A 72,089-nucleotide genomic window follows, 5' to 3' on the forward strand; every position below is an offset into this window, starting at 1 on the left:
GATGGCTGGAAAATGTAGTCCATAGCTGGCCACGTGTCCAGATAAAGGTGGAACTTCTAATACTGAAAGGAGAGGATGAATCTTGGCACTAGCAGTCTCTGACCCTATAAACAAAGAAAGTAATTAGGGGAAATGGAAGTGAGTCTGGTGTACTAATGTATAAGTTAGCTTTTGCTGCCCAGCAAACTATCCCAAGCTTAGTTGTTTGAAACAACAAATATTTATTATTCCTCATGTTCGTTTGTTGAGTGCTTTTTCTGGTCTGGCTGGCTTAAATGGGGCTGCATGATCTAGGATGGTCTTACTAAGATGACCTGTTTCTGATTCACATGGTCTCTCATCCCCTGATAGGCTGGCCCAGGCTACTTTTTATAGGTATCTCAGAGGTGCATAAAGCAACAAAGGAGGAAGCTTCACAGGATAAGCAGTTTTCAAGCCTCTGATTGCATATATTGCATATATTTGCTGAAGTCCACTTGACAAGGCAAGTCACATGGCCATCCCCATAATGCAAGGAATAGAAAGATAGACACCATCTCATGATGGCAGAGGCAGCAATATCACATTGCAAAGAAGAGTACATATAGGGGAGGGAGGAATTTGTGATTGCTTTTGTAATTTACCACACCTAAGAAGCAATCTATTAACTTTGAGGGTTCACTTTTTTTATAGAGAGTGTTGGTTACCCAGGCTAGTCTGTTAAAATCAGACATAAGAGCTTCTATTTGTTATGATATTTGCTCCTCAAAGGAGAAACAATTGCTTACCTCTACTCCTACTTAGAAATAGGGAAGGATTTTTTAGATAAGAACCCCAAAGTGCAAACCACAGTAAAAAGATTGATAACTAGAATACATTGTGATTAAGCACTACATTCATTAGAAACATAAATAACATGAAAAGCCAAGTATGGACTGATTGTCTATGTAGCATATTTAGCCAAAATGGGTTATATACCACAAAACTCCTGAACATCCATAAGAAAAAGATAAACAACTCAGTAGAAATATGGAAAGAGTCATTTTTGGGAAGAGGAAACTCAGAGGCCAATAGACATATGAAAAAAGCCTCAACCTTATAAGACACTGAGGAAGTGCCAGTTGAACTCTGAATCAAATACCATTTCAACTCCTAAGATTGGCAAAAATTAAAAAGCCAGGCAATGAATGTTGTAAAGGATATGAAACAATAAGAACTCATGTATTTTGGACAGGAAATAGTATAAATAGTTTGGAAAATGATTTGGCACTATTTTGTAGAGTAAAAATGTTCATATCCTATGACCCAGAAAATTACTCCTAGATAAATAGAGTAATTTCTACCCATGTGCACCAGGACACATGTACGATAATGTTCCCAGTAGAGCAGTGTATGTAAAAGTTAATGTTTGGAAACAACCTGAATGTTCATTGACATGAGAATAGATAAATATTTTTTATCTTTTTCATGCCATGTCAGTTATACAGCTGTGAAAGTCAATAAACAATAGTTACAAAATATATATATAAAATAATCAATAGATACAAGTGTCAATGTGTGTGAAAAACATCTGTTTCAACAGGATAAATATAGTGTGAGTACCTTTATAAAAAATTTCAAGCATGCAACGCATGCAAAAACAATATATTGCTTAGGGATACATGTATATGTCATAAAAATGTTGAACAAAAAACAGAATGATGAAGAAAAATTTCAGGATGGTGGTCGGCGGGACAGGGTAGGATACGTGAGAGTGTGAATGGTACTGCAGTGTTTCGTTGTATTGTTATTATTTATACCTTTCACATATGTTATTGTATTCTTTGGTATTTATGTACAATTTATAGTTTTAAGAAAAAGGATGGTGGCTTGTGGGCTGATATTGCTTAGAGTTTTTAATCAGGACTTTAAAAAATATTTCACTAGGCATCTATTACTCCTGAGGGTCTGGGGATAAAATCAAATCCCCTTGTAAGCACAGAGTGTCTTTGAATTCTTCAATGACTTAAAAAAATTGACTATTAATTTTGCATCCTACTCCATATTTCAGTGATTATTTTAATACTAAAGCCATTACCTAAACATTAGTAGAATTTAAGTTTTAAGGAAATGAATCATTTCATCCTATGGCTTTGAGGACTCCCTAGCAAACCATAGTGTATTTCACATGGCAAACATAGGTTTATTATCCTATAAAACATGGCAGTATTTACAGTTTTAAATTCTGTGGTTGTTGTAGAACAACAAAGAAAGCAAAGTAGAGAGCCTTAAAAAGGAGAGACAAAAAATTAATCTTCAGGGCCTCCCTGGTGGCGCAGTGGTTGGGAGTCCGCCTGCCGATGCAGGGGATACGGGTTCGTGCCCCGGTCTGGGAGGATCCCATATGCCGTGGAGCGGCTGGGCCCGTGAGCCATGGCCGCTGGGCCTGCGCATCCGGAGCCTGTGCTCCGCAACGGGAGAGGCCACAACAGTGAGAGGCCCGCATACCGCAAAAAAAAAAAAAAAAAAAATTAATCTTCAATATATCAAAGAAAGACACTTACTTTGTAGTGTTATCATGTCATGTATGACACTCTATTATAATTGCTTGTTTCATGGGCTACATGCCCTCCTAGAATGTAAGCTTTTACTGTTCAGAGTTGTTCATTTTTCTATCCTTGTACCCCAGCAAAATGAGCAGCACACAAAATACTCTACAGGAACCGTCTTGGCTCTCTTAATAATTGCAAGTTATTAGATTGCAAGTTTGGCAGTAGAGGACAAATCCTGGTGGAGGGAGGACCATGAGTGACCCTTTCCTTTGAGATCTCACCAGTCACAATTGCCATTTCCTTGTTGGCCTCAGGGAGCACTGCGCTCTCCTTAGCTTTTTCTGAAGTGAGTGGACATGGGCTTGTCCCTTAATACCACTCAAAGTGGCTAGTAGCCTTTAACAAAATGTAGTGGATAGCAACAGAGTATAATCATTACTCAGAAAGTAGGTTACTGACTGGTTATTGTTGCTCTCCAGTCACCAGTCCAAATTTATACTTACTGCTTTGCCGAATTCTCATTCTGACTTTAATATGGCAATGGCCATCTTTCTCCTACCAACCCATAATACGTTCAAGAATATCTAGATTCCAGGGTCAAGAGAATGTGGCTGCAGAAGTGAAAGGAATCCAGTTTATCCATTCTTTAAACTCTGCCTTTGAAGTCATAATTTTCAGTATTATGATCTATATAATTTCCATTTAATAAAGGGACCACCTTCTCCCTTCCGGGGTAACAACTCCAACAGAACAGTCACACAGGGACAAAAATATTTAGCATCAGTTCAAGAGACAGACCAATTTGGGGGATAGTAGGGGCTGGATGGAGCATGAGTAGCAGGGTTGGGGGGAGGGTGCATTTTCCACCATTAAGAGGTGGCTTAATAAATGTTTGTCAAATATATGAATTTTAAAGGGCCAGTGAAAATTCTTGGAGTATACTGTGATGATCAGAAGATACAAGAGAAAATTGAGAAATGAAAACATAGGAAGTAGAAAGTAAGCAAACCAAATTGTAGAAAACAGAGTAATATTAAACAAACATACTTTTTTGCTGCCAATTTTTTTTGAACGTAGTTGAGTGTAATTCTAATGGGGTGTGCCAGCCTTCTTATGGGGCCTTTTTCATGACCTAATGAAACAACACTGCAAACAGGAAGGCAGCTCACAATGTTTGCCAAGGGTGAGAGAGATTCTAGGCACACCAACTTGGATGTTTTTCAAGTTTGATGTGTCTGAACACAGGAACAATTAAGAGGGCATTCCTCAGATTCGGCCTGCTCGTGTCAAGTGGCTAGTGAAATGGACACATTACTTTAAAAGATTTTCTTTTTTTTTTTTTGAAATAAGAAGGGGGAATTATAGAAAACCTGGGTAGAAGAATTTTTCATTCACCCCACACACATTTATTGTGCATTTCTATATGAAATACTCTGCTGTGTTGTAGGGATACAAGGACTATTTAGACACAGTCCCCTATTCCTAGCAGCCTAGCATCTAATACAGATAAAAAGTAATATAGATTATGTAGGGTTAGTGTAAACATAAAGGACCTCAAAAGGATTACAAAACAGCAAAAACAAAGGAAAACTACGGAAATGTGCTACAGTAAGATCTATCAGATCTGAATAGTAATTGTAAAATAGACATTAATGGACCTGAAGGTTAGAATAACATAATTGGCAACTATCTGTAAGAGATCGAAGAATTGGTACAAAACAGATGTCAGTGGAATAACCTACGTAATAATTCCTGATTAAAACTGTTTAGAACTCTAGGGTTGTAGAGACAGCAGCTTCCTAGAGAAGGGTACAAGGATCATAGCAAAGTGCATTTTCTGAATGTACTTTATGGAAGCAGGATCCAGAAAACTGAGACAATTGGAGATGGAGAGAGAAGGAAGAATGGATAGCCTGTAGTTGTTATGAGGGAAATCTTACAGTATTTTATCCTTCTTGGTATAAGGAATAACAAGTAATTGTGATATTGGGGTAATGATTTCCTGGAACTATAGTAAAGTCCAAGTACAGAGAAGGGTGAAAGAGTCAAGAGAAGAACTAGTAAGCAGAGCAGAATGCTGGGAAAAAGTGAGGGTGAGACAGGTGAAGGGCAAACTACAAACATTTCAGAGGAAAACTTTTATGCAAGTTTGAACTGTAATGTCAGTGGACATGCTGTTTGCTTTGCTAGAGAAATGATTGTACCAACTTATGAATAATATATAAATAAATACTTTTTATAATTTCACTTTTAAAAGTTGAAATTGGAATGTGAGAGAATGTATTTGGGGTTAAATGTACATGTAGGGGATTATTATTATATCACTTTCATAGGGTCTTATTTTTTTCCCCCTCATCTGAGGTAGAAAAAAATAAACCCAAAATTACTCTGTCGAATAGTAATGAAAATAGTAATTTATTCTATACACATTCATTAAATTCTTGTTATGTGTAAAACATTGTTCTGGCTTAGGAAACTACTATAATATTATGATACTTTAATTCTTGTTAAGCATTTTGTTTTTACTGTACAGCTAGTGCCTTTTATGAAGACAAGGACATACAATATACTAGTCACATTAGCTAAGAGAAGTGTTTAACTCCCAGTAAAATTCTACCCAATTTCTTAGGCTACATAAAGTAAAAACTATAGCCTTCCATGTGACAACCATACTACATCAGCCTTTTAAACTTTTCAGGCCAGAAAGTGGTAGCAGGTAGAGCTAGTTTCCTACCAATAGCCATCTTTCTCTTCTTTCTTACTTAACCCCAATATAGTCAGAGAAGTTATGTTCCCAGTTAAAAAACATTTCTCTCCTTAGACTTTTGTAAATAGAGTTGGTCATATAACCAGTGTTTACCGTAAGAAGAAATCTACTGGTGGAAAAGGACTGACAATTCCATGATGTCTTTTACCCTTTGTTCTCCCCCGATTCTTCCTGGGAATGTGGCCATAATGCATCGTTCATCTTGCAACCATGAGGATGTGATAGCATTTGAACCAGGGCAGAGAGAAAGACAGCAAGATGGATCTCTGGTGGCATCATGGTGGCATCTGCTCTAGCCCTTCCACCTCGAGACTTCCGGGTTATGTGACAAAAATAAGTCCCTATTTGGCTTGGCCACTGTGGTCAGGTTTCCATTTCATGGAATTTCAGAGAGTCAGGGACAAAACAATAATTCTAGAGGAAGAAAGGAAAAAAAAGAAAAGATGGGACAAAATGCAATACAATAGAAGACTATCTTCTCATGCTCTAAACTTGGTATCAACTTCTGTGAAGTAGTAAAGTAGTTCTACCTAATGAATTATAGCTCATTCAGTAAGTACTGCACCTCACTGATTCTAAGATGTACCTTTTTGCATATTTTTATTGCTGAAATTGGATGTTTTTCAATTGTTCTTGGCTAGGTAGCACTCCTCTTGTGGATGTTGTTTGCACACATGCATAAGAACCAGCAGAATTAGTGTCAGTGGCTTGGAAGAAAATTCTGGACGTGATGATAGAGCTCTCTTGTAAGAAATTCTGCCTCACCAAGGCTCTCAGTGGCACAGATAATGCCATTGTGCAGAAAACATAGGCTTAACAATTCTCACACAAAACATGATTTAAGAGAGTTGAACCTGAACTATGCAAAAGTTTTTCAAATGCCTTAACCTACTTTTTGCTTATGTTTTCCCTTTTATAGAAGCATAAGAGGAATATATGATCTGGAATAAATCTAAATGTGCTCTTTTAGTATGTATAAAATTAAAATTCTAAGAGAGAAAAAAGGGTAATAATTTAATTTGCAGCTTTTTAGTCATACTTAGTGGTATGTAAAATAATGGGATATTTTACAAGATGCGATATCATAGATTTGATGAAATACCATAAAGCTCTGCTCAGCCCGCAGTAATAGTCAGCCTTCATTTTCACAGCATGATGTTGTAATAGAACATAGGCCTTGGGGAAAGAGAGGCCAAGGACTCATCCCAAAGTAATGTTTTGTGGGCTATGTGCAAAGTGCCTAGCAGAGTGCCTGGAAGTTACATTGCCTTAGAGACTCATCCTATGAATTGCTCTGAACTCTGGTCTAAATCAAGATGCCAGATCCCAAACTTGACAGGTACACAATGTATATATTTGTAGGATGAAGTAATTTCTAAAAATTCAAATCAGTTTCATATATCATGCAAGTTTCTCTGTTATTTTTAACTTCTCTTCAAGTGTAATGTTTTCATATAACATATTTATAATTTTGCCTTCCAGAACTTTTGTATTTGAACTAAGTTTTAGGAACTATACTGACTTTTCTCATGTAGAGGCAGGTTTTTATATGCTTATTTTAAAATGGAAGAATCTGAGGCATCAAGAGATAAATGACTTGCCTAAGGTCACAGAGCTAGTAAGTGCCATAATTAGGATTAGAATTCATATTTATCTGTTTTAAAAGTCCACGTTCTTTATACTGTATGTAGTTAAAATAAGCCTCCTACTCACCAAATCACACCTAATAAAATACTGGAATCATAGAGTAAACTGCTAATAGAAGAAGCCAAATATCATAACCAAGTTGTGCAAAGTTTAACTGTAAAAATTAAAAACAAACAAATAAACAAAAAAACTAGTTTGTACTAGGCTGGCATTGCTTAGGAAAAAGAAAAAAAAGAAAAAGAAGGTGGAATGGGATAAAATTTCCTACATAATGAGCAGAGAATAAAAAAGTCATGGCTGGGGGGCTTCCCTGCTGGCGCAGTGGTTGAGAGTCTGCCTGCCGATGCAGGGGACATGGGTTTGTGCCCCCATCCGGGAAGATCCCACATGCCGCGGAGCGGCTGGGCCCGTGAGCCATGGCCGCTTAGCCTGTGTGTCTGGAGCCTGTGCTCCGCGACGGGAGAGGCCACAGCAGTGAGAGGCCCGCGTACTGCAAAAAAAAAAAAAAAAAAAAAAGTCATGCCTATGAATTTGGTCCCAGGACTCAAGGATGGACAAAATATTGAGCTTTCTCTGGAGCTCAGAATCTTCTGAGTGACAGCTTTCGTTTGTACATAAAACTTTTATGTCTAAGGAGAGATTGATATTAATCAGATGATGTTTGTGAGAGAGAAGGAAAAGCAAACAAGAAATCATTTCAATGTGCTAGGTATCCTTTACACTTCCTGTGCTTTTCACTTCCGGAGTGTGCTTTCTGTTATTACGTCTCTCACTAGTGATAGAGACATGTTGCTAATTCAGTTCATCTTGTTCCCAGAATCCGAGGGGATAAACAGAACCAGTTTTGCTATTTTTGTTACACAAATATCTTATGAGGAATCTGCTAGCAAACTGCCCCGCGTGGAGCCAGGCTGGGGTGGGGTGGGGGAGGCAGGGGAGGAGGGGGATTGCCAGCTGGGCTGGCCCTCCCTGGCTCAGGGATTCTCGAGACTGGATGCCATCTTGAGGCAACTCCTGTTTAGGCTGCGTGAACAGCACAGGGCTGCTAAGTGGCACCAACTAAGGGACTTGGAAAGTACCCTCAGCCCCACAGTAGACAGATGGTATTTCTTCTGCATTTGTGTGGAAGGGGTGGGGGCGTGGTGGTAACAATAAGCAGCAGTAGCCACTTGACAGGATCCCTGCTGCCAAGAATTTGCATGACGAGCACTGGCTGCCATCTGGAGAACTTCAGCTCATTGAGGAAGAATCAGCATCTCAGCCTCACAGTTCTCTTTGCCACAGTCTGTGCTGAGCATCTCTCTTCCCAGGGGAGGAAGAGTGCAAAAGACAAATCCAGCAGATGAACCTGGCCTGGCGGAGGCAGGCTGTGCCATTCCTTAGGGGAGGTCCGGGAGAGCTGGGCATGCTGCTCTAATCCAGCGGATGTATGGATGGGGCTGGCTCTTCAGAGTGGATTAGGTCAGCGGAGTCCGTCACCTTTTGAACTGGGGTTTGTTTATACGCCGGTAGTTGGTGGAGGAAATGTGGAACTGGGAAGGAGAAAACTCAAACAAGAACCCCCTTTCCCATGACCTCCAGCGTGCAGTTCAATGAGGCAAAAGACTGACCATACACCCCAGGGATCGCATCACAGACCACTGTGCTATTGTATGATAAACACATGTGGGGGCCATTTAAACACATAACAGGTTTCCAGCTGCTAAGATGTTGCGTGTTTAAAGCAAAACGTATTTTTCAAAGTGTGAAAAAAATTCCACTTAATATTAGTTCTGCTGTTAACATGCTTTCCTTCTTTCCCTCCTTGTTAATTATCTGAGAACCTTATGGTTATGGTATTTTTCCTCTAAAAAATAAATTTTTTCTCTAAAAAGTATTTTTTTCTCCAAAATGTCTCTAATTGATATTTAAAATTTACTAGGATCAAGTGGTATCTGAAAGGAAACATTTTATTGGTAGATTATACCCTATAAGGCCTATAATTAATACATAAAACCACATAGCTTTATGTCTTCTCAGAATTTCTAGCCTCAAACAACACCAAGGGAATTTCTCACTGGAAAAAAGACATGGACTCATGTATATTAATTATGGAGTAATCAGATAAGCGGAAGTAATGCCACATTTACCACTGATGCTCTGTGAGATTTGCAAAGGGGGAGATTGTATTATGTTTGTCTTCAGTACCCTAGCACCTAGCACAATTCCTGCCTTTGGAGGAGAGTCTGTGTCTGTTTCTGCTTTGGGAGTTACAAGGAATTGAGTTACAAATTAATGGCATATTTCAGCCCAAAGGAGGATTTACTGGAAAGGTTCTGAGCCTTTAGGTTCACCTCTAAATGGTGAACGGCCAAGACTAGAAAGAAAGGGCCAGCACCCGGGCTGCAGGAATATGTAGACTGCTTTGGTGATAAGTATGCCCACATTCTGGTGACCTCCAGCCTCTGAATCTAAATTTCAGATTCTCTGAAGGTGGATTTTGATGGGCCCAGCTTGGATGTGTGTCAGGTGATCACTCTGGACCAATCAGAGAGGGGAGGAAGCTGGCAGGTGCAAGTAGTATAATAGTGCTGTTGGAGCCTGACTCTGGGTATCACAGGCAGCTTCCACCCAAAGGGGAAGACATGTCTCCATATCATGTGCCAACAATACTGTGCAGTCATTGGGGGAGTCACCTAGCAGTATCAGGGATGAGACATGCTGGTTGACTATATATTGCTGAGAACTTAAGCTTAATGCTCTGTTTGCCCAAAGTTAAAATTTAAATTATTTAAAACTTTTAAGTGTATTTCCCTATCTTATTTGATAACATTATTGAAGTAATTTACTGTTTCAATGATTCAGAGTAATAATTATGCATGTTAAATATTATATAGTATTGTAATGTGATGATTCTCTCAAGAACCACTGAGGGATAGGAGAGGCAGGCCTGGGACTAGGGTGAGGAGAGGGAGGCACCTAGGATGTAATATTTACAGAAGGGAGGGTGGGATGAACTGGGAGATTAGGTTTGACATAAATACACTACCATGTGTAAAATAGATATCTAGTGGGAACCTGCTGTATAGCACAGGGAGCTCAGCTCGGTGCTCTGTGATGACCTAGTTGGGTGGCGGGGGGAGGGAGGTCCAAGAGGGAGGGGATGTGTGAATGCGTATGGCTGATTCACTTCGCTGTGCGGCCGAAATTAACACAACATTGTAAAGCAATTATACTCCAATAATAATTAAGAAAAAAAAAAAAGGAGGCACTCAGTCCAGCATTAGAGTGAGTTAAGAGTATTTCCTCAAATGTTACATCCTAGGTGACTCACTTGCTGTGCCCTACTCTGGGCCCTGGTCAGAAGGTATATTTAACCTTAAACAAAAAAGGCTTTATGTTATCCACCTAAGTAGTTTTGTCATCTGCTGCTTCTGAAGAAACCATTGTTTCGTAGGGCCCTCATTACAATCATTCTCACTTCTCCCTCCCTTCAAACTTTTCTAATTTTCTTTTGTTTGCTGTAAGCATGGTGTCCTAAGAGCCCTTTATCCCCAACCCGCCACTAATCTAGGGCAATCCTGATTTAAAAATTCCATCCTATGGTTCCATTGTCATACCCATCATGAATGTAAATGTAATATGCCTATGCACATGAGTATTCAAACCAATTTGAAACTTTCATAAAAGGGTCATTTTGAAATAATACTAAATGAGTAATCATTATGTGCAAATGTATTGAGATAAACACATTTCCTATTAGAACATGTGTCCTGATTTTTAGATTTGAAAATTCAGCAATTATAACCATAAGCTAGGGAGAACAAAAGATTTAAAGGAGAAAGCAGGCTACAATAATAAAATTACATACTACTCTTTAAATAAAGCTCTAAGACAACACAGTTTTTGTGTGAGTCCTTGAGGGTGATTATAGTTCTGACCTGTAGAGAAATAGCTCATGACATTTGTGACAGATTCTAACCTTACTTCTAGGCTCTATGTGACCATTAGGAACCTAATGCTGAGTATAAGAGGTGATTCCCAGACAAAGGTGATGTGATGGTGATACAGAATATCATTAACCTGGAGGGGAAGCCAAGACTCAGCTTATTTTCCTGACTCTACGGTAACTTGCTAGATTACCTTAGATTAGTCACTTACTGTCTCAGACACACAGTTTTCAGGTCTATAATTGGACTAGACAATTTTGAAGTCCCCTTTAGATGTAATATTTTCTATTTTCATTATTTCAAAAAAGGTTGACTGTTTTAATGTAAAACTTGAAAAACATTTCTACTGTTTCAGGTGATCTACATACAGCAGTGAAATAATTTTAAGAGTTTTCTTGGGCTTCCCTGGTGGCGCAGTGGTTGAGAGTCCGCCTGCCGATGCAGGGGACATGGGTTCGTGCCCTGGTCCGGGAAGATCCCACATACCGCGGAGCAGCTGGGCCCGTGAGCCATGGCCGCTGAGCCTGCGCGTCCGGAGCCTGTGCTCCGCAACGGGAGAGGCCACAACAGTGAGAGGCCCGCATACCGCAAAAAAAAAAAAAAAAAAAAAGAGTTTTCTTTGTGGTGCTCACATGATATTTATCACAAGAACAAAATGCTGTGCCTATGTGACCTGTGATTATAGCTCTGAGTCATTCCAGTGGTATGGCAGTTTTAGGGTTTTTCCTGTATCTATACACCGTCTGTTCAACTTTAGGAAAATTGAATTTAAAAAAATTAACCAGTGGGTAGTTTGCCTCCAAAACACTAGGCAATGAACTAGCTCAGTCTGAGGATAGAATTAAAATGTCAATGTGTTCTGGTATTACAGAGAACTAGTCTTTGTTTAATAAAATAACAAACCAGACGTCTAGTTTGGTTCTTGCTTGTTTTTGTATCTTTTACTCTATCAGTGTAATTATTCTTTTAGGGGATATGCTATTGGTTCAGCTGTGTCCCCCTAAAAAATATGTTGGTATCCTAACCCTAGTACCTCAGAATGTGATGCTATTTGGAGATAGGGTCTTTACAAAGGTAATCAAATTAAAATAAAGTCTTTATGGTGGACCCTAATCCAATATGACTGATGTTTTTATAGAAAGGGGAAATTTGAACACAGACATGCACACAGGGAAAATGCCATGTGAAGATGAAGGCAGTGATCTAGATTGGGGTAATGCTTCTCTGAGCCAAGCAATTCCAAAGATTGCCAGCAAACCACCAGAATTTAGGCAAGAGGCATGGAACAGATTCTTCCTGTCTGCCCTCAGAAGGAACCAACCCTGCCAACACCTTGATATTGGACTTCAGCTTCCAGATCTGTGAGACAATAAGTTTCTGTTGTTTAAGCCACTCAGTTTGTGGTACCTTGCCTAGCAAACTAATACAGATACCTATTAGAACAGTGTCTAGATAAAAACCCCTTATTAACTTCAGTGTTGGTTTTGAACACACACATTCACATGCACAAACGTTCTAAAATTACACGTGTATTTTTTAGATATCACAGTGAAACAAAAAATGTGCTCTAAAGGGGCCCCCATAGAATTTGTACTTTATACACATATTCACTAGTAGCTTGGAAACCTAATTGCTTTCTGAACCTCATTTATTTAGTAACCTCATTTATTGGTTACCATTGGAATAATTTTCAGAATCATCTTGTTACACAGAAGAACAAAGAAAGGGACTTCCCTGGTGGCGCAGTGGCTAAGAATCCGCTTGCCAATGCAGGGCACATGGGTTCGAGCCCTGGTCTGGGAAGATCCCATATGCTGCGGAGCAGCTAAGCCCGTGTGCCACAACTACTGAAGCCTGCGTGCCTAGAGCCCGTGCTCTGCAGCAAGAGAAGCCACCACAATAAGCCCGCGCACCGCAATGAAGAGTAGCCCCCACTCGCTGCAACTAGAGAAAGCCCGCACGCAGCAACAAAGGCCCAACGCAGCCAAGAATAAATAAATAAATAAATTTATATATTAAAGAAAGGAACAAAGAAAATTAGGAACTTAGTCTAGAGCATTTATGAACTATTACTAGGCGAAAATTTTCTAGAACAAAGAGTGTTCCCATCACCCTAAAGAAAAAATAGTGTCATGCCATTAGTGAGTTTACAGGATAGAAGAGCATTCATATCTTTATTTCTCTAGGAAATATTGATAAACTATCCTTAAAAATTGTTGCTTTCTTCTTTATAATCTCATGAAGAAGAAAACTGTATAACCTTCCTCGTTTTCTCTTCCAGCATTTTAGAGTCCCCTAAAGGAAGATAATTCTTTCTACTATCTAAGTACAGTCCCCCTTTTTTTTTTAGGATTTATGCTTGAACTTTTTTACATACAGTAAGAAATAAAGAGCTGATTACTGCAGCTACCACATATTATATCATGGAGGTAATGAATATGGAAATCAGAGATATAATATTTTTAGTTACTTCTATTTGCTTTGCCAGTTTTAAAGTAAGATTATATGCTTATAGAAATGTTTTCCTCTCTGCCTTACTAGGCTGTATTTTTTTTCCTCTTTGATGTACAGGGAGAAGAAGTAGGGCAATTTAAATATATCTTCTGAGCCAAGGAAGCTTACAAGAAATAATCACAATTTTTAGGAAAAATAAGAAAAGGTAACAGTGTTGGATTACATTATATTTGGAGTCTGTTAATTACTGCTAGCAGTCCACAAGCTGTTGCAAAAGTCCCCTGGAGGTTATTTCCAATCTATTTATGGAATCTCAGAGAAGAAGCTATGAGAATGTCTTTTTATGCTATTCTCTTTAAAAGACTTTCATTTTCAATAGCTCGCAATTAGTTGTCTGGAATGAGGATGTATATTAGGCTAAATGTGCAGGGGTCATAATTTTCTGACCCACTTCCTTCTTCATGTCCAGATACATTTGAAGAGAATTCTTTCCAGATTCTGTTTGTCTGTTGTATTAACTTACAATGACATCTTTTCAACTGTCTTGGTCTTCAAAGTGTCTTGTAGCGTTAAAGTAGTGATTTCCTATTTGAAGGGATCCATTAACATGCCTATAAGAATTGTGGGTACATTGGAAAAGCTACTCCACAGTGGTGAATACCTTATGGAGACAGCTTAGAACTGAGATGAGCAGACAGATTAAAGATGGGAGAAAATTAATGCTGAGTAAGGAGGTAGATTGTAAAGGGAAGCTGGGCATAGCCTTCTTGTAGAATGGACTCATTTAGGCAGTTTTCTCTTTCTTCAGGTTACAGTGGACATTTTTGTCTTCTTTATTAGAAAATCATAATTGATCATTTCATTTAGTTACAGTTCCTCTCTAAGTAAGGAAGAAATATTTGGTTTTATTCATCAGTTTCCACAGAGTAGAATTGCATACTTTCCTCTTTGGTACCATATGTCCATTTGAGAAGGGCGGGGCTTCCTTAATTCCCTAAAATGGGTTTTATGTATGCCAGAGGGAAGCATGTGACACTCGCCCATCTGGCATGCAAGTTGCCACTTGGCTGCCACCTGTGTTACCACCCAGGACCCTTGCCACTCTTCCCCCATCCAGTGCATTAGACTCTAAGTCCCCACAGCCCCTTGCTGGCTGCTGTCTCTTCTCCCATGGCAGATGTCAGGATAGGAAACACTTTGAGGGCCAAGCATTTGCTATTACCAGCCTGGCATAGACTCAAATCCTCCTCTACTGGCAAAATATAACAACACGGAATATGTTTGCCTCTAAGTTTACAATCACTTCCCTCGTTTCCCACAACCCCAGTTCCCACCTTAATTTGACTCGTTGCTCTAACTTTGAGTGGGTCCGATTGGATTGACATTGCCCATTGTGCTTGCCATCCCCAGTTCTCACTAAAGAGATCTTTTGTGAGTCCTCGCTTGGGTGAGGAGGAGGACTGATTCATGCTGTCTTTAATCAGCTGAGCTTAGGTCCCCTCCTGAAATGCTCCTGGTCCTTGGACATGCACATCCCAGACCATTAAGTTTTTGCAGTCTGAATATGATTACCGAGCTAGTGGAAGTACCATGGAGGCCATCAGAACAGGAAAGAAGTGTGAATAGATTTGATCCCTTTAATGATGAGAGAACAGCTCTAGCATCATAAACTCGTACTATTTTCAGAGCAGGAAGTTATCTCAGAATCATTCATTTAACATATTTATAAATTAGAGAACCAGAAGTCCTATAGCTTGGTTATGTTTTGTTTACACATTGCTGCTATTCCCATTAATTGATATTCTATAAAAACATACGTCATGAAATTTATTGTTATAAGTATTTGGGATTTATACTTACTGTTTATGCACATAACCTTTGAACCTGGGAAGTATTAGGAACAAAACATTTCATTTGAATGCCTTGGGTATTTACAAGTAACTCCTCTGAGTGCTAAGAGTCCTTCCTGGGCATGGGGTTGAGACACTTTACACACTGAGAAAATGTTTTTCTTCCACTATTTGAAAATCTATGGGAATATCTTTAGAAACCATCATTCAAATCTATAACTGTTCACTTATTCAATAGGTACTTATGGAATATTTATTGAAAACTGGAAGGCACTAGACTGGGTGCTAGGGATACAGTGAGGAACAAAGCAATTAAGATTCTAGATGCTAAGAATGAGTGGCTTATATTTTTATTTAATGGGCAAGTGAATGTGGTCTTAAAACCATAAATTTAGTTTTTATGTTGTTTTGTTTGTGTGTTTGTTTTGCTTTTCTTTAATGTCACCATCACTACAAAGTGTTTGTTAGGTACAAAGCGTTTGTTAGGTACAAAGTGTATTAGTTAAAATGCATTTGGCTGTAAGGGAAAGAAAAGTCAATTAAATTCAAACTAGCTTAAATAATAAAGGGAATTTTTTGGCTCAGTAACTTAAAAGTCCAGCTGGAAGGTGGGCTTCCAGCATGGTTTAATCAGGGCTCCAGGTTATTGCTCTGTGACTGTTCCAGCTCTATCCAACTCCATGCACATATCGTGTTACTCCTTGAAAGGCTTCTCTTGTGGTTGCAAGGTGAATACCAGGAGAAAACAAGGTTTGAGTTTTCTCACTCATAAAAAGGAGAGAAAAAGAGTACCCTTATCTTAGGATTCCAAGCAAGATATTAAGATGACTCTTATTGATTCTGATTAGAGCATATGTGCACAGCTGAACCAATTATTGTGGCTAGGGGAATAAAATATGTCATTTGATTTAAACTAATCCAGGACCTAAAATTGGAGATGGGGTAGGATTGATTTCCCCCAAAGTAATTTAGCTGGAGGGAGAATAGGAGATAGGTGAACCAAATCCGAGTGGTATTAAAAAGTGGGAAGTGGATAATGGATACCAAGGAGAAATTCATCAAATATTTACTAGATAAATTTTGGGGTGCTACATCAGGTTCTATGATCTTGCTGGTCACCACTCTTGGATATTTATTTAACAAGCTCAAAATGAATTTACATTTTACATTGTTCAAAGCAATAAAGAAAAGAAAGTTAATAGGTTAAATATTCAACTCAGCAAGAAAAACTTTGATAAAACAAACTAAACAAAAAAGTACATTAAAGAAATTAATAAAGGTGAAGGCAGAAATTACTGAGAACAGAATGAAGTTCTTCCTTTTGTGGCCATAGCAGACTATTTACTTTTAAACCAACTCTACACACTGAGAAAACTGAGATAAACTAACAAGAACAACAAAATCTGTTTGAAGACATTGAGGAGCTACCATGGTAGCAAGGGCTTGAGGGCCAGAATTCTGGAGAGAGGAAGAGCACTAAGAGATGAACCCCATTTTGGGCACCACTTTTCATCTTAAGGCATTTGCCAGTTAGAAGCTTAGGTGAAGGCTGAGAGGCTAGAAGTTTTGCAGAAAGTGGTATTTGAGAGGCTTCGAGGCTCAGCAGAATTTGGGGTGGTCTTATGGGGCTGGGGTGACCCAAGCTAGATTTGAGAGCCCGCTAAAGAGGAGTTACTTGTAAATACCCAAGGCTTTCAACTGGGGCTCCCAAATAGTTACACGCTAGGAGTATGGGCTAACTGGCTAGCTCTCACAAGGGGGAAAAAAAAAATCCCAGTTTTGAGTCATTTCAATCAACTTTAATCAATTAGGTTAAGGTGATAATCCTTTGCCTTAATTCACTGTCAGAAGCAAAAGTAAATCCTCTCTGGAGAAAGATGACATTGTCCAGAGTTTCAAATAATTTTTTTATGTATGATGTCCAGAATCACATTAAAAAATTGCTAGTCAGGGCTTCCCTGGTGGCGCAGTGGTTGAGAGTCCGTCTGCCGATGCAGGGGACATAGGTTCATGCCCCGGTCCGGGAGGATCCCACATGCCGTGGAGCAGGTGGGCCCGTGAGCCATGGCCGCTGAGCCTGTGCGTCTGGAGCCTGTGCTCCACAACGGGAGAGGCCACAACAGTAAGAGGCCCGTGTACTGCAAAAAAAAAAAAAATTGCTGGTCATGTTGACCAAAAACCAAGAGAGAAAAATTAAAACAGACAATAAAATCAGACAACCACCTAAGTGTCAACAGCAGGAGATTAAGTAAATTATGATGTAGCCATGACTGGATATTATGCCATTAAAATAATATTTTAATGGCATAAAAATATTAGCTATGTATTGATTTAAAAGTCACACCTCTATAGACAGAAATGTACATGAAAAGACAGAAAGGCTATAAACCAAAATCACAGCAGGAATTATTTAAGTAGTAGAGTTGCAGTTGATTTTCATTTTTTCCCTTGAGCCTTCCTGTAATTTCACATTTCCAAAATTTCCACAATAAACATAAGCATGTCCTGTTTTTGTAACCAGAGAAATATTATTTAAAAAATTGTGCTTGAAGTAAGTAAGGCAAAAAGTGGAGTTTATTTCTTTTCAGGAGAGCTGGAAACTATTAAAAAGTTACATCTATGACTGGCAAAAACATATTATATCCTTTCCCTCCTAAATTAAGCACTGCTTACATACTAGTTTTGTCCTCTTAATATCTAACATTTGATTAGAAGAGGGTCCAAGATGGCAGCATAGGAAGACCCTGAACTCACTTCCTCCCATGGACATACCAAATCTACAGCTATCTATGGACTAACTCCTGCTGAAAGAGAACTGTATACTAGTTGAACAGTTCCCTCCACAGCAAGAGATAAAAAAGCCACAATGAGACAGGTAGGAGGGGCAGATTTGTAGTCTCTCCCCAAACCCTACCCCTGGCACAGTAAACCAGAACAGGGAGGGATCTCACAGGTCTGGAACATCTCCCTGAGCATGAGGGGTTTGTGCCTCACATTGGGTACTCCAACTCTTGGGACCTGAATGAAGAGATGAGATCCCCAAAATATCTGGCTTTAGAAACCAACAGGGTTGACATCCAGGGGATCTGGAGGGCTGTGGGCATCTAGATACTCCTTTTGAGGGGCTCAGGTATGGACTTGCTCATCCTGGGGCCCAGTGAAAAGGCAACAGTTTGAGAAGTGACTATATTATATACGAAGGAGATTCATGTGCTTATCTTAAAGTACTTAACCACAAAGCAGTTGATACACAAAAGATAATGAGAAAGGAATCTGAACACAACACTAAAGAAAGTCATAAAATCACAAGGGAAGAAAGCAATAGAGGAAGAAAGGAACAGATAGGAACTACAGGATTGTAGAAACAGAGGAGCCATCACAGGAGAGTGGTAAAGGAAAGTTCTAGGTTGTCAGCTAAACAGCTATGCAGTGGGTTTGGAAGAGCAGTCCAGACTGTAGAGTGGGTGAAAGAGGTCTCAGAGGGAGAAATTTCCGGGAAGAAATATGGAACAGAGAGACTATCTGATGCATTTGACCACGTGGAAAATAGTATTATGAAATACTCTATGTGTTATGTTTACCCTTTTGAGACAAATTAGGTGTAGGTATATAGAAGCCTAAGTCAATGAAAAATTGAGACAATTACTAACTTCAAGAAATAATAAAAATACTACAGAAATGGAAAAATAATCATATTACAGTACTTGGCTCAGCAGCAAACGATAATTACACAGTTATAATGAAGTCCCTCCATTCATGAATTTAACCAAAAACTTCTGTAAACATTTACTGGGAAGATGGTGGGAATGGGAAGTGATTGTTAGTGTAAGGGGGTTGGTTTAGTGTAAAAGAGAAAAAATAAAAATATTTACACTAAATATCTTTAGTGTAAAATATATCAAAATATCTTTTATCTGTAAAAGAGAAAGATATCTAATAATTGGAAGTCAGTAGATGATGTAGAATCATATTAATTGGAAATATAGGGGTAGAATTCAGACAAAATGGCTAAGACATTTTTGCAAATATTTGCCTTGGGAAGTAGGACTTTGTGTGGAGGTGTACGGCAGTGATGCTGGTTTTCACTGTGTTTTCTGGAACTATTTGACTTTTCAAAACCATATATTTGAATTACTTTGATAAAAATAAAAATCAGTGACTTTTTTAAGAGATCATCTGCTAGTGAGGGGCAAAGGAGTATGACAAAAGAAAACTAAGATCATTCACTTGTATTTCTGGGCATATCTCCAGAATTAAAAGAATGTAGTCTGCTCTAAGCTCTTTTAACATCAAAACTTTTGTGGTCTCTGCCTTACACTTGGATGTGGTCTTCAAATTCTGTAAACTTGCCACTCTACCAGGTTATCTCAAAATCATTTGGAACATCAGTTGATGTAAAAGCAACTTGACTCCAGTTATTTCCTTGAAAAGATTTTCCTTTTCTACTCGTCTTGGCAATGAAGACTTGACTCTGGGCTTTCCCAGAACTGGCTTGGTGCTAAACAGTCCACCCAATCAACAAAAGTAAACATAAAGTGTCTTTCTGTTCCTCACGTTTCAAGACCTAATCTTTGCTCTGGCAGATTGTTGTTGATACTGTACCAGTGGATTGATAAACCTTTAGTGTGTGGCTTTGATTGGGGCAAAATGCAATCAGCTGTTGACATAGAAAATATGAATAAAAATTCAAAGGAAGATCTGGAGTATGTTAATGTGTGGGGTTGGTTTGGAGGATGGAATGGGAGGAAAAGAATTTGAGAGGAGACAATGGAGAGAGAATTGAGGGCACAGATGTATAAGCTCTGCAGCCTCGATGTTTTACCTGACAGCCCTAACTTTGGAGCAAGCTTCTTCGAAATTTCTTTATACTTATGATAATGGGAAAGTAAAAAAGAAAAGCATATCATTGTTTTTGACTTAGATTCTTATCCACAATGGAGAATACGATAGCTCATTTGCAAATCATTTGTTCTCATCTGAAGGGGCTCCCATTGTTAATGGCTTCCGGAGCTGAAACTGAATACTCTGGGATTTTACCCAGGGCCACTTGCCCAGCTTGAGAGAGAGGCATAGGCTTGGCTTTGGACCCCAAGGCAAATGTTCTAGGAAAGCCTGCTTTGGTGAATTTTAAAAACCTCTCAACTATCGCTTCTCTTTCTCCTCAGTCCTTCTTGGTAGAATCCAGAACAGGTTGGAGCTCTGCTCCATTTTTTTTTTTTTTTTTTTTTTTTTTTTTTTTTTGCGGTATGTGGGCCTCTCACTGTTGTGGCCTCTCCCATTGCGGAGCACAGGCTCCGGAAACGCAGGCTCAACGGCCATGGCTCATGGGCCAAGCCGCTCCGTGGCATGTGGGACCTTCCCAGACCGGGGCACGAACCCGTGTCCCCTGCATCGGCAGGCGGACTCTCAACCACTGCGCCACCAGGGAAGCCCCTCTGCTCCATTTTATACCAGATAAATTACTGGAAGTTAAAGTGCAGTTAATAAAGGCAAATGGCTAGGGAAGTACTAGCCACAGTCAAATTCTCCCAACTTCGTCAGCAAAGAAAAATTTGCAAGATATTTTAACAGCTGAGGAATCTAGGTCAACTTCAGGTGGGAATGAGGGACCTCAGAAAGGACTTCTCATGGTCATTAAGAATTAAGGAAACCAAATAATCATGTGACATTATTTAATTCATGACCGTCTTGAAAGTTTTCTTGGTCATCTGGGTTGCATACAATCACTTGACAATTTGATTTTAAAGAGTTAACATTCCACCAGTCAATTTTCTTTAAACTCTTATTTTTATACTCTGGACAAACAGTATAGTGTATACACTTAGTTGAGGAAAATTAAATATATGTGTAATTATGTGTTTTATTATTCCTCTTGGGTTGATGACATAGCATTTCAAGTCTTCTAAGATCACATCATCTAAGAAGAACCAATAATATGTCCCATTCTCCATTCATTTTCTTAATAGCCACAGGCTATTCTACATCACCACTCAGCTTTCTCCTCCAAGTACTAATGAATGGTATTTGCTATCTAATGATCTGTGACACTAGAGCTGAGCTAATAACCACGAGATGAAGAGCATTTGTCATATTTACTATAAAAGTATATGTCCTTTGTTTTAACCTCATTTTTCCTTAACTGTTAGGTTTTCCATGTTTGTTTCAAGTTCAAAAACAACATTGTATGTTGTTACACTGGTATATAAGCCTTAAAGTTACAATATTTTTTCCCCAATTACTTTTAATATTTTATTAATAATATAGCCAAGCTTTGTAACATACTCCTAGGCTTTCTATAAAACAAATGCACATATATATATATAAAATGGAGGGAGGGGTGTGAGTTTCAGCCCTGAAAGCACTGGTGGAAAGATATTAAATTGGTGATGTGCAAAGTTATTTTACTTTCCCCTTCTTATTCTCTCACTTTCTTCCTCCCTCTCTCTAAATATGTATGTATGCCCGTGCACATGTATGTATATGCGTGTATGTGTATGTACGCATACACATACATGCACATATAGCTATTCCCTCTATTATGTCTTACACTATGTATGTCTGATAAAATGTAAAGAGGACTAACGCTGGGAAACTATAGGGTCAAACACTAGAATTGCAAACCAGCCCTTCTTTTCTCATTAGAAATTGTCAACCTTTTTTTCTTCCAAGGCAAATTCATTTTGGTTTTCCTTAATGTAAAAATGAATAGTTATCTACAGTCTTTTCACATTGGACTCAAAGTTCCTCCCTCCTTGGCCCTATCTGGTTTCAACTCCTCTTTAGAATGAACATTGTATATTTTCTTAGTCCACAAATACAGACAAAGCTCCTACTCTTCTGATTTGCCCAAGGGCAATTGGGTCTGAGTCTCAGAGCAGTGCTGTAATGTATTTATATGAAAAAGAGCATACTTGGGTGAGTCAACGCACCTCCCACAGACCCCTGTGAAGGGCATATAGTTTCAGAGCCCTGGTCAAAGGAGAGAGGCCAAATCTGGCCCTGTCTGAGCTCACTGTGAACCCTGAAAACAACATCAGTGCCTGGGGTTATTTTAAACTTCAGCATTTTAGTGTCTATTCTTTTTCACTACTGTGAGTAATTTAATGAGGGTTAGTTTTAACAGACTAAGATAATAAAGAGTCTTTTGTATTTATGAATGAATTATTTAAAATGTACTTCATCTTTAAAGCAAGTAAGTATCTTTTTTCTAAAGATAATTTCTAAAAACAGAGATTTAAGCGTACATTTTAACTTTTTGAATCTATAATGAGTACCATTCTGGAAACAAATACTTATTTCCAAAAAGAAAATATAATAAGCAAAACAAAAATTATTATTTATAACATTATTTTTTATTCACCCATTTGTTAAGAGTTCTTTCTGCAAGAATATTTACACCCTTGATGAATGGAATATTAAACCCAATTTTAAGTTGAAGCTTGTCCCTAAAATATGTATTTGGTTTAAGGGGATATTAACACTTACTTATAACAGTAATTATTGTTTTCACTAAAAATATGCATCACCGTACTTTTCATCAATACGCATTGGAACATAGTATTTTCCTCTATTAATGTAAGAATAACCATTCTGAGTTTCTGTTATATGCAAGGCACTCTATTAGTCATTTAAGTTTCAAAAAGCAAAGATTGCTATATCTGTAGTGGCATTTTAAAATAAATATGGTTCTAACTCTTAGAGTGCTGATGTTCTAAGTTGGTACCATGAGAGTCCAGAGAAGTAAGAGACAACTGTGTTTGGCTTTGAAAAATGGAAAAATATTTCAGGAAGTGGTAATAGAATGAGCTAAAGTATGGAAGGAAGAAACAGAAGAGAGATGTTGTGGACTGAATGATTATATTCCCCCAAAATTCATATGTTGAAACCCTAACCCCCAATGTGATGGTATTAGGAGGTGGGTCTTTGGGAGGTAGTTAGGTTTAGATGGGATCATGATGGCAGGGCACTATGATAGGGGTAGTGACCTTCTAAGAAGAGAAAGAGACACCAGAGTTTCTTCTCTCCACTGTGGAGGACACAACAAGAATGCAGCTGTCTGCTAGCCAGGAGGAGGGCCCTCACCAAGAACTAAATGTGGCTACACCTTGATCTTGGACTCCCCAGCCTCCAGAACTGTGGGAAATAAATGCCTATTGTTTAAGCCACCCAGTCTATGGTATTTTGTTAAAGCAGCCTGAGCTGACTAAGATAAGAGGAATGAGACAGATTTGACTCAAGCAGATAGTTTAAGTTGAGGACTATGTTGCTTGTCTATTGCAATGTAATAATATTAGCACAAACATGGTGGATTAAGACAACACACATTTATTATCTCACGGTTTCTGTGGATCCAGATTTGAGGCACAGCTTAGCTGATACCTCTGCTTGAGTATCTCACAAGGCTGAAATCACTGCTGGCTGGGGTTGGGGGTCTTACCTAAGGAAGGATCCGATTCTAAGCTCAGGTTGTTATTGGTGGCATTTTGGTCTTTGTGGGCTGTCAGACTGAAGGCCTCAGTTATTTGCTGGCTGTTAGTGCTCAACCCTTTGCCTTGCGGACTTTCCAAACATGGTTGCTTGCTTCCTAAAGCCAGGAATGAAGGGAGAATATCCTAGTAGGAAGGACATTACGATTTTATGTACTGTAATCACATGTATGTACTTCTGTACATCCTGTCACCTTTGCTGTATGCTATTGGTAAGATACAAACCACAGATCCCATCTACACTCAAGGGCAGGGATTACACAAGGGTGTAAATACCACAGGGCAATAATCAAGAGAGCCACTTTAGGGTCTGTGCACCACAAGGAACAAAGCAGAAAAAATCAGGAAATAAATAAGTGTCCTCTCTTTTTTTTTTTTTTTTTTTTGTGGTACGCGGGCCTCTCACTGTTGTGGCCTCTCCCATTGCGGAGCACAGGCTCTGGACGTGCAGGCTCAGCGACCATGGCTCACGGGCCCAGCCGCGCCACGGCATGTGGGATCCTCCCCGACCGGGGCACGGACCCGTGTCCCCTGCATCGGCAGACGGACTCTCAACCACTGCGCCACCAGGGAAGCCCAAGGGTCCTCTTTTTAATGAATAAATGGATAAATGTAAATGATTATCTTCATTTTGAGTAAAAAAAGTGTCCAATTTCCTATCTCTTACTGAATGAACTTCCAACTTGAACTTTCCACTGTGATATACAGGTTATTGACAGTACCCTGAATTTATGAATAGATTGTGTCCAACTCTGGGTAGGCAATTTGATAAGCAGTATTGATACGTATTTCCCCTCCCTGTTAGGTTGTATGTGGTGCAGCCATGGGATGTTCAGCTAAATGGAGAAGAGGTGTGGTGAGGTTTTCAGAGATGATCTGGTGACCGGAGGGGAGAAGACCCATTTGGGGAAGGATTCACCACACATGCATCTGAGCAGTTTGATAGACATGAGGCCATATTTGGGGAGAGAATAATGAACAAATTACAGAATTATAGCAGGGGAGTGGCAGAGCCAAGAGGCCAAACCAAGCAGCTTAACCCCAGAGCCTGCACCCTTCGTCATGCCCCTGACCCCCACCACCCAGGGCTCTGAAGGGAAAGGGGAGAAAGGGAGATCTCAGAGGTCATTCAGTTCTAGCTCATCAACTTTCAGATAAGGAAGCTGAGGGGCCCACAGGGATTAAGTGTCAGCCTCAAATCATGAAATGGTCCTCTGGTACAGCCAGCACCAAAAGGTAAAACAGAAGTCAAAGTACTGCTTTAAAACTTCCTTGGATTATATTTCTCATTTTATAGGAGGAGAGCCCTCAGAGGAGCACTGATTATCTCTTACAGTTTCTAAAGAAGAGGCAGCCTACATAGTTGAAAGGAACTGAACGTCTGAAGAATTCCTTCGGGCCTCCTCTGCTTGGGGTCTTAGGATATAAAGTAATTCTGTTAAATCAATGTTTTAATAGCAGCAGCAGTAGCATGTCCCTTGGAAAAAAGGGACACATATAAAGCATATCATTTCTCAGCCTTTTTTTTTTTTTTTTTTGCGGACGCGGGCCTCTCACTGTTGTGGCCTCTCCCGCTGCGGAGCGCAGGCTCCAGACGCGCAGGCTCAGCGGCCATGGCTCACGGGCCCAGCTGCTCCGTGGCATGTGGGATCTTCCCGGACTGGGGCACGAACCCGTGTCCCCTGCATTGGCAGGGGGACTCAACCACTGCGCCACCAGCGAAGCCCTCTCAGCCTTTTAATCTTCTTTATTCCTCTGCCTCTTCAGGACAAACCCAATGTGGGGCTTTTGAAAGCACCATGGAATGAGGGCCTGGGAGAAGCTTAAATAAATCTAATCAAGCGTTATTGTCTGCTGACTTCAAAAGGAAGCCAAGTATGAAGGACATTTGTGAAGATTCAGCAGGAAAAAGGCTTTAAGATATTTTATGACAGTTTGCTCGAGTAGGTAGCACTTCTAAGTGTTAGGAGCATCTAATCAAGCCAGAAGAAGCATTGGGGGAAAAATAGGTACTACTGGCATCTAAAGAGGATCAGGTAGGTTAGTAGTAATCAAATCAGGTTGATAGATTATCTGAAAACTCTGTGCACAGTGTTTCATATTCAAAACCATGACCTGATTACGTCTTCATTGGTTTGAACCAATCAATCACCGTCTCATTACTGTTCATTTCCAGTCAATCAACACAGTGAGAGGTTTGGGGGCAAAGACCAGATACAGAAGATGAAAGGCTTATGCAGAGAATATATATTTGAATTTTAGTGCAGCTGTTTGCTATTTAATCTTCCTTTCAGTCACAATGAGTTCATATCTACCTCCCTAGAGATGCTCTAACCATTAACCTCAGTGGCCTCAAGTCCTTTACATATGCACACTGAGACCCAGGAAGGGTGTTGGCCACAGGTCCGGGTGACTGCAAAGTCAGAGCGTGGGCCCAGGTCTTTAATACTTTGTCCATTGTGTCAAGGCTCTTAGTTCCCACTCTGGTTCATGTATATTGACTCACAAAGAAAAAAAAAAAAGTTAAAATGAGATGATCACATACACCTGAGGAGAGGAATGAACTTTAGTGAATATTTCATTTCCACCCAGGCATTGATCTTGAGCCTTAACATTCTGCAACTTCTCTAAAATTTAGGAGGCTGACTTGATGCTCTAAGACTTACTTATTGACTAAAATATATTTAGAAATCCTCAGATGGAAGGTGCTGCATAAAATTAATGTATTCTTATTATAGAGTGGCTGCGTTGAGCTGGGTACGTGTATGGCTAGGATGTGTCTCACCTGTTTAGCTGGCAGCCAGGTATTAGGGGGATATGACTTATACCTGTTGCAACAGCAGGATCAGAGAGAGGGAGGCACTGGCATGGAGTCTTCTTAGAACAAGCCCCAGGGTAAGCCCAACCCAACCTCTCCTCCCACTAATTGTAAGTTTTACTTTTTTTTGCCTTTTAGTAAATACCTTTGTTATAAGATTATGCCAGCTTATCTGGTTATGGCACTTTATAGTTAAGAAAATGTTCGTATAGATTATTCCTTTAGAGAGTCTTAAAGTCTGTGAGATAGGCAGGAAGGTATTACCATTCTCTTTGGATGTATAAACACCGACAGTTATTAGAAATACGCTGTCAGAAAATGACATTCCTTACTAGAACAAGGCTGCTTCCCTAACTGAGCTTTAGCCCTGAGCAGAGGTAACATTGATGTCATCCCTTCTGGGGTGACCTGGGGCATCACTGCTGAGTGGGAGATGGGCAGCTCTGGGAGGATTCCTGAGAGGGATTCAGGTTATCCTGGTCAGAAGAGCCAGGAAGTTAGATCTCTGCCTTTGGTTTTATCACTGTGTGTTATGAGGTTTTATGGAAGAATTGCCTCATTCTTCTGGGCCTCAAGTCCATGCCTTAGCTCATCTAGGTGACTCTGTGCACTGGAGCAGAGGGAGACCGGCACCAGGGGCAGCTTCCCAGGGCTGCTGTGGATGGTTGTGCAGGCTGTACACTACCCAACTTTAGGGGCACCATTCAAGTCAAAGATGTTATAGATGTTCACATTTCTTATGATATTGTTCTGACACACTGAAGGAAAATGTTGAGGAAAAGGTGTTTTTCTAATTTATACAAAAGTTTAAGGCAAGTAAGGCCCTGAATCAGGAGAAATTTGTGGAAAAAGGTGAGAATGAAGCCAAAAAGAAGGGTTATTAGAATTCTTCATTTCACAATCAATTCACTTAGAAGGCAATTAATGAGAATACAATCCAATTTATGTTTAAGATCAAAAAGACGATCAGTACATTCTGCATGTTATAGGTGTCCTATCAGATAATACTATGAATACAGAAATTTCAGGCACCAGGCCTAATTTTCCCCAAAATTAGACTTAATTAGAAAATAAATCTACGCAGCTTCAGATATCAAGCAATTTAGGGAAAGAGGAATTTTTCCCCACCTGTATTTCACAGGGGACTGAGAGATCTAGTTCTAAAGATTCTAGGTCATTGGAAGAACTTGCCCAAAGGATTATTTCCATTTTTCCCCAGCTCTGTAATCTCACTGGGTGACTACTCTCATACTCAATACCTCCTCAAATTATATCACAGTGAAAAATGAATCAATTCATAAAGGAGTAATGGTTTAAAATATTTTAGTTAGCTTGGATGGGATCTGATTGAACTGAAGCTTGCCTAGTAGGAGTTTGAAGTCAAAACTGAGTGCAAAGTTATAAATCAGAAAACCAAGGAGAGCCCAAAGTTACCAAGAATGAGAGTATCAAAAGAGGTAAAATAATGCGTTTTGCATGTTGAACACAACAATAAATAAATGCAACAAAAGAGCAGCCATCATGCATTTTCTCCAAAATTCTATGAAATTCCTATTTTCCAATTATATTTCCAATCAATTCCTTATATCATATGGAAAGAACTGCAAGTATTTCTCAAAGAACTGTAATAGCTCTCATTTTTTATAACCACAGTAACAAAAAAATTTTAATCTCTGACTTCAATTGCTTAATGAAACCTCTTGGTGAGGTCTCTCAAGCCAAATCTATCTTTTTTTTGCGGTACGCGGGCCTCTCACTGTTGTGGCCTCTCCCGTTGCGGAGCACAGGCTCCAGACGCGCAGGCTCAGCGGCCATGGCTCACGGGCCCAGCCGTTCTGCAGCATGTGGGATTTTCCCAGACCAGGCACGAACCCGTGTCCCCTGCATCGGCAGGCGGACTCTCAACCACTGCGCCACCAGGGAAGCCCCCAAATCTATCTTTTCCTTCTTAGTCTTGATATTGTTCTAACACCACTGACCACCTTCTCATCTTGGGTGCTCTTGATTTCAAAGTTTCTGTGCTCTTTTCACCATCCTCACACTTATTTCTCCTTTTGTTCATGCTTTTCTGGACTCTTCTAATTCCTTGTCTTATATTCTACAAAAATACATGCATGTATTTTTGCATGTACTTCCTGAGCATCTTTATCTGTGTTGACGTTTCTCCAGGTTTCTTTTTTGAACTCTTTTCCCATCCCTACATTGATGGTCATATCACTGTATTGTTTTGCTTGACTGGCCAACAGTCAGTTTACCATCCACCCTGTGTTTCTTTCCCTCAGATGTTTCTGAAGTCCACTCCTGGCATCTTTTCATTCTACAGTCACAGAGCCTCCAGCTTGCTGCCTTTAGCAACCTCCTTGCCAATTTCCTTGTCTTTAGTCTATCTTCATTTGAATGGCTGCATTCACACAAAAAAAATGTTTTTCTTTATTTTATATGACTTCTTTTGTAGTAACTTCCAGTAACTGGTCACATCAAATCCAAGTATCTTCTCAAGAGATTCTGGTCTTTCCATGGCCCTCTTCCTCCTAATCTCATTGCCCTCTGCTCTCTGTAAGGAATTATGTATCCTGGTTCACCCAGGATAGTACTGGTTTATGCCTGTTGCTGCAGAGCAATTATTAATTGTGCCATCTTACTCTCAAAAGTGTCCTGTTTAGATATGAAACTATAGGGTCATCCTATCTTAATGGAACCTTTGTCATGACTGTGTCTGCTACACAAATCTACTTTGCAGTTCTCTATTTGAGTTGCCCTTGTGCTTGTCAGTAATGATACACACCATTCTTTGTGAAATTTTTTTTCTCATGTTCTCCTTATCATGACTCATGTCTGTCAAACTGTGCTCAAGATCACATGTGGTAAAGCCTTTTCATTCCTTCTTCTAGTCACCAGATTCTCTCCAGAAACCCTAATATATTTCCTCTCCAATAGCCCCATTTATTAAGGCTGCACTCTGCACTACAGTGAGGGCCTGGAACTTCTACTTTCTCTTCTTATTAATGTGGCCGTGTAGAACCAGGGTCCATTTTTTTGTATCACCTAATGGTATAAATATTCAGAAGCCATTTTTTGATCCATGTCTTAATTTGTAATGTTACCTGGTATATTTCTGTATGAAATAATATAGATTATTATATTATTATAATATAGATCTGAGCTCTTTTATTTCATTTCCTCTGGAAAAGAGTCCTATACCTTCTACTGTTAAATAGTATCCTGGCTATAAAGATTTAAAAAACAAAATTGCAGTTTTGCCATTTCTAATAAATGATGTTAAAGTTTTTCCATATACAGGTGGTCCCTGTCAAACTATGGTTTGACTTTACAATGGTGTAAACGTGATTCACCTTTAATAGAAACCATTCTTTGAATTTTGATCTTTTCCCGGACTGGTGATATGCAGTAGATACTCTCGTAATGCTGGGCAGTCAGCTTCGTGATCGTGAGGGTAAACACCCCACACATTTACAACCATTCTGTACCAATATAGTCAGTCTGTTTTTTACTTTCAGTACAGTATTAAATAAATTACATGAGATATTTAACACTTTATTATAAAATAGGCTTTGTGTTAGGTGATATTGGCCCAACTGTAAGCTAATTAATGTGAGTGTTCTGAGTACGTTTAAGGTAGGCTAGGCTAAGCTATGATGTTTGGCTAATTAAATGTATTGAATGCATTTTTTTGTCCCTCCCCACACGCGGCATGTGAGATCTTAGTTCCCTGACCAGGGATTGAACCCACACTCCCTGCAGTGGAAATGTGGAGTCTTAACCACTGGATTGCCAGGGAAGTCTCTTAAATGCATTTTTTGACTTACGATATTTTCAGCTTGTAATGGGTTTATCAGGACCTAACCTCTTTGTAAGTCGAGGAAGACCGGTACAAAACTACGGATTTTAGCACCTTTAGTTTTTGCACATTGGTTGAAAGTCAAACATGATCTGGAAGTGTTCTTGCCTTTAACAAATAGAAACGTTGCCAAGTATTCAGTTAGGATCATACAGATTTATCATTATCTACAAAGTGTTTCAGTGGAATTCAGGACAAACATTAGTCAGCATTAGGGAGGGACAAATGACTGAAATCAATGATTTCTGTCTCTTTTCTTGTTCCTAAAGGAATTCTGTTGGGCCTTATCAGAGCTGCTGAAAGAAAACAGCTGAGGATTGAGCCTAGTGAACTAATTTCCCCACATCCTTCAATAAGCAGTAGTTGGTGAAAAGGAATGTAAACATTCTTACAGTAAAAGGAGTTCAAAAAGAAGCCCTAAATCCTTAAAATTAATAAACCAGTAAACCAAAACATAAAACTGCACAACTATTTGCATGGCTGATAAGAAGAAAGAAAAGAATTTCAGATATCTTTTTGAAGAAAGGAACAATAAAACAGTAGATTAAAAACTAAAACAACAGTTAATACTATGCAATAGAAAAAACATAGACGGCACCAAATAAAAGAAAGTAAATATAAGCTTCTATTGACAGAGAGTGCCTTTAAGAGGGATGATTCAAGTTGTTGACTTCCTTCACTACCTGATCCCTTATCTAGAACTTCTGCATTTTTTCCTTTTTTTTCTTTAAAATTATCTTGTACCTTTCACCTTTCCCTGTTCATCAGGGCATTTAAGAAAACTTCATTTTCTGAGTTACTTATTCCTTACATGCTGCAGCTATGGTTACATATTTTTTTTAGTTGTTAGCACTTGCACTGAACTCTTAGCATCCCACCGCTGGTTTTTGTTTGTTTGTTTTTTAATAAAGTTATTCTTCACTTTACTAAGATGATACTACTGATTAGCCAGCAATATTAGATACTTCAGGTTGTTTTCTGGAAGTGATGATGGGTTTACATTGCCTACTCATATTTTTCAAACATGGTTCCCTGGCAACTATGGGCATTAATTTAAGTGAGGGTTTTCCAGGGTGTGGGGGCCAGTTTAGGGTCATGGACTAGGACAGTGATTTTGCAGCATATCAAAATCATGCAGGGAACTTAAAATCTTGATATCTAGGTCATATCACATACCAATTAAATCCAAATTTCTGGGTGAGGGAACTTGGGATCTAGTTTATGGTTGTTGTTTAATCTATGTTCATGCGGGATTTGGACCTGTAGTTTTGTTTTCTTGTAATGTCTTTCTTTTTTTATATAGCTTTATTGGATATCATTAACATACAGTAAGTTTTGACATATGTATTCCCTTATGAAACCATCACCACAATCAAGATAATGAACATATCCCTATGTTTCCTTATGCCCCTTTGTAAACTCTTCTTCCTGCCCCTTCCTGCCATTCCAGGCAACCACCAATCTGTTTTCTGTCACTATAGATTAGTCTGCGTTTCCTATAATTTTATAGAAATAGAATCGTACAGTGCATACTGTTAGGTCTGGCTTCTTTTACCAGAGAGAGGTTGCATGTATTAATTCCTTATTTTCTTTTTCTTATTGCTAAGTAGTATTCCATTTTATGGAAAAACCATAATTTGCTTATCAATTCACTTATTGATGGACATCTGAGTTGTAGCTATTTCAAATAAAGCTGCTATGAACAAGTCTTTGTAGAGGAATAGGCTTTCATTTTTCTTGCATAAATGTCTAAGAGTAAAATGGTTGGGTCATATGATAAGTGGATGTTTAAGTTTTAAGAATCTGGCAAACTGTTTTCCAAAGTGACTGTATCATTTAAATTTTTATCAGCAGTATAAGATTTCTAGTTCCTTCACATCCTTGCCAACAATTGATATGGTCACTCTTTTTAAATTTTTAGTCATTTCTAATTGATTCATAGTGATGGCCCATTGTGCTTTTAATTTGTGCTTGCCTAATGACTAATGATGTTGAGCATATTTTCATGTGCTTATTTGCTAATCATATATATTCTTTTGTGGAGGGTCTGTTCACCTTTTAAAAAATTAGGTCACTTTTCCTCTTATTACTGAATCAATATAAACTGATTATATATGTGTGCATCTGTTTCTGGACTATATCCTGTTACATTGATCTATTTGCCTATTTTTATGTCAATGCCACACGTCTTGATTACTATAGCTTTACAATAAGACTTTAAATCTGATAGTGTAATTCCTTCATCGTTATTCTTATTTTTTCAAAAATTTTGACTATTCTAGGTCTTTTGAATTTTCATATAAATTTTAGAGTCAGCTTGTCAAATTTGACAGGAAAAAAAAGCCTATTTTGACTGCATTATGTTGAACATGTAGATCAAATTGGTATCTGTATCAGTTCTAGTAGCTTTTTGGTAGATTCCACAGGATGTTCTACATAGAAATTGTGTTCTCTTTGAATAAAGACAGTTTTACTTCTTTCCATATTCTCCCAATATTGATACCTTTGTCTCTTTTTTTCTTATCTTATTACACTAGCAAGAATCTTCAGGACAATGTTAAATAGGAATAATGAAAGTGGATATCCTTGTTTCTGATCTTAGGGGAAAAGCTTTCTGTCTTTTACCATTTAAATAAGATATTAACTGTAAATTTTTTGTAGATGCCTTATCTACAAAAAAGTGTAAGTTTTTATGTCAAAATACTTTCCCTTTCGATGTTTCCTTTGTATCATGGATTATTAGAGTGTATTTGGTTTCCAAATATTTGGGGATTTTCCAGATTTTTTTCTCTTATCTCATTTCTCATTTAACTACAGTCTGGGAATAGAACAGATTTTGTATGATTTGAATCCCTTCAAATTTATTGAGACTTGTTTTATATGGTCTGTGTTAGTAAGTGGTCCATGGACACATTAAAAAAAAAGTGAACATATTCTGGGTTCACTTTAAGAATCTATGAGTGAGGGAACCAGGCATCAGTGTTTTTTTTTAATGCTCTCCAGATGATTTTAATGTGTAACCAACATTGAGAACTAACGGACTAGACCAGTGGTTCTCAAATTTAGTATGTATCAGAATCATCAAAGGGACTTGTTAAAACACAGATGCTGAGTAATACTCACAGAATTTCTGATCCAGTAGTTCTGAGATTGAGCCCAAGATTTTGCATTTCTAAAAATTTCCCAGGTGCTACTGATAATACTATTCTACAACAACATTTTAAGAATGACTGGACTAGATTCTTGATATTCAAAGTATAGACCAGAGACCAGCAGCATAAGCATCACCTGTGAGCTTATTAGCAATGTTGAATCTCTGGCCCACTCCATATCTACTAATCGTAATCTGCATTTTAGTGAAATCCTCTGGTCATTCATATACACATTAAATTTGTGACTCACTGGACTAGAACACTGATTCTTATTCTGATTCAGTAGGTTTGAAGGGGAGGCCTGAGATTCTGCATTGCTAACAAGCAACCAGGAGATGTCAAAGTAGTGTTAAATAAGTAGTGTTAAATAAGAAAAATTCAACTGAGTGAATTTTAAACATCTAATTGGCTTTGTTGAGCAAGGCATGAATTGGGCAGCATCCCATCTAGTGAGTAGAAAAGAGGTCTGCCAAGCTGTAGAAAATGTTCTTAAAGGTGGAAAGGGGGTGGAAAAGGACAGTATTAGCAAAGAATGCATTGTTTCAGGCAAGGTCACCCTCCTAAGGGCCTGTTGGGTGGATAACCTCCCTAGTGCTGACCAGAAAATTTCAGGTTGACTGGTTCAAGGTTATAGACTTGAAGGTTGAGACTGTAATTAGGTATTAAGTCTTGGTTTGCTGATGTGGGGTTTTAGCAAAAGTGAGTCCATTTTGGACCTGCTGTCTCCTTTTTAAGAGTAATAAGGGACAAGAATATCTACTGAATGTAATGCAGTGAAAGGAAGATACCAAGAGCAATGATACAAAATCCCTCCTTACAAGAGTTTAAAACTTCATATAATCATGACTTGCTGGAGAATGTAACATGGAAGTGATTAACTAATACGTATAATTAGGTAGGAGGCTAATGAAGACTAAAGGAAAGTGATGTGGTGGGGGTGATATTATAGGTTTTGAGTTTATGCTAAAAGCAAAGCTCATTTTAATACATGTGAAGAAGTGGGCTATGTAAATAACTACGAGTTTGGGATTAGGCTCAGAAATTTAGAAGTATGAGAGTTCTAAGTTATGATATTTCAAGGTGTGGCCAAGCTTGTCTAGGGCAGAGGAGAGATGCACTCAGTTAGAACTGAGAAGTTGGTAGAAGTATGGGAACAGGTCATATCAGTGACACATACACTGAAAGGATGAAGGTCGTGTTAGCTGATGGACATGAGCCAGGTTCACAGATCACTTAGCAGGGATTTTCAATCCTGAGTACAAGTTAGAATAACCTGGGAGCTTAAAAATTTTCATCCACATGTCCATACTAACATAAATAAAATTAAATGACTAGTTAAACAAATGGGGGAAGAAGGGATAGTATTCTCTTACAAAAGAATTCAATTAATAAGTGTGGGAGGAAAGAGGGAGATAGAAAATAACCATCTGAACACCACAGTAAGAATTGTTGCAGGCAAGATCCATGGATACCTGCTGAAGTTAGTTGACTTGTTTGTGGAGAAAGGATATTTGCATAGACTCGAAGCGTTTTCTTCAAGAAACGTATTAATTATGAAACTGAAACTAGTAGTGTTACAGTGGGGACACCCAGCAGATACCACCTCAATCAAGTGACCAAGATTAACACCACCAGAAATAAGACATATCAACATAATGTACCTGCTAATATCATGTACTGAGAAGGGCAGACCACTTCTGTGGAAGTCTGGCAAAAAGGAAAAGCCTTAATCGAATAATCATAAAACAAAATGCTCCCAAATTGAGGTATATTCTACAAGTCAACTGATCAGTACTCTTTAAAAATGTTAAGGTCATGAAAGACAAGGAAAGAATGGGAACTGTCACAGACCCGAGGAGGCTGAGGAGGCATGACAGCTAAATGCAACGCGGGATCCTGGATTGAATTCTGGAACAAATAAAGGACATTCCTGCAAAACCGGTAAATCTGATTCACATCTGTAGTTTGGTTAAAGGTTTGGTGCCAATATTCATTTCTTAGTTTTGAAAATTATACTACAGTTTTGTAAGATGCTAACATTAGGGGAGGCTGTTCTACTTTTGCAATTTTATGTTTAAGTCTAAATTTATTTCAAGATAAAAAGCTAAAAAAGTGTTTTAAAAAATATGGATGCTTGAGTCCCATCACAGACCAATTAAATTAGGATTTCTGGGGTTAAGACTTGGAATTTTTTAAGATCTTCAGTATGCCTCAGGATTGAGAACCACTGATTTAGGTTACCAAAACAGTAGTCCTTGGAAGGTTTAAAAAACCCTGGTATTCAGCTTTCTTTTATTTTTTATTATTTTTAATTTTTTTTAAATTTATTTTATTTTATTTATTTTTGGCTGTGTTGCGTCTTCGTTGCTGCACGCGGACTTTCTCTAGTTGTGGTAAGCGGGGGCTACTCTTTGTTGTGGTGTGCAGGTTTCTCATTGCGGTGGCTTTTCCTGTTGTGGAGCACGGGCTCTAGGCGCGCAGGCTTCAGTAGCTGTGTTATACAGACTTCAGTAGTTGTGGCGCAGGGGTTTAGTTGCTCCGCAGCATGTGGGATCTTCCTGGACCAAGGCTTGAACCCATGTCCCCTGCATTGGCAGGCGGATTCTTAACCACTCTGCCACCAGGGAAGCCCCCAGCTTTCTTTTAAATAAGCAGTATGTACTTACACATTTTTTAAGGCTTCAGAAGCAATGCTTTTACTAGAAAAAGAAAGAATAAAATCATCAAACATTTGTTAAGCATCTTCTGTGTTCTAGCCTTGGCAGATGAAACCATGACTAAAGTTCCATTCCTGCCACTGAGACAGTTTATAGTTCGGCAGGAGAGAGAGACAAGGAAACAAAGATGTTTGCAACCTGTTATATGTGAACCACATACAGGGCAAGTGGGACAGGAAACATGGGGTATGCTATTCCTTCTGGGTGAAAAGTGAGTTTTAGAAATGCCCAAACCCTTAGATTCAAGGTTCCACTGGAAAGATCATGAATTCATCTTAGAGTTACTCAAGTGCTCTGGTCTGCCTGGGAAAAGGATAATGCAAAGCAAGAGAACTTCAGAGCTGTGGAAAAACAATAATGACTTGCGTGTTGCCAAAGGGGTAGAGAAGCTTTTAATTGACCTTTGCATTGTCAGGAGCCTAGCGATTCATTATTTTATAGTTAGTAGAATGGAGCTCTATTTGGAAAATTTGGTTGAATTGATGGTGTCAAAATACTAACCAAGCCATGTCTTAGAACCAAATTCATTAGTTGAATTATTCATAGAGACGTCTCAGTCCCGGTGAAACAGTGTCAAATCCATTAAGAAATGTTTAAATTTCATCTGTGCCATCCAGGTAAAAATAGACAAAATATCTGTGGACACCCCCAAACCCCCAAACAGAACCAAAACCAGAAATGTTTGCTTTAAACTAAATAATTAAATCTTGTATTTTCAAATGCTTTACATTTCAGCCAGGATTTTTAAAGGGTAATGTAAGTTCAGAAGTTTTCTTTTGCGTGGTGGGCAGTTCGTAAGCAAACAGGTGGAGAGATTATTTCATGATAATAGATGAACTGAAACGTGGCAGTTTTAGACAGGTCCTCAAATTCTTTGACATTCCTCCCATGGGGAGGTGGGATCTGTGTCCTCTCCTGTGGAATCTGGGTTATCCATAGTAACTAGCTTCTAAGCAACAGATTGCAGTGGAAGCAACACTGGGGAACTTCTGAAGCTTGCTCAGAAAAAGCCATGCAACTTCTTCCAGTTTTTCTCGGGAAGCTCACTCTGGGGGAAGTAGCTGCTATGTAGTCCAACCCCGAGACTGCCGTGTGGGAGAGACCATGTGTTGGCACTCTGGTTGTCCCCAGCTCAATGCTCAGCAGCAGCCAGCTTCAGCTGCTGGCCTCGTGAGGGGGACATCTTGGGTGGCTAGCCCAGTCGAGCCTTTGGTTGATCCCAGCCCACATCTCACTGCCACCTCCTGAGACAACCCAATTGAGAACCGCCCGGACAAGCCCTTCCTACATCTTTGATCCACAAAATACTGCCTCAAATAAAACAGTTGTTTTAAGGCACTAAGATTTGTAATCATTTGTGATGTAGTGAGTGTAAATAGAAGAGTATCAGACAATTTATATGAAATCACCTACTGATTTATTTATTCATTTATATATTTCTGGAACAATTTGTAGATTGGAAGGTTTTTACCAGTTAGGGTCACACACAGTCCATAAAAATTGATTTACTCTACTGTCCAATTTTTGTCTAATTTTAATCATGCATTTTAGGTTTTACATGCATTTATCTAAAAGCAGTCACTGATTAATTGTATTGTTAGAGCGGAGGATTCATGGTTTATGCTCAGAAGGACAGCTGCTGCCAAGGAGGAAACAGGTTTCAATGGGCTGGAGACATAGGCCCCACTTTTTCCGGCTCCAGCCACCTGTTTCCACCCAGTTAAAACAGCCTGTATGCAGAGATTTTGGAAGTAGTCATTAGGAAAGAAAATAAACTACACTCATTTTGAAAACTCAATTTTATGGAGAGAAAAAAACTTGGAGGCCCAATTTAGGGTATAGTCATGAAAGCAATTTTCAAATGATTTAGGATTTCTCAGTGGAGAATTTTTTATCCAAATAGTGAAACATTTGGCACTGCTGACTGCAGCAAGAATATGAAGCTGCTTTGAGAAAGGAGCTTGGTGAGGGCTGATTTCATGAAGCTACATTGTTGAAAGTGATGTAGTCTAAGTCACTATGCATATATGGCTTATAAACCTTCTGTTCTGGGGAGTAAGTCCTCCAAGCAAGTCACAGGGTATAGGGCTGCATACAAAATCGAATGAATTCACTGTTGTATGAAAATGTCTCTGTAACTGAGTTATTATAACTACTATACCCTATGAATTTAGAAACCGTACTCATTTTCTGAAACTTACAAACTCCTGCCTTTGTTATTTGTCCTTTTTTTCTTTACTCTAATTAAACGAATTAGAAAAAGTAAACTAAAAATGGGGGAATCTGGGAAAGGAGAAGGAAGAGGGAAGCTCAACCATTTACCTGAGAAAGAGAAAAAATAAGGTGTGAGATAATATTATCGATTTAATTTTTAGTTAACACATAAGAGTTCTGAGGAGAATGTGGGTGCTTTATATTACTAGGTTTCCCAGTCTTTTTTTTTTTTTTTGGTAACGTTTCAAGTGTTTTGTCTTTTGAATCAGAATCTTTAAAGTTATGTAAGTGATTTATTGAATGGGCGAATGGGTGGGACCTCAGAGGGTATGAATCAGGAAAACTTTTTTCTCCTACTATCTTTTAGAGTTCCCTTCCCAGGAACCAGAGATCCCATTGCTTTTATAGTTGCTTTTAGGTATTAGAACAGTCTTTTTTTTTTTCTTTTTTTCCCAGCTATGAAAAAAATTTAACTAAAAAAAATTAAGCTGGCACTAAATTCGGAGCAGTATCACTTCTCCCTAACTAAGGCCTAACCCAGGCGTGGCCTCTGCTTTCCCAGGCATCATAGGAAAAGGAGCAAAGGCCCCCCTGCCTGATTGTTGTGCCCTAGTCCAGCTGTCAGCCCTCTTTATGGTGGAGGCCCAATGCTTGCTTTCCTGCTAGGTGCATCGGTGGGTTCTTTGGGGAGGTCCCTCAGGAGATGTCCACACTGCAAATCCCTCACAAGTGAGGCTTCCTCTGGGTCAGTTCTCTGAACCTTCCTCCTCTCCTGCTTCAGAGGTACACCCCTGTGGTTCCCTCCACCCTGTGGGCTGCCCTCTCTACTGGGATCCTTTCAAGATGGCTAGAACCTGGGTCCCTCCTGCAACTTTCTCTTGGCCTAAAGGAAAAGTCTGGAAGTGTAGGTTACCCCCCACTGCTGCCTTCTTTCCTCATCCTCTGTTCTAGTTTCCTCCAGCCAGCCTCCCATCCTCAGACTTCTCTAAGGAGAGGCAACCATCAGTCTCTCTCTTCATGTGTAGCCCCAAAGTCCTGGAGGCACTTGTCAGCATGTCAGGTTTTCCCCAGTCTTCTCTGAAGGACAAGCCTCCGAGATTCTGCAGCTCTGTACATATCCAGCTGGAGGCTGAGGTACCAGGCACTTAGAGAAGATAATTCCAATCTCTAATAGAGTTTCTCTCAGGGCTTGAGGTGTGTGTGTGTGTGTGTGTGTGTGTGTGTGTGTGTGTGTGTGTGTGTGTGTGTGTAGGAAAGGAAGCATCCCAACAGGAGGTGAGAGAAAACATTATGCTCTCTTCATTCCTACCATTGTCTTTCAAGAAAAATCTCCTCTATTGCATCTTCAGCTCCTCCAGGCTGATGGACTCTGTAGTTGAAGAAAGCAGCTTGACCACTTCTTAGTTAAGTTCTGTGGGGATGTGTCTAGGACCTCTTTTTTTAAATGGGGAAGAGGATAATACTCAACTTTGGTCCTTAGATTTGAAGCTTTCGGATTTGAAGCCAAACTTCTGAAACAATAGGAAAATCTTCATTCCGTATCTTGTTACATTTGAACTTGGACATACTCTAAGAGCGATAGTGAACAGCACAGTTGGAGGGCAATTCTCAGATTTCAGCTTTGGAATTATTTCTACATGATTGAAGCCCAGAGTAATCTATCCTCTACTTCCTTTTCTGTGACCCTTTCACTGTGTGAATTCTGTGAGACTCTTCAGTTTATTGCCATAAGAATATGGCCCTCTCTGCCTTACCTTTTCTCTTTTTTTCCTCAATTCCTTCCATCCTCCCTCCCTTTTTCCTTCTTCCTCTTGTCCCTTCTACCCTATTTGTGTCCCGTCTCTTTCTTCTCTGGTCTCTCTTTTCCTGATATTTTCTTCCAACAGCAACTGAAGTATTTTACAGTGAGATATAAATTATAAGTAGTTCAGGAAAGAGAAAGCAAGCTAGAGCGATATATAATACAGAGCTAAGAACAAACCAAATATAAAAACATATTCCATAAAAGCCTACATAGTACGTACAAAAGGTCCGTGAATCTGATTCTAATTGGCATCCTAGCAGCCAAGAAGAAAGAGAACACTGCTTGATCACTTATATAACTTAGAGAGTCCATGACATAAAAAGAGACTAATTGGACAGAAAATGATTAACTATTGCTTGTAATAAGGACAGAGAGGAATTTCTCCTGAGGGTGTAAAGTTATGAACAAAAAACCCAACAAACGACCTCTTAGTAGACACAAGAATGAGTTTTGTGGGGCTACTTCATGGAACACCCCTGGGTATGAGCAGATGGCATCTTGCCAAAGCTCTGTTTGGTAACAACAATCTGATGAGCCCTGGTCACTGCTCCACCTCTTTGTGTCTGCTCCGCAGAGAAGAGTGTGACTTCTAAAGCTCAGGGGTGAAGGTAAACAGTGGAAGCAGCCTAGTTTGACCTAGTTCCGCCTACATGTCATGTAAGCTTACTGGGAGTCATACTCCTCCCAGAGAGGAAGCAAATACTGCCTAGAAAATTAATTGAGTTCCAGAGAACATAAATTGTGTTAGTATGTTTTCATATGCAGTCTTTAATCGGCACCAGCACACTAGGGCAGTAAACGTTTCCCCTAGTCTAGCTGGCCTTCCTGGGGTGTGGAAAGGCCAGTTTCCAGCCTAGATAGAGCATACCACTTGCTAACATCTAATTCTGGACCTGAAGATGGTAGGAATCTAAAACTACTGTTGCCCTACATTTAAGTCTAAAGAATATACTTTAAATTTGATAACATCAAGAAGACTTTCCAAGAAATAAAGTATGTTTTCTATGGCAGCTGTTAGACAAGAGCCAGTTTCGAAAATATTTTAGGTGTTTTGTTTGTTCTGTAAGTCTCCGTCGCATGTCCCAGAGCCCCGAATTCCTAAGGGCAGTATCTTAATCTGACAATTCATTGGTGGTCTCTCTTTTCTTGGTGTTCTTGACCTGTTTCCTAGTCTTTGTTGGAAAAGAGATTCTGACTCTTGGGCAGGGCTTTTCGAAACATCTGTGGCAAGGACCAGGGTATTCCCTGCTCCCTTCCCATCTGTCATGGACCCCACTTTTTATAAAATCCAATGCAAATGACTAGAAAAAAGATCATGTATTTGAATATTGTGGCAATGTCAAATTGTGAAAAACATTTCTGTACGCTCAGTCTCAGTTTCTGTGTCTCTCTCTTTGAGGGTTGGTAGCAGTTTGTAGATGGGCTTACAGTATCTGGGCTCTTCTTTGAGGAGACAGCTCCGAGGTACCTGATGCCGTTCAAAGTCGAATTCTAGCTGGTATGTGATCAAGCTGAGATGCTGTTTGGCTTAATATCTTCCGACAGTTTTAACTCACTTGCCTGTCCCTTTAAAAGGTATTCTGCTGACCTAGCAGATGAGAAGATGCAGGGCACCCACTTGGGCCAGTGCTGGCAATAGAATGGGCAGGGCTCAGTGCAAAATGAAAATACGGGGCTCCTTATTCAGCAGTTATTAAGAATTTCATGACAGCGATGGCAGAGAATTAAATCAAGTTTCAGGGCCCTTCTGAGGGTAGGGCTCTGTGCAGTTGCAAAGGTCGCACACCTATGATGCTGTCCCTGACTGGGATCCTTAAATTGCTCCATTGAACTTTAATACCCGAGAGCAAGTTGCCATGTGCCTGCACTGCCAGGTGCTCTAGGAGGCGTCACTGTGAAACTCATTCTGGAGTCTACTGAGGCCCATGTGGTATCAGTGTTCAAAGATGTTGCACCTGCTGCTGCTGACACAGTTGTCCCTTGACATGTGTGCATATGACCTAAGAAAAACCGTGAACAACAGTCCTTTTCACACTGCACTCAGGTGAAGCCAGGTGTGTGTTAGGGACTATTGTTAATGTAATTCCAGCTTCTTAGCCCTTTAGAGGGCATTTACTTAAAACTGGCTTTCGGTTTTCTCTGGTTTCTGAATGCCAGGGCAACAAGGGTAAATAAAAATAATCACCTTGCTGGCAAGTGTCAGGATTATTCTTTGGGAACAGACTTTTTTTTTTTTTTTCTTTATGAAAAAGGTTAAGTGGCCCAATAGAGTGTGAGAAAGGGGCCCTAGGTTCTTTCGGAAGGTTCAGTCTGGAAGGTGAGAACAGAAAAAAAAGGAAGGCCTTTTAGGTACACTGGTGTTTCCAATGCAGTCTTAAGTTGTTTTAATAGCTGTAAGGCAGACTTGTTCCATCCTCTGTCTTAAAGCTTTAATAAAGTCTGCTACGTAAATGCTTTGTGTGACCTTGTTTTTCTTTTCTCTCTCTCTTTTTTTTTCGGTAAATCAAACAAAGAGGTTATTTCATTCAAGGTCTATGAGGTGCAAAACAGAAACAGCACCTGCAGGACAGGACAATATTAGGTCAGCAAAACTTAATGGACAAGAACTTGGGCTCTGGAGCCAAACTGCCTGGGCTTGGATCTTAGCAACAACACTTACCAGCTCTGTTAATCTCGGGAAGTTATTATCTTCTCTGTAGTTCAGTTTCCTCTGATAATAGTAATAGTCCCCCTAAGGTTGTTGTGAATATTAAACAAGGTATTATCTGTACAGCTCAGAGAACAGTGCCCAGTTTGGTAAGTGTGTTAGCTATTACTATTAATCCATAGGCTACATTAATTTCATGAGTACCATAAGACTGTAAGTCCACTGGAAAGGCACAGAAATCTCAGGAGGGCATTGGGTCACGGGGTTTAAATCAGTCTGATCTGGATCTTAAGAGTCCAGATAACAGCAGTGACCATCGTTTTTTTTTTGTTTTTTTGTTTTTGCGGTACGCGGGCCTCTCACCGCTGCGGCCTCTCCTGTTGCGGAGCATAGGCTCCGGACGCGCAGGCTCAGCGGCCATGGCTCATGGGCCCAGCCACTCCGCGGCATGTGGGATCTTCCTGGACCGGGGCACGAACCCGTGTCCCCAGCATCAGCAGGTGGACTCTCAACCACTGCGCCACCAGGGAAGCCCCGTGCAGCGGCCATATTGATGAGGCCATGCGCCCATCTGATGGTCCCGTCTTTGGTCCCTACCATTCATTCTGTTGTCCCTGGTGTTCCGTCCTTCATTTCATCATTACTCCTTTTAGCTGTAGGAAATACCCTGTTTGGGTCTCCACAGCTAGGCTACATGACTTAATTTTATTTCCCTACGTAGTTTATTTCTTTAATGTGTCTCTACAACATTTCCCTTAGCTGTCTGGCACCACCTCTCCCTTCTCCAATAACTTGAGTACCTGTTGAAGAGCTCTGACGTTATTCACCTGCTCTCAACACCTTGTCCAGGGAGGCTGGTTCATCATCACTCTCACACTGCACCCCTGCCGAGGACAGGACATCATCCGCGGCCTATGGTGCTAGACAGTAAGAAACCTGCGTGGAGCTGCCTCAGGGTCCACAGGTTACTAACAATGAAAGGCATATAAACACTTCCCCTCAAGAAAGAATTTAAGAGCAGTTGACAGAATCAAAGTTCACTTGTCCCAACATAGTTTTTAAATTATGCTCATGAACCATTTCATGAAATGTGCTACCATATCATGGTAGCAATGACAATGATAATAAGCTAATATTTATTGGGCACATATACGCCAGGCTTTGCTCTAAGTATTTTATATGTACTAACTCATTAATTATCATAGGAATCTTGTGAAGTAGGTATTGTTTTTCCATTTTTACAGATGATTGAACTCTTGATCCTTGGTCCCATGTTTGTGAAAGAAAAGGGCTGGATCTCTGTGGTCCCTTTCAACTCGGAGTAAGAATGATCTGGCTAGGGAACGCAGTAATGTTGAAGTCTAAACCAATGGTCCTCGAACTTTGGTGTGCATCAGAATTACCTGGAGGGCTTGTTGAAAAACAGATTGTCAGGCTCCAGCACCAGAGTTTTTGATTCAGTGGGTCTGAGTAGTGCCTGAGAATTTATATTTCTTTCAAGTTCCTAAGTGATGCTGATGCTGTATGGGGATGAACCCAATAATGTGTGATGTCATTATTCAGGACTGGGGAGAACTAAGGCAGAATTCTATGGCTATGGGATCACCTCTCATATAGATAACTAAGTTGCAAGGCCAGTTATATATGTACATATATACATATTTAAATATGTCTCTATCGCACTGGAATGAGAAAAACATCTTTTACTTCTTTTAAAAGCTAGAGAGTACATTTATTTGTGTCATGCCAATCTACTTAAAAAAGAAAGAAAAACAACTATTTTTTAGAGCAATTTTAGGTTCACAGCAAAACTGAGTGGAAAGTACAGAATTCCCATAAAACTGCTGCCCCCAACATGTGCGCCTTCCCCTACCATCAACGTCCCTCACCAGAGTGGGATATTTGTTACTATTGATGAACCTACATTGACACATCATTATCACCCACAGTCCATAGTTTACATTCGGGTTCACTCTTGGTGTTGTACATTCTATAGGTTGTATAATGATATGTATCCAAAATCCCACTTTAAATTAAAAAATTATCTTTAGCTATTACTAAGCAAACAAATTTTCACACTTTGCTTTTACAGAATATTCCTCATAGTTTTCCTCAGAGGTAAAATAATATTCATTTTGCTGAAAGGATCCATCTGTTCCTTGACTCCCACTTCCCCACCTCCGCCCTCCCAACCACACACACTCACATACTTCTATTTTTTAGAAAGTTAAGGAAGGGGCAATAAAAATATCATATTGGCTAATTTAATTTTTTTTTCAAAGTTAGGAATTTCCCAGTAAAAGAAGCTCTGCTTCAGATTTCAATGGCAAATCAGCCGTGGGATTAAGTGTATTAATGTAAAAAGCTTTCTCAAAAAGAAAAAGAAAATCCACTCATTTTCTTCTGAGTGAATGTGTCTGTGATTTCAATGACCCCAGCAGTGCAGTATGAAACAGCCAGCACACAAATGGATGGTAACAGCTGTACTGTAACACCAGAGAAGACAGTAATTGTACGTGCAGTGCACAGTTCTGAAAAGCTTGTCTATATGTGATTCCCTTTATTGTAGGTGGTAGGGATGTCCTTTCAACAACGCTTCACTTCAATATATTAGCAATATTTAAAAGGCACTGTGTTATGGTAGAAAGAACTGTATAGGTTTTTGATTCCATTGTGTTTGGGTTTGAATCTTGGCTCTAAAACTTGGGCAGTTTCTTCATTCTCTCAGAGACCATTGAAATGGTGGAGATGGAGGACAAAACCTATCTTCTCAGGTTACTGGGAAGCTTAGCAAAGGGCTATTAAAAATGCTAGTAAGTGAGTACTCATCATTTTTGCCAAAAGCACTACATTAAAACAACCATTCAAAATTCCACGAAGAAAATTATTCATAAGTCAGGCATTCATTCATTCATTCATTTTTATTGAGCACTTGTGTAAGTGCTCCATGTGAGGCACCGAAGAGTATCAATGGCTCTTTTTTATTATTGTTTCCTTCTCCATAATGATCTCACTAGACAAGATATCAACATGAACTATTTTAGATGGTTATAAAAATATAAGTATAGTATAATATTTTATTTACATTTTTTTAAAAGTTAGAGAAATAAGAACCATCTCTAAATGTTAAAGTGATTTTATAGGGAAGTGAAATTACGTATGTCCTATGTTTTCATCTTTATGTTTATTTACATTTTCTAAACACTTTTACAAGTTTAAATGATCTGCAGATAATAAAAAGGACAATTTTTGTTAAAAATTTTCAAGAGTGGCTAATTCTGAGAATCATCATTACAATAATCATTAATTGGTTCCCACCGTGCATTATAACTTGTAGGGCAGAGGGAGGAATAAGAAACAAAACCTGTGCTTAAGTGTCTTTTAACAAAGTTATGAAGGGTGGTGCTTCTTTTATATTTTTAATAGGGTCATATTTTTAATAGGGTTATGTCATGAATCCGTTTTATTATTATTTTTGTTGCTTGCCACATCTAATTTGATCAATGATATCCTATCTTCAAATTTCAAAAAGACAAAGGATAAAGCTTAAAGTTTAGAAATAAGGGACTATCAAAATAATGAGAAATAATAACACATAGCTTGCCTAGGAAAAGAAGAAATTCTCTTTAAAAAAAAGATTTTAGAAACCTTCCTCACGCTCCAAAGTTAAATATATGTTTGCTCTCTTTGGGCAAAGAATTTTAAAAACTTAGTTTCATTTCATTTCTTTCTGATTCTGGTCTAACTATACCTCACACTGGCTCTAATTACCCAAGTTAATGTAAACACTGATAGGCTTGTCCTTTCTGAGAATATTTACCATGTCACTGATAAAGTCATTTACCATGTCTGAGTGATTGTGGGAAGATATCCAAAGTAGACCAAAGATGAAATTGTGTTAGAGATCTTCACTATTACCAAATCTGTGACAAATGGAAGGTTGTCCTTTCTAGAAAGTATCTTTGCTGTTTCTGACAAGATGTCAGATGTCAATTGCTCTGAGATCACAAACATAGAAACAACCTGAATTTAACAAAAATATTTTCTTAGGTGTAAACTAATTCAGCAGCCAGATTCACAGAATATTTCAGAATGTCGAGGTGCATCCAGGGATTGGGAAGCCTTGGCAGAGCTGTGGATTCTGAAGAAAAATGTCATAGTTGTGGTATTTAGCCACAGCGGGGATATTCCTACCTATTCATGATATTGGACACCTGAATTGCCTGCTTTGTCAGTGCTGCAAAGACCTCAGAATTTATATTTGTAGATTGAGAACTGAGACGGCTCGATAATAACTCATACTTTTTTCTCAGCGTGAAACCAAATTATACTTCAAGGGCTTATACTAGCAAAAATAATATTTCTTTTTCAATGTTAAGTCAGATCATTATCATAGCTGTTAGGCCTGAAGTGAAAGAAAATTACATAAGGTATTATTACATTTTTTAAGAGGAAAACAAAATGTAATGAATACTGTTTACTCACCAATTCCCTATCTTTGAAGAAAAATTTTATATAAAAGGTATGATTCTTATCAAATTAAAGTGGTTTTATTATGGATTTCATTAGTCAGTTTTGAAAAAAGAGGAAAATATATTCCATGTAATGCATATATGCTTATGATTGGTAAAATGCAGTTTCATGTAAAATGGTCAGCAGGTGGTTAGTTAAGTCGTTCGTGGTGGACAGATGCGGGTGGTATGGTGGACATCCATGCCCTGGGTTCAGAGCTGCAGTTGACAAGGGAGCAGTGATGGTTCTAACACTGGGTGCTGGACAAGCTCAAGGCCTACCTACCTCAATGCAATTTATTCCACACTTTTGAGGCTTTCTGTGCCAGGCTCCCACTTTATTCGGTGTATAGCACCATGGAGGCAAACCTCTACCCTCAAGGGGTCCACAGCACAGTGGAGATAGTCAGATATCAGCCCCCAATAGAGACTACTGTGGGAGCCTTGAGTGGGGGGTCTTAATGTCCCTCAGCTGGTGGCCAGAGGTTTTGTTTTTGGTGTTTTTTTTTTTTTTTTTTTATGCGGGCCTCTCACTGCTGTGGCCTCTCCCGTTGCGGAGCACAGGCTCCGGACGTGCAGGCTCAGCGGCCATGGCTCACGGGCCCAGCCGCTCCGCGGCATGTGGGATCTTCCCGGACCAGGGCACGAACCCGTGTCCCCTGCATCGGCAGGCGGATTCTCAACCACTGCGCCACCAGGGAAGTCCTGTTTTTTTGTTTTTAAAAAACAAAAATAGAGAGGGTCCTGAGGCTTAGAGCAGTCATATAAACAGGAAGTGACAACGTTGGGATTTGGAGCCCATGTCCTTTGCCCATACTGTGTCAACTCCCTTGGGGGTGGGAAGGTCTTGCTGAGGTATTAGATGGAAGCAGTAGGACAGAGATTGATTGAAAAGATTTATAAGAGCTAAGATGGAGTGACCGATTGAATGCTGAGTGTGACTTAAGGAATCAGGTGGGCTGACTCTTGGGTGGAACTCTGGCTTGAGCAAGTAGGAAGATAGTGACACCAGTTACCAAGAAGGGGAAACAGTGGGTAAGAACTGGAGCAGGAAACGTAGTGTTGTCAGTGTTAGATCTGTGTGTTCCTACTGCCTATGAGTCTAACTGATACTTAAAGCCTACAGGAGAGGAATGTGAACAGGCAAATGGGTTTTGGAAGTCTTTGGCACACAGCTGGTGGTTAAAACTGTGGTGGTGGTGTGTGAAGATGGCATTTCCCAGGGAGAATGTGTAGGGAAAAAAGTGGTTTGGAGCGAGGAACCTGAGAAACACAGGAATGGTAAGAGGAATGGCAGACACAATTGAGTTAGAGGAGAAGTGATCTATAGAAGAGATAGAGAACTAAAAGCACAGTGGTATAGAACTGAGGGACATTGGCTTCAAGAATGGTGACGATTGGGCTTCCCTGGTGGTGCAGTGGTTGAGAGTCCACCTGCCGATGCAGGGGACACGGGTTCGTGCCCCGGTCCGGGAGGATCCCACATGCTGCAGAGCGGCTGGACCCGTGAGCCATGGCCTCTGAGCCTGTGCGTCCGGAACCTGTGCTCCACAACGGGAGAGGCCACAACAGTGAGAGGGCCGTGTACCGCAAAAAAAAAAAAAAGAATGGTGACAATTGGTAATAAAGGCTCACAGTTGCCTGTTGTGTGCTGAGCACTGTTCTAGACTCTCCAAGATTAGCTTCTTTTACCCTCACAACAACTCCATGAGGTAGGTACCATTATTGTCCCCAGTTGAGAACTGTAACTTGGCCAGGGTCATGTAGTTAGAAGACAGTAAAGCTGGGATTTGCACCCAGGCAGTCTGGTTCCAGAGCCCGTGTATTATGTTGCATTACACTGAGAGTTTAGCCTATTAAGTTTCCGGAGAAGCTATAAAATATCATGGTCTCTTTATTTTACTTTTAGCTTTTTATACTTACTTTTCCCTTTCCAGGTTAACCTTGAAATTCTTTTAAACCCAATGTCTCCTATATAAACTGCTGAGGGAGTAATTTGTTAGACTGCGCATTGCCTTGGGCCCTGCCCTCTTGATTCTCCTGGGATAAACTCAAACTAGAGTTCTTAACATGGTATCTGGTCCCTAATAAATGCTTGTTGAATGAAAACATGAAAGGGCCTCACCTGGACACCTACCTGTGGTGTTTTCAACACATTCCTTTAGCATCCAGACCACCATACCATATCTTACTGTGGTAGCCAGTCTCCAAGATGGCTTTAATGATCCTTGTCTCTTGGTATGCATGCCCTTCTATAATCTCCTACCCTCGAGTGTGAGCTGGACTTAAGTGTTTTGTTTCTAATAAATAGACTAAGGCAGATGTGAGGTTGTATGATTCGGAGATTAGGCCGTAAAAGGCAGCATAGCATCACTCTCTCTGAGGGAAGCCATGTCATGAACTTGTCTTATGGAGAGGTATATACACCAGAGAAGTGAAGCCTCCTACCAGCAGCCACATGAGTGAACCTGGACGTGGATCCTCCAGCCACAGTCAAGTCTTTAGAGGTTGCAGCCCCAAATGACACCTGATTTTTTGTGTGTTTATGTGGACGGCGCAGGGGGGCAACTGTCTGGGTTTTCCAGGGACTTTCCTAGTTTTAGCACTGAAATTCTTTATCCAGGGAAACTCCTCCATCACAGGCAAACTGGGATGGTTGGTCTCCCTAGCTTGATTGCAACTTTCCGAGACCCGCTGAGCCACAACCTGTTAGCTGAGCCACTGTCAGATCCCTGACTTTCCAGTATCCCTGAGATACTAAATGTTTTCTGTGGTAATTTGTAACCAGCAAAGGATAAGGAATTCACATACCACATCACACGCACCAAGAAGCCACATTCTGTCCTGACCAAAAGGATACTGGAAAATGCAAAGGATTAGGCTGTCATTTTCTACACCTCTGCTTAGGAGATTTCTCCAGGTCCTACTTTCCTATATGACAGAGAACGTTTTGTTTTTCCTGGCACCTTCATTTTTGTTTCAACTGCTGTGGAGAAACGTTAACAGAATGCCTTCTCACTGGAATAGTAGGAATGCCCTACGTGAACGTCGATGGAATTAGTACCTGTGAACAAGCCAAAGCAGCAAAGAAATGCTGAGGCCAAATAAAATATCAAGTGCTGATGCCTTTTCTTCTTTTACTGCTGCTTCCCTGCGGCCGCAGGAGAGCAGCCTGGAATAATGGTTTCGTGTTTGAGTTAGTTTTAGGCATCAATAAGATGTTTTATTTACAACATTTACAAGTGTGTTTATAGTTGAGAAACAGAAAAAAAAATATTACTCAGTTTTTGCTTAACAAGTAGATGAATTCAGGATTCCACAACGTAGTATGAAATTTGACTTCTCAGTACATGCAGTTTTTTACTGCTAGGTCCAAAACACTGTGGGTTATACACTGTTTTATGTGGAGTTTGGGCTTCTGGGATATAAAATGATTTGGTGATCCTAAACTTTAAAGATATGTCTAAATATTCTGAAGCTATAGCTTTTGTATTAGTGGTACCTATGCACTGTGTTACTGTAAAATATTAATCAATATCATATAACTGACTTTTCAAGCTCAGACCAAACACATTTTATTTCATCAAAAGTACTGTGTGCATGTACTTTTCTATTACTTCATTTCACCAGAGGGACAAAAGTAAACTCTCTTGTATGAACTTTGTTCCATATGAAATCTTGAGTCTTTAGAAATTGTTATCTGAGAAACTGTTAGGGTGCTCTTGATGACTGAGCTTTTGGAGAAATGGCCTGGGAATAAAAGAGCAAGCTCGAGTCTTTCTGGTAGCTGAAGGAACACAGGAGCTTGGAGAGTTTGGGGATTGGGTTTCATGAAAGTACTTTGCACTTGATCTTAGACAGCGGCTGAAAAGGATCACGAGGGTACTTTGAATGGAGGATACCGACTGGATGAGAGTAGAATATAAATCTCCAAATGCTAATATTGCAAATTAGAAAATAAACCAGGATAAGTAGAACAATCTAATGAGTTTTATCTTATCAGAATCAAATATTTAAGGTGATTAAATACTTTTAAAACTTAAATGAAAATTAGTGATATTTAACATAAGATTTAACAAAACAAACATTATGCAGGTAAAGAATGAAATGCTTTCTTATCTATAAAGCTGGAAAACTTCCTGATAAAAAATATTCTTCCTCCTCCCAGTATCCTTGTTCCCCATCATTTCCCAAAGCAAAGGAAGTTAGATCTGGTCATCTACAGATTCTGCTGCATTTCTTTCTTCACTTTTTAAAGTTGAAACCTCATTTTCTCAATTTTTCCCTTTCTATCATTTTTACACATTAGGTAGTAATTATCTTATTTTGTTTTTACCTCTTAAAGCCTCTTGTGTGTTTTTTGTTTTTGTTGTTGTTTTTCAGATAGTTCTTCTGATAGTTCTTCTGTTGTCTAAGCTTCTTTGCTCGTCTTAAACAGTATTCACGTCCTATTCTCCGAAACTTGCAGTTTCCACACACTTAATCACTCCCTGTGAAACCTGCCCACTGTGACCTTCATAACCTCTGACCTGCAGCACCCAGATGCTTCCTGTGAGACAAAGCACAGGCGCTGAGTTATGAGTTACAGGAAGCACTGTTCTTTTTTTCTAGCTGAAAATGCTAAAAGAGTGTAATAATGCACTATGTTATCTCTTGATTATTGGAAGGGTGGTTCCTATGCTTTTAGATTTTCCTCCTCTTTGGTGACCAACTTCCTAACCATTCATATCAATTGCTACCCCTGTATCAGGGTTTGGATAGAAACTAGACATGCAGGTAATCTTGGTACTGCTTGTTGGTGTCTCCAGTGAAAACTTCATGGAGGGACATGAATACTCTAGGCAACCTTTGATTGTGTCCTCTGTCAGAGGAAACATTACCCGTTTTCCACAATGGGACCTATTTTAAAATTATTTTGAAATATTAAAATTACATTTTAATATTTTAAAATATTAAATTATTAATTTAATATTTAATTTAAAATATTAAATTATTGTTAAGTTTAAAATATTTTAATATTTTTAAAATACTAAAATTTTAAAATTATTTTGAAACGTAATTTGATAGCTACATTTAGATCTGCATGTGTCTGATATTCTGCAAGTCTTTAACACTTCAAGCAAGATCATGAGGCTGAACTGTTAAAAGGAAATGGTGCTAAAATCACTTGCCACACTCCCCTGCTCAGTCTCCTCTATACTGGAAAGAAATGACATCACATCTTAGGCTGATCCAAGGCTTAAAGCACGGTCAGCAGGGAGCCAACCTGCTCTTTCACATTCATTCATTCATTCAATAAATATTCATGAGAGCCAACACTTGTCAGGCCCAGTGTCAAAGACTAAGGATGAGTATGCAGGAGAGCTCTGCAAGACATTTCGTGGTCTTGGAGGAGAGAGATTCAGCTCCACCTGGAGTGTGGAGGGTGTTGCTGTCAGAAAAGCTTTAGAAACTTATATGTAGCTCATTCTCAAAGGATGAGTAGAAGCTAGGCAGGGAGGTGGTGTTGGTGGAGGTAAGGGGACAATAAGAGATAGGAATGGAGACAGCCTAAGCAAAGTATGAAGGCAAAAAGTTGAATGCTATGTGGGAAATGACAGACATTTCAAGTTTTCTGAAATATGGAGAGTGAGATTGAATGGTGAAAAATTAAAGGTGTTAGGTTGCGTGACAAGAAATGAGGGCATAGAGTTGGGCAAGGGACCGTGTTCCATGTCAAGGACTTCATTCTGAGGAGCTAGGGCTCCATTAAAAGACAGACATTTTAGACATAACTCTAGGGGTAGAGAAAATAAAACAAATGTAAACGAGGTGCCACAGTGTTTAAGTGGAGACAAGAGCCTTAGTTATAAAGTAGTAGTTGGGGTAATAAAAAGGATAGGTTTTAAAAGTACTTTGAGTAAAATCATCAGAATTTTGTGATTTCACTGATTACATACAAAAATTAAGGTAGACGCAAAGTCAGGAATGACACCTAGGTTTCTAGTTTAAATATTTGTTTGAACAGCAGTATTATACACTAAAAAGAGAATATGGAACAGGAACAAATTTAAGGGAAAATGATGATTTCAGCTCTGAATGTGTTGGGTTTGAAGTTTTGTTGTTTATTCTGGTGGAGTTATCTAGCCTATAGTTCAGCCTATGAATCTCAATCTCCACTGGGAGATCAGAACCAAGGATTTGAACTTGGAAGCCATTAGTAGGCACGTGGTTGTTAAAACACAGGTATAGCTGAAACCACAGAGGGAGAGAACATAGATGGAGAACAGTGCAATAAAGCTCTGGGCCTGAGCAATACTGGATGTTTGTGCAGAGAAAACAGGCCAAAAGAAGACTCATAGAAACATAAGGAAAATCAGGGAAATGTGGTGGCACGGAGACCAAGGGAGTAGAGTTTTAAGAAGCCTGAGACGATAAGGGAATTCAAACCAAGTTGCCTTCCACAGGTAAAGACCGAAAAATAGCCCCTGGAGATGGGAACTTAGAAGTTGCTTGTGACCTTCAGGGGAGCAATGAGAATAATTTCAGTCAAGTCATGGAGCAGATGTTAGATTTCACTGAGTTCTCAAGCAAATGGGAGTGCAGGTTTTGCTTTTCAGAAATTTGGAGGAGGGGTAAAAAATTTGAATGGTATACCAGGAGACAGAATGGGACAAAAGGAGATTTTCAAAAAAATGGTTATGGAAGGGTCTTGTACATGTTTAAAGAATACTGAAAGAGGAAGAAGCCAGAAACTTACCCAAACCTCTGTGCCTCTGCTATGCTGCCTGACCCTACAGTGCTTCACTGAGAACAGAAATTCAGAAACCAGGACCTTGATAGAGCAGAATCTAGTTGAGCCAGTTTTGCCAACCAGAGATACTCACTGATGAAATATGTTGTCTTCCTGGTTAGCACATTGCTTAGGGGTGAGTTGGACAATTAAATGAATTAGTTGAAGAGGTATGATCTAACTCCTTCATGTCTATAGAATGCTGCTGGGGTTTTAGGAAACAAAACTTACATGGAGATTTAGGAAGGAGAATGGGAAAATGTATTAATGAAAAAAACAAAAGCAACGTTTATCATGAAAGAATGAATTTTAAAAATTGAATATGATATCTAAAATGAAAGTTTTTGCATTAAGTAACCTAACTTTGCCCCTTTTTAACATAGATAATTGAGGGTTACTTGCTTCTACTCTTCTTTCCCCCTATTTTCAAAATGAAAGTTCAACCTTATGACTCCCTCTAGGAGTCTACTTTCTTTCCTTTCTTTTATATAAAAGGGGGTTTATCCTTAAAATATATATATATATATATATATATATATATAGATAGATAGATAGATAGATAGATTCTAGATACATCTAGGTGTTAAGCCTAAGCAACTAGAATGCAAAGGACATTGGGTAATGGATGACCCATGTTTGGATAGAGCCTTAAAAGGACTTGGGGGTGGAATGAGACCATTTTCTTCCTTGTGAACAAGGCTGGTCACGTGCATCATTTTTTATTATGCTGCCTAGGCAGGCCTTTAGGTTTTTAAGGATATTCTTCCTGTCATATTGTTATGCAGAAATATCACATTTTACCTGTGATAGATGCATTCCCGGAAACTGGTAAATAATATCTTATTCAAATTCAGTAAAAGAGTTATTTAAAGAAATCCTATAGCAAATCTTTTCTTAAACCCAAGGGGCATTTTTAAGTGGATCTATTGAGGAGGTAGGCGTTTTTGTGAATCAGGCTTTGTCACATGTGAGGCTGAAAGACTTCTGCAGTAGACAAAGCCCCACCATATACAGAAATCAGAGAACTGTAATCAGAGTCACCTCTAAGTTCACTTCAATGGGTCAAACTGTGATTAGCAGTAATAGGTCCTGAAGATCAGGGCTGAGGTCTCCTGAATCCAAGTGTAATTCCACTGAGCTACTGGAGGATAAAGAAAGCAGGATGCCCCCCAGAATGTTTGTAAGGTGACTGAACTGGGGCCAGTAGAGTCCAGAGTCCAGATGATCCTCAGCCTGGATGCAGAAAATAAACAGCCATAGCACAGAACAGTCGGAAGCACAATCACTGAACAGCTCTTGGGCCAAAGGTTCAAGATGAACCCACAACACAAGCGGCTGAGTGGTAAGTACGGACAGATTTTGAGAACATCAGGAATACCTGAAAAGAGACTTGACCTAGTTCTTTGATTTTATGATCTCTAAATGTCACTTTAATATGTATCTTAGTAGAGTTAGTTATCATATACGCTAACAGCTTTATTGCTACATTTTATGAACACAATTCCATTTCATCTGTCTGTGTTATCACCTCTGTATGAACTCCTTTTTTCAGTTTTTCTAGCTGTCCTTCCTTTACTCTTATTCTTAGCATGAGCATTAATACCACCCTCTTCTGTCAAACATCATCTTGACATAACTTCTGTCAGCAGCCTCTCTTTTGGACGTTACTTACCTTATTTTTTCTCCTTGACATGAAATATAAAACACTTTGAGAAAAATACCATACATTTTATTCATACATTCAAATGCAGACGTTTAGTGATAATACCCTGTTCTAGGCACGCATTTTGGCTTTTCTGTTTTTAAAAAATAGCAGGTACTATTTTGCCATACCTTAAAATTAATAAAGGACTTTCACTAGTCTATTTGCTTTCCACAACTATCCCAAGAGGAAGTGTTATGAGTTTTGTTTTACAGAGTAGAAAACCTATGCTTTAGAAGATCATGCAACTCTGCATGGGTGGACCAAGAAACAGTATGTCTAATGAATATTCTCTTAGGTCACTGGATAGGCTCTTTCCTCAAGGAGACTTAATGAACTTCCATAGTTAGTATGAAATAGCCAGAAGGAGGGTGGGAAAGCGAGTGACTTAAGAAAGAAGAACAAAAAGCAGGATCAGCAGCAGTGTGGCCGCATCTCAGGTCAACAACAGTTCCCTGGGCAAGTGTCTGTTGACTGCAAGAGATTATAGAACGCAGTCCCCAACCATTTCCTGGTTTTTATCTGAAGTTCTTTTTAAAGAGTCCAAGATTGCAAAGAGGAGAATGGATATCCTGTGTCCATTTAGATTGTGCAGGACAAAGATGGTTGGGCTTGGCTTGCAGCATTTGGCAGATTGAGGGCTCCTGACTTAATTCATTATGAGGCTTGCACATGTGCACAAACATTCACATATACAAACACATGTCCACAGATATGTAAATCAAGTTAGTGAAAGTAAAAGTAGAGATGATGTTGGTTAATTTTAGTCCATTTTAAAGTTAACTAATAATTGCATGTACCTAATCCTCTCCTTCCGAATAATTTATTTAAAAATATATTACTGTTACAATGGAATATATCCAGAGAAATAATCCAGGGAAAATATTGGGCAAATAATGCATATTATGTATTAATTAACCTTAAATGCAACCAAGATAAAAAGAACAGAGTAAAAGGAAACCTAGGATGTACTTCCCTGCCTATGAAGAATTCCAATGGAGAAGCAGGGGGTGTCTGTTTAATTAATTATGAATTGAATTCTCAAGAAATTATTATCTCCTTAAATTCCTTCACCTTGTAACTGTTGATTTGGGCCTCAGCTGAGCTGGTTATAAAGTACCTAGCCCAGAGGTAAATAGCACATGGCAGCTGTGGACTCATTAGTCAACACCATTGCATATATATGTGTTGAGGGGCATGGGAGCTCAGTGACTACATCTCCAGGTGTGAAATCTCTTTATCTGATTCTAGTGCTGATCTGGAACATTGTTCGAGCTTCACGTCTAGGCTCCTCTTCTGGGAAACCTCATTATTGTGGTTGCTATTTTTGCTCAGCACCAATCTACCAACCGTGGCGTTCCAAGCAGGATAACACTTTTATCTCCTTAACTTATAAAGGCTGTCATGAGAGTGCCAATGAATTTGTGAAATCACAAAATACCCTTCAAGGGTGAGGAATTCTGAAAACGAGCAATCAGGTGATAAATACATCAAGACAAAATAACTTCTCCTAGAGGCATGCACAACAGTAGCAGCCTATATAGAGAAATTTTATTTGGATGAAAGAGTCCAGGCTTTTATTGTAGTTCTTTTATTGTAGTTCTTTTTTCCTGACTTCAGAAAAGGAAAATCTATATTGAGCTTCTAGTGTTGAGAAATCTTTAAGCCTATAGGAATCATCATTTAATTTGAACATAGGAATTATATTATGTTTGCCATAAGACTAGATTAGATTTACTCACAGACTTTCAGGAACTCCTAGGAAAGACCACTACACATCCTTCTGTAGATGGAGCAACTGGAATTCTCATTACCAGAGGAAAAATAAAATGGTATACCACCTTGTAAAACTGGCAGTTTCTAACAAAGAACCACTTACCCTACGACTAATCCATTGCACTTTTAGATATGCATCCCTAAAAAGACCTTCATAAGCATATTAATGGTGGCTTTGTTCATAATAGCCCCCAAATGGAAACAACCAAAATGTCCATCAGTATAATGGTAGAAAAACCAACTGTGGCATATTTATATATATATGACTACTACTGAGCAATAAAAAGGAATAAACTACTAATAAATTATTTGAGAAAAAGGATCCTGACATAAAAAGTGAATGTATGATTCTATTGACATAAAATTCAAGAATAGATCAAACTCATTCATGGTGATAGAATTCAGAATAGCGATTATCTGAAGATGTGGGATGTTAGTGATTGTGAAGGGACTGAGGAAGCTTTCCAGAGTTGTGAAAATATTCTCTATTTTGATCCGGTTACATTGAAGTATAATGTATGTACAATTTCATCAGACTGTACAGCTAAGGTTTTTATTATACTGTATGTAAATTATACTTCAATAAAGTACTATAAACAGAAATTTAGAAAAACTCATAAGATATTGTAAAGAAAGAAGAGATTGCAAGGGAAATTTGTTCTGGATCCTCAGTGAGGACAACCTGAAGAAGTTGTAGACGTGGTGAGGAGACAGTTTAATCTACACTATGGCTCTGGTCTTTTGGTTGAGGGAGGAGGGAGCTTGTGCATCGCTACTGGGAGGAGAGGGTGGATGGAAATAAAGATAGTTGAGAGTGGCGTATTGATTCAGATCCCTAGCTTAGAGAGAATGTGAGCACAGCTGTGTTTCCATACCTTAAGGGCCATGTAATTTCAATACATTAGGAGAAATACCTTTAGCAAGACAGTGTCCTCTAGAAGCAGTAGAAATATTGGTGGACATGGGGGGTGCTCACAGGTGTGGTGTTTGTCCAACAGAAGCCTGAGGAAAGTTACAGTATGTCCAAGTTAGACTTGTTCCAGAATGCATCTTTGGGAGCAGGGATGTTATTTTAAAGGGGACTAAAAATTCTATATGAAAAAGTGAGAGATGAGTCAGAGACCTAAAATGACTGTGACTTCAGCTTTCTTCAAGGCTGGTGAGTCTAGGGCCATTGGGTTACATTCAGGAGGAGATGGTATGTGGGATTTGTATTCATGTGTGTGCTCTTGGGCCCCAATGTCAAAGCTTAATGAGTCTGACTGGGTTTGATCATCAGTTTTATTGCTGCAGTCTGTAAGCAGTTAGAAAATGACTTTCAGTTTCCAGACTTTCAAAATAGGGCGAGCTTGCCAGGAATTTTGTAAAATCTTATAGCCAGTCCAGCAGTAGCTGCCGAAAGATTGAATCTCCACAGCAGCCAATGGCTATGCTCAGTAGGAGCTGATCCCAAGCAGAAGCCATTGCTTTTGGAAAGGCTTGCTGGTAGACTCTGAGCCACCTCCAAAACTAGGACTGAGAGATTTCCACCCACAGGGTGGTCTCATGGCACCTTGCCAAGATAAAAGCAGAAGCCTTAAAAAAGCCTATTTACTCATCTGTAGGAATGGTTTGCAAATAAGAGGTGACATGTACCCATGAACTCAATTAATCTTTCAAAGCAAAGGGGCAGGGGATTTGCCCATACGTGGGTTTTGTGGCTATACACTCAGGTAATAAAGCTACCCCCAAACATGACATCTTAGCTCAGCATCAATCAGCAGGCATGAGTGACAATTTCCAGGGTGTTAGATTAAATCTTTTGAATTATTTATTGTATAATAGAAGATATAGGAGTCACGGTGAAGCAGAGTACTATGTATTTCAGTTTTATATTTAGAAAACACCTCTGATCCACCAAAGCTATGTCTTACTATAAATTGTTTTCTCAGCATAAAAATAAATTTCATCCAAATAATTGAAAACTTGAGAAGCTAGGGTGATGAAGTCGAAAGACCATGGACTTTGGAGCCAAACAGACCTGGATTTGAATTTTGTCCTCACCAGTTACTAGTGACTCTCAGTCAGTGTCAGTGTAGGTTAAGTTAGGATGTACTGTGGCCAGATTCCTCCAGTAGCTTATGACAGCCAACTTTTATTGCTTACTTGTATTACATGTTTTATTGGGTTGGCCATGCCTCTGCTCCATGTTTTCTTTATTTCAGAACCCCAAATTAAGAAGTAACCCATATCTTCTTGTTGTTGAAGGCATTGTTGGCCTCATGGGAGAGGGAAAAAAGAGGGCCCATAGTAGACAATGTGATATTTCTACTCATTGGCTTAAATAAGGCACACGGCCAAGCCTGAGTCAGTGGGGTAGGATTGTATAATAAGCTCATTGGAAGTAGCAGAAAATAGTCTGAATACAATCTACTTCAGTGATCTTAGTGAGGTTACTTCTCTAAATCTCAACCTCCTCAAACTGGAAAACAAGGCTAATGATCCCTGTCTCTGCAACTGTTCTCAGTAAACAGATGTAAATTAAATGCTCTGAACAAATCCAGCTCTTTTTTCCTTCTTTTGTGATGTCTGTGGATGAGCACTGATTTGCATTACTGTGAATTTCAGAGTTTAGAAATTATAGTATTTAATTAATCTTCAGAAGTCATAATTTCTTAACAACTGCTTTTTGGCCACATCTTACTATGTGCCCTGGGAGTCATTAATTTGAAAGAAATATAGATCTTGCCTTTTTTCCTTAAAATTTTACTAACCTATGGAGGAAACCAATATTAACAATTTGAACACAAATATAACAGTGTTTCCGTTATGCTTTGTATATGAGGATATGGGAAACTTTAATAGTGTTTCCATTGTGCTTCATATATGAGAATATGGGAGGGAGAATAGCATTATTAGTCCCATTTTATTGTTAAATAAATTAGTACAATGATTTTTTAAAATTCATCAATTCATTAGCAACATTTTAAGACTTTTTTCTCTGATTATTAAGCAGTAGTACACAGACATTATAGAAAACTGAAAACACAGAAAAGGACTTAGAAGGAAAATAATCAGGCATAATCTCATTCCAAGAATATCCTTGATTAACTTTTTTTTATACTTCCATAGTCTTTTTTCTTTGTGTGCGTGTGTATGTGTGTCGTGTGTGTTTATAACATTGCACAACCAGAATCATAAAGCATAGGGTTTTTTTATACTTGATTTCTTAATAGTATGTCTTACTTTCCTGACCATTAAAACATCGTTTTTCAAGGATGTTTAATATCCTTCTATCATATATTGTATCATACATATGATGCTTCTACCACTGGATATTCCATAAATTACTCAGCTTTCTTCTCTTGATGATTATTTATGTTGTTCCATTGTTTTTTGTTGTTCTGTTTTGCAATCAATGCAGCACTGGATTGAACATCTTTGCATATATACTTTTGTTTGCATTTGGAATTGCTTATTAAGTCTAGGATTCTACAAGAATAATTAGATCAAAGAATGTTTAAAGTACTTGATATGTATTACTACTTTGTTTTCTAAAAATTTTTGACAAACATTTTAAATATTTTTTATTTTTTACCACATGTATAATAGTAGTGGGATGAAGTTGGAAGTAGGGAGGCATGAGGGGTTGGATTGGAAGAAGGGTAGTAGACATGAACAAGACCTCAAAGAAGATCTGGCCTAGGGAAGAAAATAAGGTTATAAACAAATAAAAATGGGGCATTGTGGAAAGAACTGAGTGTGGGTTAAATCTAAGAGCAGCCAAGGTCAAGTTAATGAATGGGAAGAGGAGCATTTTCAAATCCTAGCCCAGAGGAATGATGCAAGATTTTGTGTTCTAACTGGTTTAGAGGACAGAGAACAGTCTAATCGGTGGGACTGGGCATGTGTGGGTCTCCCCTGAGGTCACAGAGTTAGTTAATGACCTAGGATCTGGGCCTTCTGATCCTGTGGTCAGTGCACTTTGCATCACACCACACTGCCTCTCACGGCAAGGCGTACACATGTATGTTAAAGAGTCAGATTACCACACCAGGCATGCTGTAATTCAGTGACAAAATGCATGACATAGACACGTACTTCCTGAGTCAGTGGTTCTCTACCCAGGGACTCCGCGCGTTGGGTCAGGTAAGTTTCAAAACAGTTACTGAAAATGTGCTCTTTCTTTGTTCCCATGACCTCCTGCACATTGGCTCACTGTTTTCCACTGACCCCACCTCTGACCCCAATCATCCATGAGAGGATTCTAGCGGGCTGTTCCATCCTCAGAACTGCTATTTCTCTTGATGTTCTCCTCTCCCTGCTCTCCACCAAGTGTTTTGCATGTGCCTCCTCATGCATAGTGGAAGGCTCAGCATTTATTAGTCAATTTTAAAAGATGATTGAGCATTACCCTGCACCAGCATAGTTCTAGCTCCTGGAGGCACGGCCACTCTTCACAGGGTGACACCCCAGTGAAGGGGGACAGACAAAAACCAAGAACGTCACTGGACACAATACCTTCGGAGAATAATACATGTTTTAAAGAAAGTGAGGCAGGAGGACAGTGGTGAGGCTTGGGCCTTATTTAGCTTCATGGACAGGAAGGGCTCTTTTTTTTTCTTCTTTTTTTTGGCGGCATGCGGGCCTCTTACTGTCGTGGCCTCTCCCGTTGCGGAGCACAGGCTCCGGACGCACAGGCTCAGCGGCCATGGCTCACGGGCCTAGCCGCTCCGCGGCATGTGGGATCCTCCTGGACCAGGGCACGAACCTGTGTCCCCTGCACCGGCAGGTGGACTCTCAACCACTGCGCCACCAGGGAAGCCCAGGAAGGGCTCTTTGAGGAGATACCTTTTAAATGGCAAGAAGGAACCAACCTTGTGAAGACTGGGGGAGAGTATTCTGTACAGAAGGGAGGCCAACTGCAAAGGTTTCAAATCAGGAACAAGCTTGGCATGTTCAAGAAATAGCAAAACACCTGTGTGCCTATAAGGTAGTGAGTGAGGGGGTGAAAAGGAAAAGATGATCTTAGAAACCTAGACAGGGACCACATCTTGTGGGGTCTGGAAACCTGCCTGTCACTCATAATTCCTCGCTCCCTTGCATCCTCCACCTCCAATTGGTCTCCTCAAATCTCAAGCCCCTCCCCTCCCTATTCCTCCCGCCCCTCCCCTTTTATAGGCCTTTAGCATGTCTCTCTAAGATACAGATGGTCTTCGAACCCTTCTTCTTGACTTCAGGTTTCCTCACCTTAAGTCTCTCCCATGTCAACACAGGAGGGATGTTTCTAAATGCAGTCAGACTGTACCACTCCAGCTTTCAAGTAATGTGCAAAAAACCCACCACCAAACAAATGAAACCCCTCCTTAGTTGGCCCAGCCTCATTTCTCACCACACTCTTCTCTTCACACTCCTCCCTCTTTATTCCCCCTCCTCGTATTCACTTTTTCTCAAGCCATCCAGAGCTACTCCCCCCCGACAGGCCATGCTTGTTTTTGGACCTATACTAGCATCTCCCTCTGCCATGCACACGTGGTCTTTCTTCCCTCCTCTTCATGTCCCTTTCAATGCCCCTGATGCCATGAGGGATGGAGCCAGCTGCCCTCCTGGGTGCCTTAGCAACTATTGTAGCTTCTGCCGCGCACTTAGGACTTCTCACGAAGTCCATCTCCCTCTCCCTCCCTCATCTCCTGCAGGTTAGGGTCCGAGTCTCATTTGCCTTTCTGCTCCCAGAATTAGAAGGAGGGCAGTGCCAGGCATAGAGGAGGTGCCCTGTGAACGTGGGTAAGAGGTGCACATCTACTGTGGGTCCTGATAGGAGATGTATTTGGGCAGGAGGGGCCTCGAGGAGCTTCTGAGCCCTCTCTGATGTGGAGGTGTGGCAACTTCATAGTCTCAGGAAATCTACTCAAAAAACGATGGTAGTGTCAGTCTTGGTTTATGAGAAAGATACTAAAAATCTCCTAGTGCTCTGTCTAGACATAGTAGGGGCTAAATAAATATTTCATAAATTAATGAATGAACAACTTAATGACTTAGAATACCAATTCTTTCCATTTCAAAATAGCCCTGGCAAGGAACACAACCTTTCTTCTCCAGTGAAAAGGAGGAATATATTTCTTCAAGTTTTTTTCTTATAGCAAAGTCAGAATTTATTGGATGTTTGGATTATTCCCATTGAACCTAAGGCATATGCTTGAACTCTTCTCAGGGCATTTCACAGACAGATCCTAAATGTATTGTGTGTGTTTGCAGGCCTGTTTATTTTCTTGTGTTTGTGGAGAGGAAATATTGTATTTACATGTCACTTCAGCTTTCTCAGAACTCCCTTCCTACGCTCCCAGGAACCTGCATCATGCTGGAATTAACTATTTCCTGACAAACCCAGAGCACATTCTGTCATTCTGACCCTCTTGTCTGTGTGAACAAACTATTTAAGGTAAACATGTCAGCGTTGAGATGTCATTTCCTCAGGACTCAGGCTTTTTGTGTGGCTGATGTGATCACATCTGAATGGATAGACTTTTAAAAATTAAAATATTGGCTAAACAAATCAAAGAAAAATATTTTGAGAAAAATTAAGACTAAAGCTGATTGATTCATAAACTTAAGAACTTGATCAAATATAATGTAGTGATCTATTCAAAAATTCATCACAAAAGAGAGCAGATGTACTAGATATGATATGATATTGAGTTACCCATTTTTAAAAGTTCTGGAGATGAATTAAAAAAATCAGTGACTGAAGAAGTGTGAAGGATGCTTTTATTCTTATTGTGACTTGGATGTTATGTGAAAATTGCAAAGTTATGACTAGTTCTCTGAAACTGGCAGAATAAAGAGAATGTGTCTTGTATATATTATGAAAACCACAGTTCTTGTCAAATGCCTAAAACACTCAAATATGTTAGTAAATGTGGTGTTTCGTTTTCCTCCCATGTTTAGTGACAAGCAATATAGACTCTAGTTTTTGGATACATATTCCCAAACCAAGATCTCTCTTGGTATGCAGATATATAAGATGATTTTTAGCATTAAATAATAATATTTAGCATTAAATAACTGCCACATCCAAGACTGTAAAGTAGGAAGAAGTAAAAACAAGGGCAATTCTAAAACTACAATTTCAAAAGTCCAGCTCAGTACCATAGGGGTAGGCCCAAGAATTGATTTTTGTTTTGTTTTGTTTTTTTGCGGTACGTGGGCCTCTCACTGTTGTGGCCTCTCCTGTTGCGGAGCACTGGCCCCGGACGCGCAGGCTCAGCGGCCATGGCTCACGGGCCCAGCCGCTCCACGGCATGTGGGATCCTCCCGGACCGGGGCACGAACCCGTGTCCCCTGCATCGGCAGGCGGACTCTCAACTACTGCGCCACCAGGGAAGCCCAAGAATTGATATTTTTGATGAGCTCCCCAGTAATGCTGAAGCATAATCAGGTTTGGGAAGCACTGGCAAAACCCAAGTTCTCTCTGCCTGGAATTAAATTTAACATCTGTCAGACTGCCTCCGTACCAGGTATGGGTGCTAAGCAGGGTCCCTAGCCTGTGGCAAGAGAGAAGGGAGCACGTACTTCCCTCTTTCTTCCTTCATATATTGATAGGCATGTCTACGGTATGTGGACATTGGCTGGCTGAAACATCTAGTTTGCCCCGTTGGAATTGTCAGCTGACAGAGTTGGTGGGAAACGTGGAGATTATTTTAGCATAATTTATCATTTCATAGTTGAGGGCACATTTATATAGATACTAAGTTACTTGGGAAGGTCACACAGATAGTTCTGGAAAGGTTTGAGAGTAGAATTCAGGTCCCTGAGACCTCATTCGGTGCTTTTCTCATTGGAAGAAAAAAAAGAAAAAGCTTTGTATACTAAGACTTCAACCTAATTTTCTAACCTCATTTCCTATCACTTTACTCAAATGTGCTGTTACCTTTCCTCAGACCTCGGGTATTTCCTAATACAGTAGACATCAGTTGTAATGCCAGCCCAGTGCCGCTTCTTCCTTCTTTTTGTAAAAGCCCCTGACTAGTCATTGTGAAAGCACTTACTTCATTCTCTTCTGGTTTGAATGAGTTCACCTCAGTCCCTGGCCTGAGAAACAGGGTATCACCCAAACCAGGATGATTGAAGATGGAGTGCTTCATTCCAAGAGGACAGGGACTCATCCAGGCCAGTGAGAGTCAATCAGGGCACTTTGCTGGAACCACTGGGAGAGAGCCACTCTCTGCACTGTGGTCCTCGTGGGCAGGAGGTGAACTACTGCTGCTGGTGGCCAGATTGGCAGCAGCTGGGGACACTCTGACTGAGCATGAAGCCAACACAGAAGAAAAAGTCATGTGGAGAAGTGAGACTGATCCCTGGTGCCTCAGCCAGGGTACCTGGATCCAGTCATGCCATTTCCACGTCTACTCCTGGAGTTTTCACTTAGGGAGTCAATAAATCAACTTTTGGCTTTAAGTTGATTTGATTGGGTTTTTGTTTACTTGCAGATGAGAGAGATTCTGCGAAATACCGGCTTCTGTCACTTTGCAGCTATTCTACCATTTCACTGTAATACCGATTCTCTATTTTTCCTTCTGAAAAGCTATTTATTCGAAAAGGCATAAAGGGTTAGCCACGGTTGTCATGTTTATCATTCACACAAACCAATTGCCTGGTTATCAATAGCCCTGCCCTGATAGCCATTGCATTAATCATGAGGAAAAGTGTTTTTTCATAACTATTTAATCACTGGTCTAGGCCCGTGAAATGTCGTCGAACAAAGATTCTTGCCTTTGTGGAGTTTAACTTCTTGTGCAGGGAGAGATAATTCAAAAAGAAAACATGAAAAGCTAAACATGTAAATTATTCTGTGGGTTAGAAGGTGATAAGCATTATGTTCAAAACACCATCACCAACAACAAAAAAATCAGTAGGGGTAGTAGAAATGCTGGGGGTGGGAGGATTGCAATTTAAAATAAAACTCATTAGGAAAGTTACAACTGAGCAAAGACTTAGTGGTAAAGGAGTTGTTTCAGGCTTTCAGAATAATCAGTGCCACGGGCAAAAATGGAGTGTACCTGTCTTCCAGGAACAGCAAGGAGGCCAGTGTAGCTGCCACAGAGCTAATGATAGAAAAAGTCAGAAAGATCACAGAGGTTAGATCATATTCCATTGGTAGCCATCTATGAGCACTTTGTTTTTTACTCTGTGAAATGGAGAGCAAGGGAAGTTTATTTTAATTTATTTTAAAATTTTTATTTATTTTATTATTCTATTTGCTTCTAGAAGAGGAGTGACGTGGTCTGATCTGCATTTTTTTAAAAATGCCTGTGGGTACCGTGTTGAGAATAGTCTGGGGGTAAGTGTGGAAGCAGGGAGACCAGATAGGAGGCTGTGGCAGAAAACATCCACATATGCTCAGCTGCACACTCAGTCTTCTAAACATTCCTTGGTACTGTGAGGCTGGAAGTTTGCAAACTCGTTTCCTGGAATCCTTTGCCAGCTGGTTTCCACGTAGGACCTGCCACTGGCAAGCATGGTGGGACAATGAACCTAGGAGGAAGGGGAGCGCCATTTTTCCTGGTGGCACCTCCAGCTGTGGTGGCAGTAGGAACAGTGGGTAACTGAGCACCTAGAGGAGGGAAAGACCATCAACTGAAAAGGAGAGGAATGTAAATGGAGCAAGTTTGGAGCAGAAGTGGTGGGAATAGGAGTTCAAGTTTGGGTATGTGAAGTTTGAGGTGCTGTCCCAGTGGGGTTGTCAGTAAGAGACTGGATAGTCTGGAATTCAGGAAGGTGGTCTAAACTGCAGACATAAATTTGAAAGTTGGTGATGTTATCTAAAGCCGTGAGATGAAGAACAAAGAAGACCACCACTTGGATCCTCTTGGATCCTCTCTGACATTCAGAGCTCAAGGAGAAGAAGAGAAAGCAGAAACAGAGATTGAAAAAGAGTGAGTAGTTGTGAAGGATGAAGACCTCAGACCTTGTCAGATCAGCTGATGAATCGAAAAGATGAGGACCGAGAATGGACAGCTGGGTTTAGCAATGTGGGGTGATTGGTGATACTGATAAAAGTAGTTTTTATACAGCACGAGGGTGAAAATCTTGGCACTGGTTATTCTTTCACTAATTCATTCAAAAGTATTTATTGAGTAGCTGCTTTGAGCCAATCACTGAGAATTTGAGGTGAACAAGAAAGACATTGCCCTGACCTCTCCAAGTTTAGAGTATTCTACTGTGAGGACAGGCTGTGATATCATGCAGGGATCAACTTCAAAACAGACCTTTACTACATGTGTACATGCACATAGTCATACACACCCTTGAAGGCTGAAGAAAGCAAGAAAGACACAGGCTAAGGGAAGTTTATTGTGAGCCCATAGGATTCACTAGAACAAGCCCTGCCTCTGTGGGCTAGGACTTGTTGAATACGGTTTATCTTATGAGTAGAAGCATCTGGCATCCTTAAAAAGGGATTATCGGCTCTCTTTTTGTTTTCATTTGGAGAAGTATTTGACCAGGTGCCATGATTTGATTTTAATCTGATTTTATCTCCGTAGTGCTTAGATAGTTTAATTGCTGGTTTGTTCAGGCACCTAGAATATGAATTGTTGGAAAAATAACACGTTGCATTCTTGTAGGCAGGAGTGTTTCCATTGATTCTCTCTCCTCAATACAGGTGGTTATTCATGACTCTCCAGGGACTAGAACTTGAAAAACAGTATTTTGTTCATCTAAATATTGTTTGATAGAAATCCTGTAAAGCAGTGTCTGAAACCCTAATATTTTCTTGGATAAGTTTTGGCATGAGGTCCTATGCAAATTAAAATAATTGAAACTGAAACAAAACTTAAAACTTAAACAAAACACACTCTAACATGTGTTTCATTATAATGTGGCTCTTAAATAGTCTCCTGTAATCCCCAATAGCAAAGTAATCACTAGGAGACACTAAAAATGTTAGTATAGCTTGAGAGTTATTTCTTTATAAATAGGAGACCTCTTGTAAAGTATGGAGAAATTTTACTCTTGCAAATATAAAGTGCATCAATAGTTTGAGTTTTCTATTTGAATTCTATAAATACTACTAATAACCTAGAAGCGAATTCTCTTGGTCCATGACAAAGTCACATGTTGAGAAAGTGTGTATATTTTGTTAATTCAGACAATGAGATTTTTCTGTAAAGAACTTCGCTTAACAAGCATCAGTATGACCCATTTTGAACTCATGGAAGGGGTATTAACGAGTAGCTGAATACTCCCATATTCAGAAATCTGAAACACAAATGATTTGTACCTTAAACATGTACATTTCAAGAAAGGGATTCTCTCACTGGGAATTTTTATTGGAAAACAGGTGAATAGATGAGAAACTATGGCACTATTCTAAAAAAAAAAGCAGTTAAATATTTTGAAAACTATCTATAATCAAATGATTTATTCCATTCCCTAACGTATCTAAAATAAAATATAAGCTCCAAGTGATAATAGCACAAAAATTAAAAATCAGAAAGCCTAATGAAGTTCATGGCCTGGTTTTGGCTCAGAGGATTTGAAATAGCCAAACACAGCCCTATGTGGTCAAAGTGTTTGCCATGTTTTCTTATTTCAGTAATAGAGCCCATGGAATTAGTGGCTAGAAAGAAAACGTCTTAGTTTTCTTTTTTTTTCCCCTAATTTATCCCTCCCCCACTCCTCTTTCCCCTTTGGTAACCATAAGTTTGTTTTCTGTGTCTGTGAGTCTATGTCTGTTTTATAAATAAGTTCATTTGTATCATCAGTTTTTAAATTCCACATATAGCAATATCATATGATATTTGTCTTTCTCTATCTGGCTTACTTCAATTAGTATGATAATCTCTAGGTCCATCCATGTTGCTGAAGTAGAAGGGAGAGAAAATCAAGTTCCAATAGAAAAGTCAACAGAACCAAAAAAAAAAAAAAAAAAGAAAGAAAGAAAAATATAAAAACAAAGAAGTTTTCTCAAAATGGATGGACTCAGAGAAAACTTTAGTTTTTTTCTTTTTTAGTTCTGTTGATTTTTCTTTTGGGACTGGTTTGATTTTTTTCTCTCTTGTACTCTTGAAATGAAGAGGAAAAGTTGTTTCCAGGAGTATTAGGCATAATTTGAGCTCATTTCTACCCTTACATGCAACTCCAATCTAGACAGTTTATTAGCTAATGAGACATAACATTACTTCGTTTGTCAAGATTAGATTTGTGGGGAAGAATCACAGAAATATCCTCCGCTTTCACTCTTTGCATCAACATGATTATTAATTCATGCTTGGCAGTGTGTTCTGCAAGGTCAGAAGTGCTCTCAGAGCGCACTGGGAAATGGCTCCACGTTCACTTCCATGGGTGTTCACTCAGCTGACAAGATGGATGTAAATCAGGATTTGAAGAGGACTTTTCATTATTTAAATGGGAGAGAGTGATTTTCACTGGCTGAGAGTGATTTTCACTGGCTGTGCTTAACTGCTGAGGAAGCCTAGCATGTTATTTTTGATGATAAACACTGTGAGCGCAGTTTCCACATTTTATTTCTTAGAATGAAAGGTCTCCCACGAATTGAGTGGGGTGGGGATCAGAGGAGACCCAGAGGCTCATTCCAGCCCCTCACTTCCTAATTACAACCAAAGGAGTTCTCCCTCTGCTCTTTTAAATAGCAATATGTTACACTTGCAAATAACACTACAACATGGACTTGCTGCTTTAAAAATTACTTTGACACTTGGAGAGGAGGGCCTTATGAAGTGAAAAGAGCAGCATGGCCGGGGGTGGGGATCTGAACCCAGATGTGGTAGAGTCTGCTGATTATTCCCACAAATCCATTCTTTTTAGTACTAGACTCCTGAGCTCCCTGGTCTCCTCCCATTTTAAAAGGCTAGTACAAGGCCACCCAAATAGAAGCCATATTTTCCAGCCTCTCTTGAACCAGCCCTAAGTCATATGAATAAATCCAGAGGAATAAGGCTTGAGCAGAACAGATCTGTGCACATTCTATGTCAATTCTTTTAAAAAAAAGGAAGCCCACTGCCCTCCATTCTCTCTTTTCCCCTCCCATCTTAGAGCCACCTTAGTCTCTAAGATGAAAGCTATGAGTTGAGGATGTCAGAGCCACGCCAGCAGACCTAAACTGTGCCTTTTGAACTATGACATGAGTAAAAATAAAATTCCATGCTGTCGAGCCCCTATATTTTGAGGGTTTTTTTTTTTTTTTTTTTTTTTAGCTAGTAGCTTAGCCTTTACCAAAAGTAATGTAACAAAGGTCATGCAAGGGTTGTGAGGTCAGACTTATTAGAAAGCCTGACTTAAAGAATTTAATCTTCAATGTAATTGAGTTTTATTTCATGAAATAACATGGTATAGAGAAATATCACAGCAATCAGTGCTGTATAGGCCAAAGTGGACAGATTCCGGTCATTACTGTCTGTATTATTTGACACAGCATAACAGTAGGGCAGGATTAAAGGCATAGACACATCTAAACAAACAAACGCGGGCCAGAATTAAGAAGTAGAGCCAGTATTTCGACATGCATGCCTAGCAGTTAGTGCGTACTGAGAGGAAAGCATGGAATGAAGAGACATGTACACAAATGGCAACTGGGGGAACTCCCTCGTTATTGACCATTTTGTACTTTTGCTGCATCTTTCCTATAAGAAGCTTCTGAGTCTTTACACAATAATAACAGTTATCTTACTTGACACCCTGGTGCTTCATATGCTCTACTGCTGCAAGGCATCTCCCTGTGATCTCTTATCCTAGGGTTCCTCAATGCTTATGCTAAACTGTCCTGCCATTGCCCTACACTGAACACACTTAAACCAGAATTCCTTTTCTTCTTATGGAGATTGCTTCCCCTGTCTGTTGTCTGTTTGTCAGTGTTACAATTTTTTTTTGCCATTTCTCTCAGATTTTTTTTTTTTTTTTTTACTTTTCTTTCTCCTTCATCTGTCTAGCCAATGTCAACACATCCTTCTTTTCTTCCTTGAAACTGGTTTTTAGATTCACCCATAGGTCTCTGTTCTCACAGCCACCCACTTGTTCTAAGACCAGAACACATCGAACCCTGGATATGGCCCACAGCCTTCTATTTGGTCATAACCAAATTCTGTTTGTTCTCGCATGTTAAGATCGCAGAAATTGCTCTAAAAATTGCTCTTAGCATTTTACTTCCTTCCTCAACAACCCGTAATGGTTGGCTCCCATTTGCCTATTGCCTATAATCCATATTTGCCTTCTTGCCAGGCCTTCCGTAAAACGACACTAATGAAATGTGTTTTGGGGTAGTAGTTAAGCAGAGGTTTTGGTGTCCTCCTGGCCTAGCTTCAAATTCCAGCATCACCACTTAATTACAGGCTCTGTGGTATGGCCATTTAAGCCTCAATTTACTGTCTGAAAAGTGATGGTAATGCCCCCTTGTTAGGGCTTTTAGAGGCATCTAAAACGGGGTGACATTTGTAAGGTGTGTAGAATGATACACGACACACAGTGGGCACTCAGTTCAT

Source organism: Mesoplodon mirus, assembly GCF_964341445.2.
Source record: "Mesoplodon mirus genome assembly, chromosome: 10".
NCBI lineage: Eukaryota > Metazoa > Chordata > Mammalia > Artiodactyla > Ziphiidae > Mesoplodon > Mesoplodon mirus.